The following is a 72,089-nucleotide window of genomic DNA, read 5'->3' on the forward strand; positions in this document are numbered from 1 at the left end:
CATGCCGATAATGCTGCTCTGTCAGCTTTGCAAGGCGACAAGGAAATGGCTATGCCCCTCTCAAGGTCTGATGCTGCTGCCATGCTTCAAAGGATCGCAAAGAATATTTCGCACTCAACACTGAATACCTCAAGCCAAAACTATCGGCAACACCACCTAAACGAGCTATGCCGCTTATGGCTAAGAGTGGCTTTCACGAAGTCATATTCGTTTCGAATAGGGATGGCCGACAACGCTCTTTGCGACGCCTGCGGCACCGAGGAGACCTTGCTGTATATGTTCTGCGGCTGTCCTCGCTACGCTGCGCAGAGTCGATCGCTATTCGCTCTCGCTCGTCTTCACAACAGAATGATGACACTAGAAACAATTCTCCAATGTCATCCTGAAAAGTCATCGAGAATTCAAGCAACCAAGGCATTGCTCAAATTCCTAAGGACAACAGACTTACGCGAGCGGCGGTAGACTCTTAATGATGCCGCATACCGCACAAGACTGCCGCTCTGCGCTGTGAAGTTATGTGTGTGTGTGTGTGTTTACCTCTCTTTCTCTCTTTCTTTACTCTTTTTTCAATCTCCCCCATCCCTTCCCCCTGTGCAGGGTAGCATACCGGTTATGCCAAACTGGTTAACATTCCTGTCTTTCCTCCTGTTTTCCTTCCTTCCTTCGACTTGCGCAAATAAATGGATCGTCGTGGCTACCAACTACCTCACCCGCTACGCCGAAACAAAAGCCCTGCCCAAAGGCAGTGCCGCCGAGGTAGCCAAGTTCTTCGTTGAGAACATCGTCCTTCGACACGATGCCCCAGATGTTCTCATCACCGGCAGAGGTACGGCGTTTATGGCTGACCTAACTCAGGCGATCTTGGAATACAGTCACACAAGCCACCGCCAGACCACCGCGTACCACCGACAGACCAACGGCCTGACCGAGCGTTTAAATAAGACCATCGCCGACACGCTCGGCCATGTACGTCGACGTCGAACACAAGACGTGGGACGCCATCCTTCCGTACGTGACCTTCGCGTGCAGCACGACCGTAGAAGAAACGACGCAGATGACGCCAAACAAGTTGGTCTACGGACGGAGACCGGCAACGACGCTCGACGCCATGTTACCAAACGTGACCGACGAGGAAAACTTCGACGTGACCACCTACCTACAGCGCGCCGAAGAAGCACGACAGCTCACCCGCCTACGAATCAAGAACCTGCAGACGACTGACAGCCGCCGATACAACCTTCGACGATGCCACATGGAATAGGAACCCGGTCACCGTGTATGGGTATGGACGCCAATACACCGACGGGGACCTAGTGAGAAGCTTCTTCCACGATACTTTAGGGTACTTCGACGCCTCGGCGCAGTCGACTACGAGGTTGCCCCTGACGGCATTACGAACTCTCAGCAACGCCGTGCGCGACCTGAAGTCTTCCATGACGTGCGTCTCAGCCATATTACGCACGTTAGTGAATCTGAGGACTGTACTTTTGCTTTATGATTGTAGTTTCTTGCTTGTGCTTATTGTTTTTTGTACTATCTTGCTTGTGCTTATTGTTTATTGTACTTTATTGCTTTATTGTTGTTATTTATTGTTACATGCATTGACCCCTCCCCCCGTTTTCTGTTTTAAGCATCGGGACGATGCTTTTCCAGAGGGGGGCATTGCCACGTGAGTTTCTTATTATCACTTTTGCTGTATTCGGTTTTCGCCCACAAAGACTGTCAGCAACGCTCAGCGCAAACCGCGCTTCATTGTTCGAGAAGCTTCCAGATTATTGTAGATCGTTTTGTTAAGATTGCGCGCAAGACGCGACCACTCGAGCTTATTCTAGAGATTGCGCGACAACCAGCGATAACGCTGGAATATTCTACGGTACATGCATAAATGCCGACGCTCTTCACGGCTTGTCAGTTGATCGACGGCCGACGCTCTGTGCGCCGCTATCAGTGCATACCGTGTGTATTGCAGTAAATTAACTTTCCGTTTCTCGGCCACAAGTTCGGCCAAATAAAGAGTTCCATCTTAGACACGTCGGCTGCGGTCTTCGTCGACGACACGACCACGTGGCAATATCGTCAATAGAACCAGGAGTATGCCCCTTAAAAGGAGGAACAACGGAGTTGTCAAGTGTAAAAACTGGTTGAAAGTAATCATTAAATGCATTTGCAATCATAGCAGTATGACCTGTATATGTAGCATTTATTTCAAATGTATCAGTTGTAGATTCCATTGGTAGGACAGAACTCGAAAATTTACATGGATTATTTCTGAGCAAACCCGGAAGTGTAACTTGAAAGTAAAAATTACGAGCAACATTAGTTTTGCTCCGAAGTTTCTCTTTAGAGCAATGAATTGAGCAGCAACAAGAGCGTCACCAGTGCGGTTAGGACGCCGAAAACGCCCAAGTCATTGCGACAGGTACAAAATTTATCGTTTGATCCAAGAAGAATGTTGCCAATCGGTTTGGTGCTGAGGTCATTTTAGAGCGCAGCTCCTTGGAGCCCGTTCCTGCGTTGAGCGGCATCGCCGTCAGCGTCGGCGTGACCGGTAGACATGAACAAATAAAATGAGAAAAAAAAATATCTAGGATGCAATGAGATTTGAACCCTGGCCCTCCGCGTGGCAGTGGAGTATTCTACCACGGAGGCACGCTGGTACTTGAAACTTATTTCCAAAGCTCTATACAGGCGCCATGTCGGGAGAGGAATCGCGTTAACCTATGTAATAAAGCGTGGCACAAGAGTAAAGTAAGAAACAGGTATCACACAATGCTAATTGCGCAACGAGTGTGTGGTTTAAAGCTTCCTACCCACTGCTTTTCAGGGCCCTAGATTGAGAAGAATTAGGGATAAGAGTTAATGGAGAGTATCTCAGTAACCTGCGATTCGCTGATGACATTGCATTGATAAGTAACACGGGAGACGAATTACAGCTCATGATTACTGAACTGGATACGGAAAGTAGAAGAGTAGGTCTGAAAATTAATATGCATAAAACTAAAGTAATGTGGAACAATCTTGGCAGAGAACAGCGCTTCGCGATAGGTGGCGAGACGCTGGAAGTTGTAAAGGAGTACGTCTACTTAGGACAGGTAGTAACCGCGGAGCCGAACCATGAGAGTGAAATAACTAGAAGAATAAGGATGGGATGGGTCTCATTTGGCACGCATTATCAAATCATGAATGGTAGTCTACCACTATCTCTCAAGAGGAAGGTATATAACAGCTGCATCTTACCGGTACTTACCTACGGAGCAGAAACCTGGAGACTTACAAAGAGGGTTCAACTTAAATTGAGGACGACGCAGCGAGCGATGGAAAGGAAAATGATAGGTGTAACCTTAAGAGACAGGAAGAGAGCAGAGTGGGTCAGGGAACAAACGGGGGTTAAGGACATCATCGTTGAAATCAAGAAGAAGAAATGGATGTGGGCCGGGCACGTAGCACGTCGGCAGGATAACCGGTGGTCATTAAGGGTAACTGACTGGATTCCAAGAGAGGGCAAACGCGTGAGGGGAAGACAGAAAATTAGGTGGGTAGATGAGATTAAGAAGTTTGTAGGTATAACGTGGCAACAGAAAGCACAGGACCGGGTTGATTGGCGGAACATGGGAGAGGCCTTTGCCCTGCAGTGGGCGTAGACAGGCTGATGATGATGATGATGATGACCCACTGCAAAGTGCTCAGCCATAATTCCTCATTATCATCAGCCACATGCAACATCGAAAAATCACAGCATGTCCACGGGGTGAATGATGATGAGTGGGGCGAAGCTCCGGAGGGAATCATCGGTAAACCGTGAAACTCTTCCGTGAAATTCGCCCAGTACATCATATAAAGTGTGTGAAACACCGTGTACATATATTAAACATCAAAGTTTTATTGTACTGTTGGTTTACGTGGTCGTTTCATTACCACCGCTTTGTGATCGGTGAAATGCAGGGAACGTGTCCGCTCCGGAGCGAAAGAGAAAGCGCGCCAAGAGGGAGCGCCTTGTCTGCCTTCATCCGGCGACTCCGAGCAAAAGAGAAAGCGCGCCAAGAGCGAGCGCCCTTTACGATCGCAGGCATCCAATGACATGCGCCATTCGCATATACAAGCGCCATCTGTCATCTTTAAACAGCAACTCTAAGAAATACATGAAACGCCATCTAGTGAGCAATTCATTAAACTAGAGCTCTAAGGAATACATGAAACGCCATCTAGTGAGCAATTCATTAAACTATTGCTGGCTACATACATACTACTACTACTACAGAGGAGGGAACGACCCACACCCTAAGGAGCTTCGCCCCTAAAAGTACACAATACCTTACAGATGTGTAGCGGCGACCTCTCTTATTCGCAGAAAGACGAATAGCAGCGTAGTGGGTGCTGCACTACGACACAAAAATTATGATTTATGGGGTAGTGCATGCCTTGCATAGGTACTTGTATAAGCTGCCTTAAGAGCGTATAGAACGGCCTCTAGAAGGGCCGCTCTTCGAGGACTAAAAATAGCGCTAAGAAACGGGGACACAAGAAGAGGACACACGACACAGGCGACACAGGCGCACGACACCGCTCTTCGAGCCTTCGGTGGGAATCTGCTGCGCGTTCCGCGCATACCTGGCGATTCACCACTTAGTTCGTGACGCCTGTAATGCAGAGGGCAACCGTGTTAAGTAATGTTATTTTTTTCTACCGTTATAATAAGGTCCCCCTACAATGTTTACACTAAGGGACCTTTTTCTGTACTAAAATGTTTATATTCTGTATATGTACTAAATATTCAATGACCTTCAAACTTCAAACTTCAAAACCGGTGTACGTAGCATTCGAGCGCTGTAGTTGTTTCACTTGGTTCCTGACGCCTGCAATGCACTAAGTGGCGTACGTAGCACTCGATCGCTGGCAGTTTCTGTTCTATTTGTATGTATTCGAGTTTCACCCACCAAAGCTGTTAGCAACGCTCGACACAGACGGCGCTGCGATGTTCGTGAAGCTTCACGATTCTCTGAGACCATTCTGCCAAGATTACGCGCAGCACGTGAATAGACAATTATAGGGGCGAAGGTCCTTAAAGCAGCACCCGTTCGTCCCCGTCGTAGTGCGTAACCAGTCTTAACGCTAGTACCAGATCTTGACCTCCAAGATGGTGCCGGTGGGAGATTTCTCTTGTGCGTTGTTGAACAATAAAAAATTCGCAGCGTGCGCGTTAACTAAAAGCCGACTTCTTCTGTCTCTCGTTCCCCATTAGCAGCCATTGGCATGTTCCAGTAGGAAACGTTAGTAGAAGTAGAAGTTAGCTAAAAGCCGACTTCTTCTGTCTCTCATTCCCCATTAGCAGCCATTGTTTACCTCCAAGGTAGTGCCTGGTGAGATTTCTCCTGTGCGTGATTAAACAACAAAACTTCACAGCGTACATTTAAAATTAAAGTGAGCTGCAAGTCGCCATGACTCTCATCGACCCTTTAGTATAAACCGGCCCGATCTCACGTCGTTGATGATGTACTGGGCGTGAAGCTGCGCGACGCCGCCGCCAAGATCCTGCCGTACGAGAGCTTCGCCCCACTCATCATCATTCACCCCGTGGATATGCTATGGAATTTTTTTTCGAGAGCTTTAGCAAGCGCCAGTTATAACGTTACAACCTTCGTTGCCGCATGTATAAATACCGACGCGCCTTACCGCAGATCAGATTATCGACGACCGACGCTCTGTTCGCCACTATCACTGCACAGTGTACATTGCTGTAGTTTGACTTTCCATTTCCCGGGCACCAGTTCGGCCAAATAAAGAGTTTCATCTTGGGCACGCCAACTGCTGCCTTTGTGGACGTCACGACCCCGTGACATCTGGTGGAGATGCTGCGTGGTCCATGATCTGGACGCCCCGCGAGGCGCTGACCCAAGCCCAAGCCACGAATAAGACGACGCCGAGGACAATCCTGATCGTCGAACTAGCCGCAGGCAGAAGGAACTACAGCCAGAGGACGGACTCCTGCCGGAAAACACTAGGCGAACCAGGACTTTGACTTCAACCACAGCGACGATGACAGCCCCTGTGGCGCCTACATGGATCCTGCTCCGGTAACCCAGGGAGCTGCCAACTTTCCGTGGTTCATCGCTGGAAGACCCGGAAACCTGGCTTGAAACATATTGTGACGATGGAACGCGTTTATTTACAAGATGGGCGATGCAGAGGTGCAGCTCGGCCAAGAGTCAACGGCGTCGCTCGCGAGCCAGTCCAGCCTCGTTCTCCTCTTCGTCGAATCTTCGCTACCGCGTTTCACTTCCCGGTTCGCAGACGATGCCTTCTGGGCAAGTCACTCAGATGGTTGATGGTAGCACGGTTTAGGGCGCGCAACGTGTGCCAGCTGTGTTTTGCTACAGCGGCGACCATTGCTTGTGACCCTTGAGATTACGTACGTGACGTCGCTGAGGCTGTCAAGAATGACGAACGGACCTGAATAGTGGGCCAAGAACTTCTGGCACAAACCACGTTTGCGGACTGGTGTCCATAACCACACAAGATAACCCTTAATATAAGATACGGAGCGATGGCAGGCGTCGTAACGTTTCTTTGAACGCTGTTGGGATGCCAAAGTTGGGAGGCGTGCGATGCGACGGGCTTCTTCTGCGCGGCAGAGCGTCTCGGCTACCGAGGTTTCACGTCTAGCTAAAGGTAGTATAGTGTCGAGACAACATCGTGGGGAGCGAGCGTACAGCAGGTAAAATGGAGAGTAACATGTAGTTTCATGCTTCGCGTATTGTACGCGCACGTGATGTAAGGTAGTCGAGGCGGTGATGCGGGCTAGTTGGTTTGAATCACTAGTAATCATATTTGTAGCGCAAAAACCCAGACGTAGACATAAGTAAGGAACACATACACAGGACGGGCGCTGGCTCCCGTCCTGTGTATGTGTTCCTTACTTATGTTTACGTCTGGGTTTTTGCGCTACAAATATGATTACTAATGTAAGGTAGCATTTCGTCCCACTTTTTTTGCTTAGAATCGACATAAATAGACAGCATGTTCGTGAGAGTCCGGTTCCTGCGCTTTACGAGGCCATTGGTCTGCGGATGATATGGTGTGGCATGGCGGAAATGGCAGGCAGACAGACGCAGGATCTCTTCAACGACGTCGGCAACGAACTGTCGTCCGCGGTAGCGAATGACAACGCGTGGAGGACGATGGCGGAGAAGTATAAAGCGAAGCATAAACTGCGACACGTGCATGGCCGTTGCAGCAGGTATTGCAGCAGTTTCTGCGTAGCGCGTCAGATGGTCAACGCAGACGACGACCCATCGATTGTTACTGCTCCATCGTGGAAACGGACCGAGAAAATCGACGGCAACAGTCTGGAAGGGAGAGTTAGGAGGTGGCACAGGATGGAGAAGTCCTGGCGGCGTAGCTGTGGGATGCTTGTGTCGTTGGCATTGTTAGCCTCCAGCAACGTATTTGTCCGTGTCGTGTCGCATCTTGGGCCAATAGAACCTTTGCTGGATTCGTTGAAGCGTTCTGGCGAAGCCCATGTGGCCGCAGGTTGCGTCGTCGTGTGAGGACCGAAAGGCGTGAGCCCGTATAGTGCGTGGAACAACTAGAAGCACACGGGCGCCTGGTCCGGAATAATTCCTCTTGTAAAGGATGCCTTCATGAGCCACAAAACAGCTTGTGTTTGCGTGTTCATTCGCGGAGGCGAACAGAGAATCTAGGAAGCGGTCCTCGTGTTGGGCTGTCCGGAAAGTTGCGAGGTCAGGGAACTCAGAGGTAATAGCGTCGATATACTGGTCGAAGTTGTCAGCGTCGCACTCAGTCGTCGGTAGAGGAAGGCGCGATAGGCCGTCGCCGTCTGCTTCCGTCATGTGGGCATCCACCGATTTGCACAACTTCAGGATATCTTCAATGTAGATTCTGCATGTCTCACCGGTGACTTGAGCCCTCTGCGACAACGTCTGCTTGGCGCGTTTCTTCTTCGTTGCTGGGTCTCCAAAGCATTTCTTTATTTCCTCCACAAATTGGTCCCAGGTTGTCAAAGTGTCTTCGTGGTTCTCAAACCATACCAGCGCCGTGAAATCTAGTAAGAGCCCCACGTGAGATAGCTGGCTAGCCGCATTCCAACTGTTTGATCGGCTCACCCGCTAATAGTGGTTTAGCCATTCGTCCACGTTATCGCCGGGTTTCCCTGTGAAGGTCCGCGGCTCCCTGTAGTGGTAGGGCGACGTCCTTGCGGATGGTTGATGGTTGTCTCCGTCAGAGCTCATTTCTTGGGGTAGTAGTACCAAGCCCGCTAGTCAACGGCTGCGGCAAAGCACATGTTGCGGTTCCGTCGTTGGGGCACGGTGTCTGTCCTTTATCACTTGGTAGTAGATAGCTAAACCCGCACCTTTCACCACAATTGTGACGATGGAACGCGTTTATTTACAAGATGGGCAATGCAGAGGTGCCGCTCGGCCAAGAGTCAACGGCGTCGCTCGCGAGCCAGTCCAGCCTCGTTCTCCTCTTCGTCGAATCTTCGGTAGAGCGCTTCAACATGACCATGTAGCCGCCTTAAACAACTGCAATTCCGAAGGCAAACTGCTCCATGCCTACTTCTATCTGGAAGACATGGCAAGGACCCTGTTCGAGAATCAGGAGTCCTCACTTCAAACGTCGGATCCCTTCCCCAGCGCATTCCTCGACACGTTCACGAGCGCCGTCCGCAAGGAAAGGGCCGCTTCATTGCTCAAGACCCGGGTGCCAGCTACCGATCTAAAACGTCGACATCTTCACCGAAGAGATGACGCGACTTTCGCGCCAGGCTGACGCTGCTATGCCCGAAGACAAAAAGTTCGCCTCCTTATGCGGGGTGTGAAACAAGAACTGTTCGCACAACTTGTCCGCAGCCCGCTCAAGGCGGTAGTCGAGTTCCTCACTTGGCAGACTATTGAGAGGACATTTGAGATGCAGACAAGGCAGCACAACCACTTGCCACCTGCGACCAACTACGCCGACACTCAAGCCCTCAGCACCGATGACCTGCGCAAGACCATCCGAGCGGTCGTCCGTGAAGAGCTGCGTAAGATGTTTTCAGAATCGCAGCCTCAAGTGGACTCGATTGCAGACATCGTCCGAGAAGAAATTCAGCAGTCGATGGGCACCACTGAAACACCCCAGCCTCAGCCACAAGCCATGAGCTACGCTGCTGTAGCCCCGGGCGACGCTTCCCCTCTCCGTCCACGTCAAGAGGCCGGACAGACACACTACACTCACCAGACAACGCCGCCATACCGTCCACCTGTTGGCCAGTGCTACGCGCCAAAGAAAATTGACATTTGGCGTGCCCCTGAGAAACGCCCGCTCTGCTACCATGGGCGTCCGCAAGGGGGGGCATCTGCCCCCCCCCCCCCTAGAATTCGGGATATATATATTGCCACGAGCATGGGATGGCATTTGCGCTAATCTACTGTGTGTATGTGCCACTGTAAAACTGACGAGAGGAGAAGGAAGTGGAAAAGACGAAGAAGTCGTGTTTTCCTGTGTCGGTTCAGCTCGACGTCCTGGTGCCCCGACAGAAAGAGGTTCAGTACCGTTCGTAATACGTGACATTTCTGGTGGAGGTGCTGGGTAGTGTTGTATGCACTGCGACCAGCAGGAAGATCCCGGCAATAGTCACGCCTTGGAAGAACCAGCTGACTTACGGCGTAGTCGGCGGCAACTAGGCCTACCACCTGAATTCGGCCCCTTCCACAACTCTACAGAAGTATGGCAAGTGTGGGGACACAGACTCAACAGACATCGACTCCGCCTTCGCCATTGTTTTTCAACGCCCCGCGAACTCCGAAGCCGTTTCACGGTGACACTTACGAGGACGTCGACGACTGGCTTGACGACTACAAGCGTTGCGCCAGCGTCAACAAATGGGACGAACACCGGAAGCTTCGGTATGTCTACTTTTACCTAGAGGACTCGGTGCGCACTTGGTTTGAAAACCATGAAGCTACCATGGCAACCTGGCCAGAGTTTTGCACTCAGCTACAGAATACCTTCCCAAGTTCTGACCGAAAGGAGCAAGCAGAACGTCTCCTCAATTCCCGGAACCAGCGCCCGAACGAGAGCGTTGCCATGTTCGTTGAGGACATGTCCCGGCTGTGCCGGCGAGCTGATCCGTCAATGACAGAAGAGAAGAAGGTGCGTCTACTGATGCGGGGCGTAAAAGAGCAGCTGTTCGCGGGACTCGTGCGCAACCCTCCAAGAACCGTAGCGGAATTCCTCCACGAAGCCACGAAGCCATGGAGCGAATGGCTTCGTGGCTGGAGCGAATGGCCTCCACGAAGCCATGGAGCGAATGCTACGGCAGCGATCGTCGCAGTACGAGCGCCCAAGCAGTCTATCATCTGTGTCATCGTCCCTGGCAACACCTGACGTCACGACCGCGAGGGAAGTTACGGAGCTCGTGCGCAGTATTGTACGCGAGGAGCTGCAAAAACTGCACGCAGCGTCTCCTCCGCCTCATGTGGCTGCTCTAACGGATGTTGTCCGCGAAGAGGTCCGGCACCTGGTCCAACCGTTGGTGGCTCCGCCGCCAGCACAGGCTCCTCTTTTAACGTACGCGGAGGCGTTACGTACTCCTGCACCGGCAGTCGGCTATCCGTCTCGTCTGCCCACCCAACAGGCGACGCCGTTCTACTCAAGCCCACCGCATTACGAGAACCCACGACTCAATGTTCGGAAATCCAGTGTGTGGCGCGCTCCCGACAATCGGCCCTTTGTTACCATTGTGGTGAACCAGGTCACGTCTACCGCGAGTGTACGTACCGGCACATGGGCCTTCCTGGCTTTCGTCCAGATGCTCGTCGACTGCGGGATGGTGAGCGGCCCCGTGCTATCGCCGAGTACTTGGCAAGCCAGCAGTCCTCCACCTTTCAGAGACGCCAATCCCGCTCACCGTCTCCCCGGCGCTCCATGTCACCTGGCCAACACTCGCCCTTTGCCGACGTCGTTGCGGGACGATCGCCTATGTCCCCAAGCCCACGCCGGGGAAACTAGTAACAGCGACCTCCGGGGGTGAGGTCGCTGTCGATCGACCGTTAAAAGACCCTCCTCCGAACTGCCTGCCGACATCCGACGACTCCCTTTCGCAGACGTATACCCTCGACGACAGACGTGTATCTGCTGACATCTCCATTCTTGTCGACAACCACCCAGTAACTGCTCTGGTAGACACGGGCGCCGATTACTCCGTTATCAGCGCTGACCTCGTAGCTCAGCTAAGAAAGGTAACGACACCCAACCTCCGGACAGCAGGCGGTCACCTATTGACACCAATTGGGAGATGCACCGCCCGGCTCCAAATCCGTGAGTCTACGTACATTGCTTCTTTCGTCGTGTTGCGTGAATGCTCCCGAAGAGTTATTCTTGGAATGGATTTCCTCCGCGAGCACGGAGCCGTTATTAACCTTCGAGATCTGCTTATAACGTTTTCGGACGACCATGCTCCCAGACAAAAAGATACCAATACGCAGAAAACTGCGCTTCGAATTGTTGACGATACCATCACACTTCCGCCGCGAACCAGTATGTTGGTAACTGTGGAAAGTGTCTGCGATAATAGCAGTAATGGTATCGCCGAAGCGAACCTGTCGGTGCTCTTGGCTCGGCAAATCTGCGTCGCCCGCGGTATCGTCCAACTGAAACGTAGGATCACTCATCTCTTGATCACAAATTTCAGCGGCGAATACCAACACTTGACAAAGCGAACAGCAATCGCTCACTTCGAAGCCATTGGCGACGAAGCATTTTCTACGATTGCTCCGATTGCCGCAGCCGCCGAATGTGACACTGCAGTGGCCAGCACAGTTGATGTGAACCCGAAGCTTACATGCGTGCAGAAGGAGCAGCTACGCACTATGTTACGCACGTTTAGTGACTGTTTTGCGTCCACTTCAAAAATCAAGCAGACCCCAACCGTAAAGCACCGCATTATAACGGACCCTACCGAACGACCGGTACGACAGCACGCCTACCGGGTGTCGCAAAAAGAACAAGAGGTGATACGTTCTCAGGTGAAGCAGATGCTCGAGGATGACATAATCCAACCCTCGACCAGTCCATGGGCGTCCCCCGTTGTACTTGTAAAAAAGAAGGACGGCACTCTTCGATTTTGCGTGGATTACCGAAAACTCAACACAGTGACGAAGAAAGACGTCTACCCTCTTCCACGCATAGACGACTCACTGGATCGACTTCGACATGCCCGATATTTCTCATCCATGGATTTGCGAAGCGGCTACTGGCAGATTGAGGTCGATGAACGCGACTGTGAAAAAACAGCGTTCATAACTCCCGATGGCCTCTACGAATTTAAAGTGCTACCGTTCGGCCTGTGCTCTGCTCCAGCGACGTTCCAAAGGATGATGGATACCGTGCTGTCAGGCCTGAAGTGGGAATCGTGCCTCGTCTATTTAGACGACGACGTTGTTTTTTCGCAAACATTCGATCAACATTTACAGCGACTTCAGTCCGTCTTCGTCGCAATTCGCAAAGCAGGCCTATCACTAAAACCGGAGAAATGTCATTTCGGCTACGACGAACTAAAGTTCCTCGGCCACCTTGTCAGTCACGATGGCATTCGGCCAGACCCAGACAAGACAATGGCTGTTGCTGCATTTCCCCCACCTTCCAACAAACCTGTGTGCGCCGATTTTTAGGCCTCTGCGCATACTACAGGCGCTTTGTGCAGAATTTTGCGAACATCGCCGAACCCCTCACCCGCTTAACGAAAGAGGATATTCCTTTTGTCTGGGGTCCCGAGCAAAGAGACGCTTTTTCCGAGCTTCAGCGGCGCCTCCAGACCGAGCCCGTACTAGGACACTTTGACGAAGATGCCGCCACTGAACTGCACACTGACGCAAGCAACATCGGTCTTGGTGCAGTGCTCGTCCAGTGGCAAGATGGCGTCGAGCGTCCCATCGCCTATGCTAGTCGCATTCTGTCATCTGCGGAAGCTAACTACTCGACCACGGAGAAGGAATGCCTTGCTGTTATCTGGGCGATATCAAAGTTCCGACCGTATCTATATGGCCGTCCGTTCAGAGTCGTTACAGACCATCATGCCCTCTGTTGGCTGGCCAATCTCAAGGACCCTTCAGGGCGTCTCGCGAGATGGAGCTTGCGCCTTCAAGAATTTGACGTTACAATCGGCTACAAGTCTGGCCGGAGACACGCTGGTGCCGATTGCCTTTCGCGCGCTCCACTTGCAACGACATCAAGCGATGATGATACCGAAGGCCGTTTTCTTTGTGCTGTCAGTGAATCTGACTTGGCCCAACAACAACGGAACGATTCAGAGCTTGAACAACTTATTAAATACCTTGAAGGCCGTAGCTCGAGACCTCCGCGGGCATTCGCGCGTTCAGAATCATTCTGTCTCCGTAATAACATCCTCTACAAAACGAACTTCAAACCTTATGCGACTGAACACCTGCTCGTTGTTCCATCGGCGCTGCGTGCCGACATTTTATCTGCCTGCCACGATGAGCCTTCGTCCGGCCACATGGGATTCGCGCGTACCCTTGCTCGGATTCGTCAGCGCTACTACTGGCCAAAGCTCACTCTGGATGTCAAGCATTACGTAAAAACGTGTAATGATTGCCAGCGTCGTAAAGCCCCACCTATGCGCCCAGCTGGTTTCCTGAAGCCTGTTGCACCGCCAGCAGAGCTGTTTCAACAAATCGGCATGGACTTGCTCGGGCCCTTCCCGAAGTCTCATGACGGCAACCGATGGATCGTAGTCGCTACTGACTATTTAACAAAGTATTGCGAAACAAAAGCCCTACAACGAGGCACTGCCAATGAGATTGCGTACTTCTTCGTGAACAACATCGTCCTCCGCCATGGAGCGCTAGCAGTTGTCATCACTGACCGTGGAACAGCTTTTACAGTGAAAATGATGCAAGACGTCATGAGGCTTAGTGGAACCGCTCATCGCAAAACTACCGCATACCATCCACAAACCAATGGTCTTACGGAGAGATTAAACAGGACCCTCGCTGACATGCTCTCTATGTACGTTCACCAAGACCACAAAAACTGGGACGACGTTCTACCATACATTACATTCGCTTATAACACTGCGGTTCAAGAGACTACGGGGTTCACCCCTTTCCGGTTGCTTCACGGCCGAGAAGCAATTACGATGCTGGATGCCATGCTGTTACCCGACAGCTGTTACATCACCACCGATGCGAACGACTTTTTCCGGCTCGCAGGCGCAGCTCGCAAGCTTGCACTCGAGCGAATCCAAAACCAGCAACACATCGACTCCCACAGGTACAATTCTCGTCATCGCGAGGTTATTTACCAGCCCGGTGATCAAGTGTGGCTATGGATTCCTATTCGCCAAAGGGGCCGCTCGGAAAAATTACTCCACCATTACTTCGGTCCTTATCGAGTTCTACGTCGCCTCAGCGACGTCAACTACGAAGTCCTGCTTGAAAGCACGGCTTGCCGATCTCGTCGTTTAAAGCAAGCAGACATTGTGCATGTATCGAGGATGAAGCCGTACTACCCCCGTTGACTATTCAAGTCTACTTGGATGAAGGTTCGAACACCTCGACACTGCTGCATCATCTGTGCGTGTGTGCGTGTGCGATTATTTTCTGCTTTATTCACCATTAAGCATCGGGACGATGTTTTCTTTTGGAAGGGGAGTAATGCCACGAGCATGGGATGGCATTTGCGCTATTCTACTGTGTGTATGTGCCACTGTAAAACTGACGAGAGCAGAAGGAAGTGGAAAAGATGATGAAGTCGTGTTTTCCTGTGTCGGTTCAGCTCGACGTCCTGGTGCCCCGACAGATAGAGGTTCTGTACCGTTCGTAATAACGTGACAATATGAAAGAGAGGGGGGGGGTACTTTTAGCATTGTATCGTGGCCAAAGTTTTCCCTAAGCTATAGCGGGTCGTATGTGTTTCTTCTCGTGTGTGTACGGCCCGACGCCGCGGGCTAACTGCTGTGCCATCTGAACTTGGACCATGTGTGTGATGTGTAGAAGCGACAATTCTCTTTTCCCCTTTTCCTTGGTCGCTTGCTCAGGCCGCCTTTTTATCTACCCTACGAAGATAAGACAGGGATAAACCGCCCGCCTCGCCCGCCTCCAGCGGCTCTCTGTCTTTCCTACCGCTGTTCTTTCCCTCCCTCGTTCTGCAGCTGTTGACGAATGCCCCAACAAAGCAATTGTCGCTGTTGCTGCCTTCGTTATTTCTCTCTTTCTACTTTTCTTTTCTCCTTTTCTTCTTTTTTTATCTTTTTTTTGAAATTCTCGTTTGGCACCCAAACTGGGCTTTTTACAATTTTTATGACGGTAGCCAGAAGAAGTTCTCTTTATGCCTATATATAGTAGGGTTTTGCGGCTGCATCTAGCCCTGAACCCTTTACAGATGAGGCCAAGACCCAAAGAGATACATCTTTACTGGTCCAAGCCTTGGCCGCAACTGCACGCTGCCAGCGGCTGCCACGTGACACGAGCGCACATGCGATCGTCGTTTTCTTCTACGCGCTCACAGCCGCCGAGCGCCCCCATACTTCCCGCTCCCCTCGGAAAAAAGTGAGCGAGAAGTGAGCGGGCAACTTCACAAGGCTAGCGCGCGCAAGTGTCCTGTCCTGGCTATCCTTGGCCACGGCGGACTGCACGTGACACGCACGACCACATGCCGGCGCTGTCCGCCCACAACTCTCTGTGAAACCTCATGGGCTGCCGGTCACGGGAACTGCTTACGCGCGCAGCAGAGGCAACTCTGCTGCCACCCAAAGACGGAGGCGCACCGGACTCGCTCAGGTTGACGACCACGGTCGTCAGCATGAGCACGGTCTAGAGCATGATGGACGCCGATGCTCCTGGTTCAGCACCGGTCCCAGTGAGTCATAAGCCGTTGTCGTTGTCGCATGTCGTTGCCGTTGTAGCCCTCCAGACCATTCACTTGCGGGTGTCGGCCACTCCTCCAGGTAGTAGTCGTTGAACGCCAGTGACCTTGGCAGCCACGGCAGCGCGACTTCCCCAAGCCCCGACTGCATATGCCTCTGGCGCGCACGCCTCCCTCGCTGATGTTGCGCTGCGGGTCAGACACGCTGGTGCGATTGCGCACGTGCGCGGCAGGTTCCACCTCGAGCGGATCCACCTGTTCTGCGGTCGTCTCCCGGGATCCCAGCAGCTGGGTTAGCGCTTTCAGCCTGGATTGTTGTTTATCCGCTTGCTGCTGTCTTGCCTCAAGCTCATCCATCAGCCGCTTGTTCTCGATCTCAGCCAAGGCCAGGACCTGGTTCAGCTTTGCAAGCTCTTCTTGCATGGTCTCTAGCTCAGCCTCACTCCTCTTCAGACCGTGCTTGAGGATTGTCTCAGAGTCCGACGCGAGATCGAGCTGCTTCTCTAGCTCGGAGACCTTTGCCAACAAAGTCCTCTGGCCCTCCTCGAGCCCCTGCATCTGCGATCCAGGGGCACATGCGGGACGATCGCATGTGCGACATGCGATCGTCGTTTTCTTCTACGCGCTCACAGCCACCAAGCGCCCCCATACTACATATATATATATTGAAATAGGGGTGTTGTACGTCAAGAAAAGGTCAGACGTTGCTTTGCGAAAGGCTCTTTATCAGGCAGGTCTGGCTACTGGCGAGCGCGTGCGCGAGCGACAACCACGGCCACCGATCGTCGTCGTCGTCTTCCGTAACAGCGGAGCCTCTGTCATTCATATTCAGTACAATTATTCCCCGCGAAATAAGGAGCCATCCTGGCGACCTAGGGACCAGTAAACACGGGAGGGTCGTAGCACTGCTTGATTCTAGACACGTGGACAATTTCCTGGCCACGGCGACGATGGTCAGGAGATGGTTCCATGGGCTCGATGAGGTAGTTCACCGGTGATGTTTTTTGGAGTATACGATATGGGCCGTGGTACTTGGGGACCAACTTGGTGGAAAGGCCAGGAGTAGCAGAAGGGACACGCAGCCAGACGAGCGAGCCTGGATCGTAGGATGGAGCGTCAGTGGATGCGTCGTGGTGGTACTTCTGGCGCCCTTGGTCTTGTGTTGTGAATGACCGTGCCAGTTGGCGGCATTCTTCAGCGTATGTAGCGGCTTGGGATAGAGTCGTGGACTCGGAGGCGTCAGGTCTGTACAAAAGAATGGTGTCCATAGTGCAGGAAGGTTCGCGTCCGTAAAGGAGAAAAAAAGGGGAGAACCCAGTAGTGCTTCGAATGGCGGTGTTATAGGCGAACGTAATAAACGGTAGTACTCGGTCCCAATTTGAGTGGTCTGACGAGATGTACATAGACAGCATGTCACCAAGGGTGCGGTTGAAGCGTTCTGTCATTCCATTGGTTTGGGGGTGATAGGCGCTTGTGGTACGGTGGACGACGCGGCACTCACGCAGCAATGCTGTGATGACCTCGGAGAGGAACACGCGGCCACGATCACTTAGCAACTCTCGAGGTGCTCCATGACGAAGGACGAGATTGTGCAGAATGAAACCAGCAACGTCTTTTGCTGTAGATGAAGGAAGAGGTGAAGTTTCGGCGTACCGCGTGAGGTGGTCGACGGCAACGATGATCCAACGGTTACCGTCTGCAGTGCTCGGAAGGGGACCGTAGATGTCGATGCCGACGCGGTCGAACGGCCGGGAGGGGCATGGCAAAGGTAATAAGGGCCCGCCGGCGTGTTGAGGAGGAGTCTTACGTCTCTGGCATGTGGAACAAGCCCGAACGTACCGTTGAATAAAACGGTACATACCACGCCAGTAATATCGGAGCCTGATCCGAGAATACGTCTTGAGAAAACCTGCGTGGCCACATTGGGGGTCATCATGGAATGTGGAACAAATTTCGGACCGCAGGTGACGTGGAATGACGAGTAGCCACTGACGGCCACCGGGTGTGTAGTTTCGTCGGTAAAGCACGTCATCGCGAGTGGTGAAGTGCTCGACTTGACGACGCAACATGCGAGTAGAGGGAGGAGCGGTCCGACCAGCAAGTATGTCCAGAATGGATGCAAGCCACGGGTCCTTGCGCTGCTCAGATGGCATGTCGGCGATGGTGAGGGCAGTGGTATCACAGAGAGGACTTGTGCAGCAGGCAGGGTCAGAAGAAAGGGGCGAACGGGAGAGGGCGTCGGCGTCCGAATGTTTGCGGCCGGAGCGATACACCACGCGGATATCGTACTCTTGTAGGCGTAACGCCCATCGGGCGAGGCGACCACTTGGATCCTTTAGTGACGACAACCAGCAAAGGGCGTGGTGGTCAGTCACGATGTCAAAAGGGCGTCCATACACGTAAGGCCGAAATTTCTCTATCGCCCAAATAATAGCCAGGCACTCCTTTTCGGTGACAGAATAGTTGCTTTCGGCTTTACTAAGAGTTCGGCTTGCGTAGGCAACGACGTACTCTTGAAAGCCGTCTTTCCGCTGCGCAAGAACAGCGCCCAGCCCGACACCGCTAGCGTCTGTGTGGATTTCTGTGGGTGCAGATGGGTCATAGTGTCGCAAAATAGGCGGCGACGTAAGGAGGCGGCGCAGTTCGTTGAAAGAATCGTCACAAGGGGGAGACCACGCCGAAAGATCACTAGAGCCGGCGAGGAGCTTGGTCAAAGGAGCGATGATGGTCGCGAAATTGCGAACGAAGCGCCGGAAATAAGAACAAAGACCAATGAAGCTTCGGAGCTGTTTGATGGTAGTCGGTTTGGGAAACGCTGAAACGGCTGTAAGTTTGGCTGGGTCAGGGAGAATGCCGTCCTTCGAAACCACGTGGCCTAGAATCGTAAGCTTTCGAGCGGCGAAGTGGCACTTCTTCAAGTTCAGTTGCAATCCCGCGGCGGAGAGGCAAGCGAGAACTTGCTCAAGGCGGGCTAAATGGGTCGAAAAATCGGTGGAAAAGACGACAATGTCGTCTAAGTAACAGAGGCAAATATTCCACTTGAGGCCTCGAAGGATCGTGTCCATCATTCGCTCGAATGTAGCTGGCGCGTTGCACAGGCCGAAGGGCATGACTGTGAATTCGTAGAGCCCGTCAGGCGTGACGAAAGCTGTTTTTTCGCGATCGGCCTCCGCCATGGGTACCTGCCACTATCCAGAGCGCAGATCTAACGAAGAGAAGAATTCTGCTCCCTGTAGGCAGTCTAAGGCGTCGTCGATGCGCGGCAGAGGATAGACATCCTTGCGGGTGATTCGGTTGAGACGCCGGTAATCCACGCAGAATCTGATGGATCCGTCCTTCTTCTTCACCAGCACAACTGGAGAGGCCCAGGGACTGCTGGATGGTTGGACTATGCCACGTTTGAGCATGTCATCGACCTGGTCACTGATGACACGGCGTTCGGCAGTTGACACGCGGTATGGACGCTGCCGCAATGGTGCCTGTTGACCGGTATCAATACGGTGAACAACAGCTGACGCTCGACCTAAGGAAGGCTGGTCGTGGTCGAAGGAGGCTCGAAAACGCTGGAGGAGCTTGACCAGCTGTTCCTGCTGCCCAGGCGTGAGGTGGGAGTCGATAGATTTGCGAAACACGTCCATAGGAACTTCGGTGTCAGTTGCAGGTGTAATGGCACAAGTCGGTAGCGATGGCTTGTCTGGAAGCATTGGGTCTTCGAAAATGCAATCCAAGGTCTCGAGGGTCCCCAGACACTCGCCTCGTAGTAGGATATACGGGCAAGCAGAGACGTTGCACGCGTAAAGGGCCGCGGAACCATTGGAAAAGTCGATGACGGCAAATGGGAGGAGGAAGGTTCGACGGCGCGCACTAGCTATAGATGGTTGAAACAGTAGGGTCGAATTAGTGGCAGCAGGCGAAAACACAGGCACTAGAACGGCGGACAAAGGCGCGATGTGGACGTCGGCTGCGGCAAATACTTTAGGCGCACTGCGGTCGTCGAGGTCGGGGCACGGAGTCGTCAATGTCAGTTCAGCACGAGCGCAGTCGACGAGGGCCTGATGGGCAGAAAGGAAATCCCATCCTAGTATGACGTCGTAGGATGAGCGAGGAAGAACGACAAACTTGACGGCATACCAAACATCTTGAATAACAACGCGAGCTGTGCACTGAGCCGTCGGTGATATGTAATGCGAGGTCGCCGTACGCAGGGCAAGATTGGTAAGAGGCGTTGTGACTTTTCTCAAATTGCGGCACAGTTTTTCACTAATTACAGAAACGACAGCGCCTGTGTCGACAAGTGCACGTACGGCGACACCTTCTACTTCTATATCGATTTCGTTGGGCGGATAAAGAGGAGGTCTTGAAAAGTTCGACGACAACGCAGTTCTTGCCTCCGGAACTGCGGCTGTCAGTTTTCCTCTCGTGCGGGGCTAGGGCGGCGATGCATCGGGGAAACGGATCGGCGACGGGGCGATGATGTCCGGCGGGGGTCGAAAGGGCGTCGTGGGGAAAACGAGTCGGCGAGAGGAGAAGAAGGTCGTGGAGGAAACTGAGCAGCTTGATTTGTGGAATTCCCACCGTCCTGAGGCTGCAGGTTGCGACGGCGACAGTAGCGTGCTATATGCCCCACAAAACCGCACGCAAAACATATCGGCCGATTGTCGAAGGTACGCCATGGGCTAACGGCAGATGGTCCGGTGGTCGAGGTAGGATGGGGTGCCATGCGTGTGGGCGGCGTCGTAGTGCAGAAGTACCCGGTGTCCCGGTAGGTGCCAGAAACAGGTGGGGCTGGTGGTCTGGAAACGACGGCAGCGTACGTCAGCGGTGTAGTGGTAGGCGGCGATGGCGGTAGTGCCTGCGCTACTTGTGTCTCAATGACCTGGCGTAGACGTGGGTCTAATGATGTTACTGGCTCAGGTGTTCGGGTGACAAGGGAAAGTTGACGCGCAACTTCCTCGCGGATGAACTGCTTTATATGCGGCAGTAAAACGGCATGGTCAGCGGCGACGTCGTTGACAAGGGCGGAAACCTCAGCTGTATCTTCGGCTGCACGGCGCGTCGAGACGCGCTGCTTTCGCAACTCGTCATATGACTGACAGAGCTGGACCACGTCGGCGACAGTCTGAGGATTCCGAGCGACGAGCATCTGGAACGTATCGTCGTCCACTCCTTTCATGATGTGTTTGATTTTGTCGATTTCGGCGAGAGATGGGTCGACGCGCTTGCAAAGAGACAAGACATCCTCGATGTAGCTTGTAAAGGTCTCGTCCCTGCGCTGGACTCGACTACGCAGACGCTGTTCCGCGCGAAGCCGGCGCACGGCGGGACGACCGAAGACCGCCGCGATGGTTGTCTTAAACGTCGACCAGTTGGTGATTTCACCCTCATGGTTTTTAAACCAGAGGCTGGCCACATCAGCGAGGTAAAAGCGCACGTTCGTGAGCTTGTCGCAGTCGTCCCATTTGTTGGAAGCGCTTACTATTTCATACTCGACGATCCAATCCTCCACGTCGTGCTCGTCGTTTCCGCGAAAGACGGGTGGGTCGCGTTGCCGAGGCACACCCGTACAGAAGACTGTCGTGGTTGCGGCAGCTTGCGAAGGGCCAGGAGCAGTCATGGTGAAAGGCGACGGTAGCGTCCGATTGCGAAGTTCCAGGTTGACGGGTACCCCGCACCTCCACCACTTGAAATAGGGGTGTTGTACGTCAAGAAAAGGTCAGACGTTGCTTTGCGAAAGGCTCTTTATCAGGCAGGTCTGGCTACTGGCGAGCGCGTGCGCGAGCGACAACCACGGCCACCGATCGTCGTCGTCGTCTTCCGTAACAGCGGAGCCTCTGTCATTCATATTCAGTACAATATATATATATATATATATATATTGTAGAGAAGCCTTGGGGCATGGTAATGGGTTACCCTCTCCAGCACCTTCTAGTGGGTCGTCCTCTTTGGTTGCTTGAAAAAGAACGCCGCTCGCGCACAGAGTTCGTGCCTTGCCGTGACTGTCGCCATTACTCATTGTCGTTGAGTGCTGTCTATTAAACACCTTAACAATTTGGTGGAGGTGCTGGGTATCGATCCCAGTACCTCTCGCACCGCTGGCGTCCGTGTGTACCTCCGTTGGGGCCGTAGGGTCGTAGTGGCGTAGTATGGGAGGAGACGTCAACAAACGACGGAGCTTTGCGAACGCGTCGTCACACTCGGACGACCACGAATTTAGGGGTCCGTTACTTCCAAGGAGCTTCGTCAGCGGCGATATGATGGTGGCAAAGTTTCGTATGAAGCGTCGAAAGTATGAACACAGTCCGACGAAACTGCGCAGTTCTTTGACGGACGTAGGTTTGGGAAATTCGGCCACGGCCCGAAGCTTGGCCGGATCGGGAAGGATTCCGTCTTTGGACACGACGTAGCCGAGCATTGTCAGCTGCCGTGCCGCAAATCGGCACTTCTTCAGATTCAGTTGGAGGCCGGCGTTGCTCAAACGTGTCAAAACATGCCGCAGACGTTGGAGATGCGTGGAGAAGTCCGGAGCGAAGACGACGACGTCGTCCAGGTAACACAGGCACGTGTGCCATTTCAAGTTACGCAGAACGGTGTCCATCATGCGCTCGAAGGTCGCGGGCGCATTACGCAGACTGAACGGCATGACGTTGAACTCGTACAAGCCGTCGGGCGTGACAAAGGCTGTCTTTGGTCGAGCGTCATCAGCCATGGGTACTTGCCAGTACCCCGAGCGCAAATCGAGAGACGAAAAGAATTCTGCTCCTTGGAGGCTGTCAATCGCGTCGTCGTTTCGCGGCAGTGGATAAACATCCTTGCGGGTGATCTTGTTGAGCCGTCGGTAGTCGACACAGAACCGCACAGAACCATCCTTCTTCGCAACGAGAACAACAGGAGACGCCCATGGGCTGTCGGAGGGCCGAATTACATCGAGTCGAAGCATATCGTCCACTTGCTCGTTAATTACCCGGCGTTCTGTGGGAGACACGCGATATGGACGTTGCCGCAGTGGTGGTTGGGCGCCAGTGTCGATGCGATGCGTAACAGCGGACGTGCGGCCGAGGGATGTTTGCCCGACATCGAAAGAATGACGAAATTCATCCAACAAGCACAGAAGCTGTGAACGCTGGACCGACGTAAGGTTGTCAGCAATGGAGGGACCAAATACATCAGTAGGTGACGAATCAGACGTGGAAACAGCACTGATGGTGCGGGAACTGGTACAGTGCGAGTCATCGGGTGCGTCCAGAACTTGTGCGTCTTCAATGGGTTCCACTTTGCCGAGACATTCCCCTCGAACCAACGTAACAATGCACGGGGATGGGTTGGTAACAAAAATAGTGGTGCTGCCCTGAGTGACTCGCACGGTCGCAAAAGGTACCAACAACCCTTTCCTAGTGCAGACGCGGGCAGATGGCGAAAGGAGTGCAATGGTGTCGGAGAGACCGGCGCAGTAGACCGACACAGCCGTTGACGAGTTTGGAGGCACTTTCGTATCGTCTGTGACGAGGATCTTGCTAACTGCCGATGGGCTGTCTGTCGGCGTCAAATGTGAGAACGGATAGAGTTCGATTTCGGCTGGTGCGCAACGAATTACGGCGTCGTGGCGGGAGAGGAAATCCCATCCCAAGATGACGTCGTGAGAGCATGCCGGAATTATGATGAACCCGACGTCGTACAGAACGTCCTGAATGACGACGCGAGCAGTGCATACTGCTGTGGGATGAATACTCTGGGAGCTCGCGGTACGGAGGGACATCCCAGAAAGTGGCGTCATCACTTTTCGAAGTAAGCGGCAAAGTTTGGCGTCCATAACGGATACAGCGGCTCCAGTATCGATAAGGGCCGATGCGCGAACACCGTCCACAAGCACGTCGATTACATTCGATGGGCTTCGCTGAGGGCTTTCACAGTTCGATAGCGTCGCAGCCCTTGCCTCCTGGACTGCGACGACTAGTTTGCCTGCTCTCGTGCGACCGAACGTGGCCGCATGGGTGACAGTGATCGAGGTCGTGGAGACGGAGAGCGGCGAGTAGCTGGAGATGGCCGTGACGTCGGCGACATAGGTGGAGGTGGGTCGTAGAATGCACGGCTTGACTGGCTGGTGACAGGTGACGCGACTCGACGCGGCTGCACGCGTTGACAATAACGTGCCACGTGACCGGCGTAACCGCAAGCAAAGCAGATGGGCCGGTTGTCGGGGGTGCGCCATCGGTGTAGGCCTCGGCGCTGTCCTTGCGCAACGCAAACCAGGGTTCCCCGAATATGTCGTGGCATACGCAAGCCGTACGCTTACCAGAGCCGAGACCAATTACTCAGTCACGGAAAAAGAGTGCCTGGCGATCATATGGGCCCTTACAAAGTTTCGACCTTATTTGTATGGTCGCCCATTTGATGTCATCACCGACCATCATGCACTATGCTGGCTGTCGTCATTGAAGGATCCCTCAGGCTGTCTCGCCCGCTGCGGACTTCGCCTGCAGGACTACGACATCCGCGTGCTGTACCGCAACTGACGCCAGCATGCTGACGCCGACGCCCTCTCGCGCTCTCCCTTGCCTGACGACAATGCCCCCTGCTCAGTATCTCACATAACTGTTGCGTCAATCAGCGTTCACACCATCGCTACCGAACAGCGCAAGGATAAATGGATCGCCTCGCTGACCGACTTGCTCACTGATCCGACGGCAACACCATCCACTCGCGCGTTGCGTCGTCAAGCCCACCATTTCGCCGTTCGTGACGACCTCCTGCACCGACGCAATTACAACGCCGACGGCCGCCAGTGGCTACTAGTGATACCCCGCAGTCTGCGTTCTGATATATGCGAGGCCTTCCACTCTGAGCCGCAATGCGCGCACTCTCGGGTATCCAAAACTTACCACCGCATTCGACAACGATACTTCTGGCGTGGGATGTACCGCTACGTGCAGAAGTTCGTTCGCTCCTGCCTCGATTGCCAACGCCGAAAACCTGCAACGCACGTGTCGCCAGCAGGTCTACAACCATTACCTTGCCCTAACCGTCCGTTCGGGCGCGTGGGCATCGATTTGTATGCACCACTTCCTCTGACTTCGGCTGGTAACCGCTGGGCCATCGTCACTGTTGACCATCTAACGCGCTACGCCGAAACCGCCGCCCTCCCAGCGGCTACAGCGCGCGATGTTGCCTCCTTCCTACTACACCGATTCATACTGCGTCACGGTCCACCCCAAGAGCTTCTCAGCGATCGAGGCCGTGTCTTCTTATCGGAAGTCGTGGAAGCCATTCTGAAAGAGTGCCATGCTGTTCACCGCAAAACTGCTGCTTACCACCCGCAGACGAATGGCCTAACCGAACGCTTTAACCGCACGCTCGGCGACATGCTGTCAATGTACGTCGCCGCCGATCACACCAATTGGGATGCCATTCTGCCCTTCGTCACCTACGCCTATAACACCGCCCCTCAGAGCACTACTGGTTTTTCACCGTTCTTCTTACTGTACGGAAGGTACCCGTCGCACACCATCGACACGATACTTCCATACAAGCCGGATTCATCTGAGTATGCGCCTATTTCTGACACAGCCAGGCTCGCTGAAGAGTGTCGCGAGCTTGCCAAGACATTTACGACGCAGGAACAAGAGCTGCAGAAGAGCATTCGCGATGGCACCACCACTTCTGAACCCACGTTCCTCCCTGGAGCGCTCGTATGGCTCTCGGTCCCTACCACTGCAAGTGGCCTTTCTTCAAAACTGCTGCCGAAATACGAAGGCCCATACCGGATCGTCGAGCGCACATCCCCGGTCAACTACTTGATCGAACCCACCGAACCAGCTTCGGACATGCGCCGTCGAGGGCGCGACATTGTCAACGTGGAGCGCCTCAAGGCCTACTATGACCCACTCATAGTGACGAGCTGTTAGGTCGCCGGACGGCTCCCTTTTCGTACCCGGGGTAATTGTAGAGAAGCCTTGGGACATGGTAATGGGTTACCCTCTCCAGCACCTTCTAGTGGGTCGTCCTCTTTGGTTGCTTGATAAAGAACGCCGCTCGCGCAGAGAGTTCGTGCCTTGCCGTGACTGTCGCCATTACTCGTTGTCGTTGAGTGCTGTCTATTAAACACCTTAACAATATATATATATATATATATATATATATATATATATATATATATATATATATATATATATATATATATATATATATATAGGGATAATTTCTTGCACTAGCGAAAAGCTGCAAAGCTTGATTAACACACTTCGGTCTCGCATATCCGTATGGAACAACTTTCAGGATTGCGAACCAATTTTGCACATTACAGGCTATGACGAATCTAGACGTCAAGTCATGGCAGTGAGACTGCCTGCGATGGCTATTGAAGATAGCGAATAATTCTGAGATACAAGTTTCATGTTTTCTTTTCCTGAACTAAGAGATTTACGCAGTCTGACACAAGAACTTTAGTTCTCACAAAATTGACGGCTACATTTAGCAAGATATCATTACCGCTACACTTTGTTAAAAGACTGTAACAATATCCCATGGCGTCGCGCCTCTCACCACCCAAGCTCCCAAACAATGCTTTTATATCGGTTACTCAGAAAGCTTGTGGGCTTGTACAAGTTGCATGCTGTGCTTTGTTGTGGAGCTCAAGTTGCCCTTGTTGTTGGTCCTTATAAGGCGTCGATTATACCTTCACAACAGCGGGCCTTCATGCTCATGCAAATTAAATCGCCTTACCATTTTCAAGAGTCATGTATTTATGTTGCTTACATGTTTAGGTAATGTTGCGGCAATGTCATACGCATCTCAAAATATAATAATACTGCATGTGGATGTTAGTTTTTAGGAATGTGTCCAAACCCTCACAAAAGAATCGTGAAGTACAGCGTGTACGACGGCGACATGATGAGTACTCGAAGGAAGTGAGGACACTGACGAGTCACGACGGAGGATGTATGTATATAATCAGAAGCAGAAATTAATTTACAAAAAAGGACAAACTTTGCAGTACCTCCTGTACTCATTGTTCATTTGGTTAGAGCCTAGTATAGCCGTGGTACATGGTTTGCCTGGAGCTTCTGCTCAGACTGTACTGGCTATCGAGATTTTGCTCGCGTTAAAAAAAAACGGGTTAACAAGCATCAATGAAGTTGTTTCACTCACTCACTTGGTTAACAAGCCAGTTGCGACGGTTATTCAAAAATGCCATCAGAAGATCAGCCAATCAAATATCATTAAAGGTGACCACCACCTTAAAGTTTAGGCCCAGGTTAAAGGAGCACTTACACAAAATTTCGAAGGCGAGATAATGAGTGAAATAGATGTATCTGGAGCCGTGCACAACGTCTACGAAATATCAAGGGCCAATATAGCCTAGAACATATTTAAAATCAATTTTAAAGTGCATGCCGCGCGACTGAGCAAGATGCGAGCGCTGCGCGACGCCGACATCAACGCGGCGGATGTGTAAACAAACCTACGTAACCAGTTTTTGTTGGCTGGTGGCTGGTTGTGCCCTTGCACTTGTGCCGTGCTACCTGCCCTTTCTTCCTCCGTGCCTGAGGCTTTGCGTGTGCTAGTTGTGTTCTCTTCCGCTGTTCGCTCGTCGTGCCCGTTGGCAGATGTTATGGCCCGCTCACGCTAGCGGCAAGCCTGCCGCAACGGCGCGGTGCCGCAGAACGTCGCCCGTCGCCGCACGCGTGAGAGCTGTCCAACTTGCACGGCAAGCTTCGCCGGCGAGGCATTCGCGCCTCCGAAAGACATGGCAGCACTGCCAAAAGTGGTTGTCGTCCACTTCGAATCTATCAAGTGGCTGCCGTGCGCTCTGTAACGTGTAAGTTCCGAACTGATGCTTCCATTTGTTTTAGATTCATGTCGTTAAGCTTCGACAGCAATGTATTCGTCCCGATTCGGCGCCGTTTTTGAGAGCCATAGTCAAATAATCGATGCTGTAAGCTTAGCGAGTCGAGATATGGGCGCTTCCGAATGCTCGGAGGACATAGATTACGCGTTTGTTAGTTGTTTCTAATCCTCCATAGCTGGCGCCACTTGACCTGGTTTGGCGCCCACCGCACCCACGCTCGCGCGCCGCCTATGTCACAATTTTGCGTGTTCACGTGGCCAGCTGTGTTTTCCCGGGTCCCGGAGGATGCTGCCTAGCTAGGTGCTCTGTGAAACCGAAACTGCGACTGGGCACTCTAAAAACATCTCTAAATAAATAACCGTCGCGCACTCGCGCAAACGAGGTTTGCAGCCGTGATAAGTGGATCATAAGCTATCTATTGCAACAAAAAAAAACAAGGTGCAAAATTTTTGTGTCAGTGCTCCTTTAAGGCCCGACCAATAACACAGAGCAAAGCAAGATCAATAGCTTTAATCGTCCCCCTTGAAAGCACAATCAAGCCTTCTTCCTATGGAAGTCTTTTTTGGCCCCCGACACACATCCGTCCAGCCGTGCCCATCCGCGCGATGATTACAGCCTAATGGCAGCGCGCCTAAACACTTAAACCGTGGCTGATGGTTGCCAACGACGAAAGGAAAAGAGCCGCCACGAATGGGCCGGTGACGCACCCTGCGAAACGGGTGAAAGCAGCCCCCGCTTTCACGCTTTGGGTGGCACCTCTGGACTGTCGCGTGTCGATAGGTTTTACGGGCACGTGTAGTTTTGCCGTCTTCGAAAGGTGTCATCGTTAAAAAGGGCTGAAGGGCGATCTGTTCTAATCATTTCGACATGTTCAGGCGCCGGGCGCCTCCAAGTCCGTTGGTAGCAGTGCCGGCACGCATGTGTTCCGGCCCTTCTTCAGGGGAGTTTCTGTTGTTCAGCTCTGTAGAGAGATAGCGGCACAAAAGAGACACCGTACAGGGCATTGTGTTTTCGCCTTCGTTGCTCACTCTGTTCGGTATACGCTGGTACGCCCGAGCCGGCAACACTTGTGAGCACGCATCTTGTTGAGTGCACCTCCAGTGTCGGGGACCTCAACAAGGTAGCAAATTCGGCGAGTCGGAATATATTTATGATGGCCAGCCCTGTGTCTTGTTTGCGCTATCCATCACGGGGAACCTCGCCAGAGCGGCGACAGCGCGCAAACGATTCCAGCCATCTTCCCACTTTGTGGTGCGCGCAATGTCCTGTCTACAAGGGGAGCCGGCACGGCCACATGGTTCCGTTTTTTCGACAGTAAGCCCCTGCACCCGTGCGGCTCTCTTTGTGTGTTTCAGTGTGTTTAAATGCATGGCTGTGCGCAGATGAAACAACCAGGACACTGGACGAGAGAGCAACGAGCGGCAAGCAGTGCATGGCCCGGTCCCTCGACTGTGTGGGTGCGCGAGCGAGATTGAGCTAGACGAATGAATTTGTGAGCGTGTGTATTAGCCTGTAAAGAAGATTTCCTTGTAAATATAATGCTTTCGTGTTTTTAACGTGAGCATTTGAATAATTATCCTTCCAGTCAATGTGCGTATATTTTCTAGTGGTCAACCACCAGGAACTCTGACAGCTTTGCCTCGTCCGGTCCCCAATTATGGATATCCGACGCTTCTTCAAACGTCCACGGATATCTGACGGAGTGTCACTGAGCTGTCCGGCGGACGATTCTAGTGTGGCGTGTGACGATTTTGCAAAAGTTGACCAGCCTAGTGATGCAGACTTTCACCAGCGGACAGTGCCTGAGGTCGTCGCCACCATGGAAGAGGTTCCACCATCAGTGAGCTACCACGACACAGTAAGCCACGATGATACTTCTCCTTGCTTGGGATTAAATAACAGTGACAACAGCAAGCAAGCAACTAACATTTCTCAAGAATGTGATTTGGGAGAGTTTCTAGACAAAGCTAAACTCGTGGGCATTCCAGACAATTTGAAGCTACGCCTTCTGTCTAATCCATGGTCGCCAAATGCTACATATTACTTTAAGAAAGATGTAACACCTGGCAAGAGGACTTTTCGCTGACAATGGCTGGCAGATTACGCCCCTTGGCTTGCGTACTCAGCGACACTGAAAGGCGTCCTTTGTCGTTTCTGCGTCACCTTTCCTCCAAATGTTCATCGGGGTACTCCAGGTAGCTTTATCGTGCGCACTTTCAGTAACTACAAAAAATGCACGAGGCGTGCAGGGATCATGGGAAATCCAAATGGCACCAGGAAGCAATGGCCGCCTCACAGAACTTTATGGGTGTGATGTCAGGCAAGAAATTACCCGTTGTACAGCAGCTAAACAAAGCCCTGCACGAGCAAGTTGAAAGGAACGGCCAGAAATTATTTCCGATCATTTCCACCATTATATTTTGTGCAACGCATGACTTGCCAGTACGCGAGAAGCAGTCTGACAGTGGAGTTTTCAATGATCTCTTTGACTTTCGGGTATATAGAAGCAGGAGATGCCCGGCTTCAAGAACACTATGCATCTTCTCCTGGTAATGCAAAGTACACTTCCGGCCGAGTCCAGAACGAGATCATCACAATCTGTGGCGACATCCTGAGGGAGGAAATAGTGGCTGAAGTTAACACAGCATTTGCTTTTTCCGTCCTTGCGGACGAAACTGCAGATATTGCAGGAACAGAGCAGATGTCTATAGGCATTCGCTTCGTTGACAAGAGAGGAACGGATGCCTGCGTTCGAGAGCATTTTATGGGATTTGTAGAGTTGAATCAGCTGAACTCAGCCTGCATCACCGCCGCAATCTTGAAGTTTTTAAAGGATGCTGGGCCGATTCTTTCGAACCTCGTTGGACAGGGGTTTGATGGATGCTCCACAATGGCTGGAAGAGAAGCTGGAGTTAACAGAATAATACAGAAAGAGTTCCAAAGGCACTATTTTTCCGCTGCGCAAGCCACAAACGGAATCTCGTGATCAACGATTTGAACCAAGTCTCAGAAATTCGCAGCAGAATAGGGATCATCAAGCAAACAATAAAGAGGTTCGGTCCCTGCCGGCGGCAACTTATCTTTTCGTCCACTTTACTTTCTTCACATTTATATTCTAATTACTACAAATAACACCCCCTATACTTTCCTTGGCATTGCTGTCTGTTAGTTCTCATTAATATGTTCCCTGAGAGCGTACTTCGAACGAAATTGGTGCCCAACATTCCGATGCTGTGTGAAACAAGATGGTCTGCAAAATACAAGTGAATTAGGATCTTCTCTCAACATTACGGTGGCCATAGTTGAAGCCCTCGAGGAGCTCGCATCAATGGAATCAACCTCGAATGCTGCAACTGGGCAACGAGCTCACATCCTCTACTGTGCAACGAAAGCTCATCTTTCATTGTCTGCTTGCACATCGTAGCGAAGTACAGCGCACGACTGGAACCTGTTACTATCGTTCTGCAGAGTGTAACCAGGAACTTTCATTCTGTACACGACGACATCACTGAGCTGCAGAATATATTTCGCGACCACCGGACTAACGCTGAAGAGCAGTTTGCTGACATCATGAGAACAGCAAGTGAGGCAGCCAATCGCTTAAACATAGTGATATCTGTGCCAAGGCAAGCCTCTTGTCAGATCCACCGAGACAACTACGGGATACAGTAGCCGGAGAAATATTACCGCGTGGTAATATATGTGCCTTAATTGGACTCTCTCACTGCTTCTTTGGCTCGCCGCTTTTCTGACACTAATGAGAAGAGCTTCAAGCTTCTGCAGCTTCGTCCAAAAAAATGAAGTCTTTGAGCCTTGTTGAGTTTGCTGTCCTCGCTGATGAACGCCAAGGATTTTATAGCATCGAGAACTTCAAGGAAGAGAGCATATCTTGGTACGAGATGTGGCACAACAAAACTAGGGACACCTCAGAATTAACGTATTCTGAACTCTTGATTCAGGCCAAGACATTCTTTCCCGCTGTCGCAAAAGCCATTAAGGTAGCTCTGGCATTGCCAGTTAGCACCTGCACCGTCGAACGCTCCTTCAGTACAATGAGGCGAGTCAAAACATGGCTACGCTCAACAATGACAAATTACAGGTTGGACGGCCTTCGTATGATGAGTGTGCACCGATAGCGTGTTATGAAACACAAGGATGATTTTATCACGCGTGTCATCACGCAATTTGCCCAGAAAAACCCCAGACGGTTGCAGCTACTATTCAAAGAAAACTGACGGACTACAGCTATATGTTGGTGGCCATGTTGTACTGTGCGCTGGTGGTGATCAATTCGTGCGTGTTGAAATCCCGCATGCAGCGAGACTGAACATGCACTCTTCTTCACCGAGTGGTGTTAAAGAAGAACTTGTTCTTGGGCTAGTTGGTGCCTGAGTTTGCTAAACGTGTTAACTTTGGCGCAAAGCTAAAACATCAAAAAAAAGCGTCTTCGAAGCAGCGTGAGCGGTGCTTACTGGACGGTGTTGACAATCTCCAGAGATGTGCGCCCAAAACAGGAACTGGACGCCAGGTGCATGCGTTGAATCGTGTAATCTCTTTTTTCAGAGACAATGACTTATGCATAATGCAATCGGACAGAGAAGATGGTTTTGCGATATTGTACATCTCGGTGTGCCTTTATTGAAAAAGCCTTGCAGGTTGTTAATAAGAATTTCAAGTGTGTGAAAGTGAGCTTGACAAAAGTCGAGGAGAACGTAGGCAAACTGTGTGAAGAAGTTGGGGGTAAGCGTTTGTCTAAGCAGATTTCTATGTCCAAAGCAGATAGCTTGCTAGCATTTTTAGCGCTAAAACCCACAAGGTTGATATACCGTTCCGAATGATTATCAGTGAGTGGGGAACATATGATGTTGAATTTTTTCGTTGCAAAGACAATACAGGATATCTCTTTTCAGTAGATGTGAATGATCTTTTTTATGCTGTTCCACCCTGAGCTCTTTTCTGCAGTTAAGCAGTGCATTGAAGAATGTGGCGAGGCTGATTTTGTAGCTAGGGCAGAAATGTCGGTCTCTATTTTGATGACTGTGTTTAAAATTTATCTCAACAGCACCTCATTTTCTTTTAACGGTGGCATTTACCTAAAAAAGAAAGGCATCTGTATCGAGTCCAGTGTAGCACCAATTTCAGTACATTTGTTTAACACGAAAGTGTTTTATGCCGGGGTCCACCAAGTACATCCGTCACGGATATGACGTTAATAGAATGGACGCGAACGGGTGAGAAAGAACCAAGCAATAGATATCCCGCTGGGAATCGAACCCACGACGTTGCGGCCGCGACGGCAAGCGCCCGACGCGCTACCCACTGTTATGATCGGACTTCACGGCTTGGCGCCGCTGGTTCGTCAGAATGGTATGGCGACATCAGCCCTGCTTTCTTCGACCTCAACGTTCCCCGAAACGCACCAGATGAGGCGACGACCCTGCCGTAGTGTCCTGAGCCCTTCAAGGCCGTCAGTTCGCTCTTCAATCGCCTTGGACACGCTTGGCTGACTTTGACGCCTTTATGAACTATTTGCAGTCCAGGCTGCTCGGAGGAGGCAGTCGTTTGTGCATTGCTGCGAGATGCGCCGAACAATGCGAGATGCGACTTCTGGGAGATGCGACTTTGGGACCCTGCCGGCGGCTGGCCGACACCTGCACCGGCAACGCATCGAGGCAAGGAGAGGTTTGCAGCTGTCAACACACCTGACATCACGGCCCGTCGCCAGGAATGTACGCTGCAGTGACCCGTTCATTGTGTATGCTTCCTTTGTGGCTTTGTGACCTGACTGGGAGCTGGCCGTCAGCTGCACCGACGGCGCTATCAAGTCAAGGAACGACTGCACCTGACAGCACACCTGACAACGTAGCCCGTTTCCGGGAATGTGTACCACCGAGATCCCTTCTTGGTGTGTATAGTGTCTTTTGTGTCTTGTTCGCTTCCCGGGACTGTCCGTCGTCCAGGTGCGCCGCTTCTCTCTTTCCCGGAGTGCGAAGGAGGCGGTGCTTACTTAGTGGGCGGAGATGAAGACAACATCTTTGATTGGACTGTCTTGGACTTGATTGTTTCCTCCAGCAGGGAATCCTGGGAAGGCCCAGGCGTTATAAACGCTCCATGCAGGCTATGCTACGACAAGGCTTCGACAGGCCACGTCGAGGCTACGTCGGCGCGACGCAGCGTCGCTAGACGACGCTACGGCACGCTACCAAAACGACATGTAAAATAAACGTTACTGTTATCAACTCCGGCTCCTGAACTCGACTTCCCCCTGAGGCCAGGCTGCTCCCCGGTCCTATGGGCAGACCCCGATCACATCAACTGGTTGGCAGCGACGGGATGTCCCATCTTGACTCGGGCTTCAGCGATGGTGAGTGCTTGACTTTCATTGAGATTTGCCAGGTGTTAGCTTTTGTGTTTTTCTAAACCGGCAGTCAGGTTCCCGTGCGTATAGGCTTCGCTTGTTCGCTTCCTAACGTCACGGCTTGTAAGAAAGTCCTCACTCGTGAAAACCATGGATTTGGTGGCCAAACTAAAGAAACCAGACCTCTTGTTACTTTGTGAAGAGCTGGGAATTGAGGTGGGGGAAAGTCAGAGAGAGCCGCAGCTGATTAGGGCAATTCAGGAATGCGGTGCGGAGGATGACGAAATTGAGGAGTGCTGGGAAGAAGTAGAAAAAAGGCAAAAAGAGGCCGAGAGAACCAAAAAGTGGGCCGAGGAAAACGAAAAAAGGGCCGCGGAAGTACGTAGGAGGGTGTCGGTAAAGGCGGTAGACCTTTTGCAGCCGTTCGAAGTCGGCTTGGACATCGCACTTTTTCTTGTGAATTTTGAGCGGGCATGCGAGTATGCCGGAATTCCCCTCGAAAGTTGGCCACGAGAATTGCTAACACTTCTCCCGCGCGAGGCCGCCGCTGTAATAGCTAGACTCAGCAGAAAGGACGCTGAAGCGTATGACAAGATCAAAGAGGCGCTGTGTAGCAATCGTCGCTTGTCTCCAAAAGCATACCGACAGCGTTTTACGCATACGCGCAGAGCTAAGGAATCGGACGAGACCACAACCGTAGCGAGTAGCTCAAAAGAAAAAGAGAAGCAGAAGGCGTTTGAGGCTAGAAAGCCGGTCGTCTGCCGCCGTTGCCAAGAGCCTGGTCATCTTTCGTTCGCCTGCCGAAAGCCTAGGAACGTTCTCTCTTTGGTGGACAGCAGCGACATTAAAGGAGCAGAGAGCGCTAAAGATCCACAGGTCGATAGCCAGGTAGAGATTGTGGGATCGTTCGGACTACCCGTTACTGAGGCTGCCGGGTCACAAAACCTGCCCAAGCATAATCCCTCTTCGAATGACTCGGATATGCTTCTGAGAAAGGGCCTTTGTTTTGGTGACCATACGGCTGAATCTCCGACGAGTTCCACAGCTTGTAAGTCTGCTCCGGAGATTAAGAGCAGCGAGATTCAGGAAATCTTAAATGCTGCTGATCCACGGGTAGAAAGCCACGACCAGCGCGCGGGTGGCGGGAAAGAAGCGATAGTTGAAGAGGACAATGCAGTTACGAACAGCTCATTGTTATGCGAGTTGCCTTGTAAAGGAAGTAGCGGCATTGTTCTAGAGAGCGTTGAGCTGTCCGCCAGTCTAGCGACTGTAGGAGAGGATGAATTGCAAGACAATCATCAACATGGTGCGCACGAGGCAGCTGGCGAGGGTTGTGACGATGGCGATGTGTGTCAGAGGCGGACAAAAAGCTCCAGAATCGGCACCAAGAAGCGTGCAAAACGGAGAAAGCGTCCGAAGGACAGAAAAGCGCCAGAGGTCGCGACGCGTTTGAAGAAAGTTTTCAAACGTCGGAGCGAAATCGCGAGAAAGGTGCCGTTGTCATCTCTGACAGGTGTGTATCGCATGCGCCCGACGGCTCGTAGGTCCACTCCTGAAAGGAAAAGCGCAGCGCATTGTACGCGGAATCGGTCGGAGGATGAATTGATGGGCAAGCATCTAGACAGTACGCGCGTGACAGCTGACGAGCATGGTGATGCTGATGAGCATCGGAGGCGGACGAAATGCTCCAAAGTCTGCACCAAGAAGCGTGCAAAGCGGAGAAAGCGTCCGAAGAACAAAAATGCGGCACAGATCGCGACGCGTTTTAGGAAGAAGTTCAGACATCGGCACGAAGTTGCGAGAAGGGTCCGATTGTCATCATTGACAGGTTTCTACCGCATGCGTCCGAGCCGTCGAAAGAAAAAGAAAAGAGAAGCGCTTGGTTCGCAAAAAAAAAGGTCGGAGGGCATGGGAGCTTCCCATTCTTCCTTTCGCAGACCGTTGAAACAGGTGCGACACCCCGAGGTCGGTGACCTTCGCGAGGTTACAGGAGGCGACAAAGACATGTCCGCTTCGAGGAATGTAGTGAGGTTCGACGAGGGGGTGATTAACTTTCGTGCGTATCGTACACCCCGCTTGACGAGAAAGGCCTTCTGGACGCGACCACCGCGAGCGCGCCTGAAAAGTTGTTGAGGACAACTGTTAGTTTTCATGGAATGTCGGCTAAGGATTTGTTGAGAAAGTTTTTTTGTTTGCTGATTTTAGTTAGGAATTAGATTTCCTTGTAGTGTTCGCGACTCTTGACGCTTTAGTTCAGCTAGTATTGAACTTTGTTTTCTTTAGCGCTCTATAGTTTTTTTTTGTTCGCCGATATGGCATTGTGCATTTAGCTATCCGAAGGTTAGTGACACGCATCAGAGCGAGTTAAGGGCTTAAGAGATGGGTGCCCTGAATAGAATTATGCCAGCTGACTTCAAAAAGAGTTTGCGGCATTTCCGTTGCGTGTCATGCGTGGACGCATGGGTGTCCCACGTGTTTGATAGCAAAACCGTAGGCGTTAAGCTGGAGCTTGCGGGAAGCATAGGCCAGCCTAGGCTTTGTGCGAGTTTTGGCAGAGCCACGCGGAAATTGGTTTTGTTTGTTTATTGTTCTTTCCGCGTGTGTTCCGTGTAGGAGCGAATAGGGAAAGGTTATCGCGTGAGTCGCTTGGTTATTTGTATGAATTGTGGTCGGAAAAGCTGAGGTTTGTTGTTTGGACCACGATGTTGGGCAAGTGTCAGTAACGCTGTTGACCCAGCCGTGCCTTTCCAGTTTAACACCAAAGCTTTAGACACCTTTTATTTGTGTTTGAGTTCATGACATGTAATTAGTGTATAGTGTAAATCACTCCCTTTCGTTATTGTATCGCCCGTAGCACCTGCGTGCCTTAGAGGATGTGGCTTTCTCTGGAAAAGATACAAAACGTTAGGCTATTGATTTTGTTCATGTTTAGCATGTCTGTGTTTCTTATTGTTTTGTTAACTGATCCGTGACTTTCACGAGCGAGAGCGTAAATGTAATTTCAAGCGAGTTTTGATCAGAGAATGTAGCCTGGCATTTCTCAAGGTCAGTTGAGTGCTCTCTGTTTGTTGTGGCTTGGGTTTGGCTGGTTCATTTCCGGCACTTGCAAGCAGTTTCTCAGGTCCAAAGCTGGGGCTCAGCCGACGTGAGAAGGAAGACAAAGGAGAAAGTCTACGGCCTCTCCGGGGTGCTTTGGTGTTGCATCCCCTTCGAGACCTCCTGGGGCGGTGGACGGGCTGTTATGATCGGACTTCACGGCTTGGCGCCGCTGGTTCGTCAGAATGGTATGGCGACATCAGCCCTGCTTTCTTCGACCTCAACGTTCCCCGAAACGCACCAGATGAGGCGACGACCCTGCCGTAGTGTCCTGAGCCCTTCAAGGCCGTCAGTTCGCTCTTCAATCGCCTTGGACACGCTTGGCTGACTTTGACGCCTTTATGAACTATTTGCAGTCCAGGCTGCTCGGAGGAGGCAGTCGTTTGTGCATTGCTGCGAGATGCGCCGAACAATGCGAGATGCGACTTCTGGGAGATGCGACTTTGGGACCCTGCCGGCGGCTGGCCGACACCTGCACCGGCAACGCATCGAGGCAAGGAGAGGTTTGCAGCTGTCAACACACCTGACATCACGGCCCGTCGCCAGGAATGTACGCTGCAGTGACCCGTTCATTGTGTATGCTTCCTTTGTGGCTTTGTGACCTGACTGGGAGCTGGCCGTCAGCTGCACCGACGGCGCTATCAAGTCAAGGAACGACTGCACCTGACAGCACACCTGACAACGTAGCCCGTTTCCGGGAATGTGTACCACCGAGATCCCTTCTTGGTGTGTATAGTGTCTTTTGTGTCTTGTTCGCTTCCCGGGACTGTCCGTCGTCCAGGTGCGCCGCTTCTCTCTTTCCCGGAGTGCGAAGGAGGCGGTGCTTACTTAGTGGGCGGAGATGAAGACAACATCTTTGATTGGACTGTCTTGGACTTGATTGTTTCCTCCAGCAGGGAATCCTGGGAAGGCCCAGGCGTTATAAACGCTCCATGCAGGCTATGCTACGACAAGGCTTCGACAGGCCACGTCGAGGCTACGTCGGCGCGACGCAGCGTCGCTAGACGACGCTACGGCACGCTACCAAAACGACATGTAAAATAAACGTTACTGTTATCAACTCCGGCTCCTGAACTCGACTTCCCCCTGAGGCCAGGCTGCTCCCCGGTCCTATGGGCAGACCCCCGATCACATCAACTGGTTGGCAGCGACGGGATGTCCCATCTTGACTCGGGCTTCAGCGATGGTGAGTGCTTGACTTTCATTGAGATTTGCCAGGTGTTAGCTTTTGTGTTTTTCTAAACCGGCAGTCAGGTTCCCGTGCGTATAGGCTTCGCTTGTTCGCTTCCTAACGTCACGGCTTGTAAGAAAGTCCTCACTCGTGAAAACCATGGATTTGGTGGCCAAACTAAAGAAACCAGACCTCTTGTTACTTTGTGAAGAGCTGGGAATTGAGGTGGGGGAAAGTCAGAGAGAGCCGCAGCTGATTAGGGCAATTCAGGAATGCGGTGCGGAGGATGACGAAATTGAGGAGTGCTGGGAAGAAGTAGAAAAAAGGCAAAAAGAGGCCGAGAGAACCAAAAAGTGGGCCGAGGAAAACGAAAAAAGGGCCGCGGAAGTACGTAGGAGGGTGTCGGTAAAGGCGGTAGACCTTTTGCAGCCGTTCGAAGTCGGCTTGGACATCGCACTTTTTCTTGTGAATTTTGAGCGGGCATGCGAGTATGCCGGAATTCCCCTCGAAAGTTGGCCACGAGAATTGCTAACACTTCTCCCGCGCGAGGCCGCCGCTGTAATAGCTAGACTCAGCAGAAAGGACGCTGAAGCGTATGACAAGATCAAAGAGGCGCTGTGTAGCAATCGTCGCTTGTCTCCAAAAGCATACCGACAGCGTTTTACGCATACGCGCAGAGCTAAGGAATCGGACGAGACCACAACCGTAGCGAGTAGCTCAAAAGAAAAAGAGAAGCAGAAGGCGTTTGAGGCTAGAAAGCCGGTCGTCTGCCGCCGTTGCCAAGAGCCTGGTCATCTTTCGTTCGCCTGCCGAAAGCCTAGGAACGTTCTCTCTTTGGTGGACAGCAGCGACATTAAAGGAGCAGAGAGCGCTAAAGATCCACAGGTCGATAGCCAGGTAGAGATTGTGGGATCGTTCGGACTACCCGTTACTGAGGCTGCCGGGTCACAAAACCTGCCCAAGCATAATCCCTCTTCGAATGACTCGGATATGCTTCTGAGAAAGGGCCTTTGTTTTGGTGACCATACGGCTGAATCTCCGACGAGTTCCACAGCTTGTAAGTCTGCTCCGGAGATTAAGAGCAGCGAGATTCAGGAAATCTTAAATGCTGCTGATCCACGGGTAGAAAGCCACGACCAGCGCGCGGGTGGCGGGAAAGAAGCGATAGTTGAAGAGGACAATGCAGTTACGAACAGCTCATTGTTATGCGAGTTGCCTTGTAAAGGAAGTAGCGGCATTGTTCTAGAGAGCGTTGAGCTGTCCGCCAGTCTAGCGACTGTAGGAGAGGATGAATTGCAAGACAATCATCAACATGGTGCGCACGAGGCAGCTGGCGAGGGTTGTGACGATGGCGATGTGTGTCAGAGGCGGACAAAAAGCTCCAGAATCGGCACCAAGAAGCGTGCAAAACGGAGAAAGCGTCCGAAGGACAGAAAAGCGCCAGAGGTCGCGACGCGTTTGAAGAAAGTTTTCAAACGTCGGAGCGAAATCGCGAGAAAGGTGCCGTTGTCATCTCTGACAGGTGTGTATCGCATGCGCCCGACGGCTCGTAGGTCCACTCCTGAAAGGAAAAGCGCAGCGCATTGTACGCGGAATCGGTCGGAGGATGAATTGATGGGCAAGCATCTAGACAGTACGCGCGTGACAGCTGACGAGCATGGTGATGCTGATGAGCATCGGAGGCGGACGAAATGCTCCAAAGTCTGCACCAAGAAGCGTGCAAAGCGGAGAAAGCGTCCGAAGAACAAAAATGCGGCACAGATCGCGACGCGTTTTAGGAAGAAGTTCAGACATCGGCACGAAGTTGCGAGAAGGGTCCGATTGTCATCATTGACAGGTTTCTACCGCATGCGTCCGAGCCGTCGAAAGAAAAAGAAAAGAGAAGCGCTTGGTTCGCAAAAAAAAGGTCGGAGGGCATGGGAGCTTCCCATTCTTCCTTTCGCAGACCGTTGAAACAGGTGCGACACCCCGAGGTCGGTGACCTTCGCGAGGTTACAGGAGGCGACAAAGACATGTCCGCTTCGAGGAATGTAGTGAGGTTCGACGAGGGGGTGATTAACTTTCGTGCGTATCGTACACCCCGCTTGACGAGAAAGGCCTTCTGGACGCGACCACCGCGAGCGCGCCTGAAAAGTTGTTGAGGACAACTGTTAGTTTTCATGGAATGTCGGCTAAGGATTTGTTGAGAAAGTTTTTTTGTTTGCTGATTTTAGTTAGGAATTAGATTTCCTTGTAGTGTTCGCGACTCTTGACGCTTTAGTTCAGCTAGTATTGAACTTTGTTTTCTTTAGCGCTCTATAGTTTTTTTTTGTTCGCCGATATGGCATTGTGCATTTAGCTATCCGAAGGTTAGTGACACGCATCAGAGCGAGTTAAGGGCTTAAGAGATGGGTGCCCTGAATAGAATTATGCCAGCTGACTTCAAAAAGAGTTTGCGGCATTTCCGTTGCGTGTCATGCGTGGACGCATGGGTGTCCCACGTGTTTGATAGCAAAACCGTAGGCGTTAAGCTGGGAGCTTGCGGGAAGCATAGGCCAGCCTAGGCTTTGTGCGAGTTTTGGCAGAGCCACGCGGAAATTGGTTTTGTTTGTTTATTGTTCTTTCCGCGTGTGTTCCGTGTAGGAGCGAATAGGGAAAGGTTATCGCGTGAGTCGCTTGGTTATTTGTATGAATTGTGGTCGGAAAAGCTGAGGTTTGTTGTTTGGACCACGATGTTGGGCAAGTGTCAGTAACGCTGTTGACCCAGCCGTGCCTTTCCAGTTTAACACCAAAGCTTTAGACACCTTTTATTTGTGTTTTGAGTTCATGACATGTAATTAGTGTATAGTGTAAATCACTCCCTTTCGTTATTGTATCGCCCGTAGCACCTGCGTGCCTTAGAGGATGTGGCTTTCTCTGGAAAAGATACAAAACGTTAGGCTATTGATTTTGTTCATGTTTAGCATGTCTGTGTTTCTTATTGTTTTGTTAACTGATCCGTGACTTTCACGAGCGAGAGCGTAAATGTAATTTTCAAGCGAGTTTTGATCAGAGAATGTAGCCTGGCATTTCTCAAGGTCAGTTGAGTGCTCTCTGTTTGTTGTGGCTTGGGTTTGGCTGGTTCATTTCCGGCACTTGCAAGCAGTTTCTCAGGTCCAAAGCTGGGGCTTAGCCGACGTGAGAAGGAAGACAAAGGAGAAAGTCTACGGCCTCTCCGGGGTGCTTTGGTGTTGCATCCCCTTCGAGACCTCCTGGGGCGGTGGACGGGCTGTTATGATCGGACTTCACGGCTTGGCGCCGCTGGTTCGTCAGAATGGTATGGCGACATCAGCCCTGCTTTCTTCGACCTCAACGTTCCCCGAAACGCACCAGATGAGGCGACGACCCTGCCGTAGTGTCCTGAGCCCTTCAAGGCCGTCAGTTCGCTCTTCAATCGCCTTGGACACGCTTGGCTGACTTTGACGCCTTTATGAACTATTTGCAGTCCAGGCTGCTCGGAGGAGGCAGTCGTTTGTGCATTGCTGCGAGATGCGCCGAACAATGCGAGATGCGACTTCTGGGAGATGCGACTTTGGGACCCTGCCGGCGGCTGGCCGACACCTGCACCGGCAACGCATCGAGGCAAGGAGAGGTTTGCAGCTGTCAACACACCTGACATCACGGCCCGTCGCCAGGAATGTACGCTGCAGTGACCCGTTCATTGTGTATGCTTCCTTTGTGGCTTTGTGACCTGACTGGGAGCTGGCCGTCAGCTGCACCGACGGCGCTATCAAGTCAAGGAACGACTGCACCTGACAGCACACCTGACAACGTAGCCCGTTTCCGGGAATGTGTACCACCGAGATCCCTTCTTGGTGTGTATAGTGTCTTTTGTGTCTTGTTCGCTTCCCGGGACTGTCCGTCGTCCAGGTGCGCCGCTTCTCTCTTTCCCGGAGTGCGAAGGAGGCGGTGCTTACTTAGTGGGCGGAGATGAAGACAACATCTTTGATTGGACTGTCTTGGACTTGATTGTTTCCTCCAGCAGGGAATCCTGGGAAGGCCCAGGCGTTATAAACGCTCCATGCAGGCTATGCTACGACAAGGCTTCGACAGGCCACGTCGAGGCTACGTCGGCGCGACGCAGCGTCGCTAGACGACGCTACGGCACGCTACCAAAACGACATGTAAAATAAACGTTACTGTTATCAACTCCGGCTCCTGAACTCGACTTCCCCCTGAGGCCAGGCTGCTCCCCGGTCCTATGGGCAGACCCCCGATCACATCACCACTAAGCCATTTCGGGAGATGCTGGGCACGGCGCGAACGCGCCTTATATCTTTCACACATTCTCTTTCGCGGCGGGCGGAGCGGGGCGGTGCCGCCGTCTGTGAGAGGTGAAAAGAAGTAATACTTCACGATCGACACTTACTAGCGCTTACTCCGAGATTGCACGCGATATCTGAGGTCATGGTTAAAGCGTCTCGATACCAGAGAGGTAGAGTGGCCGCGCTGGCGTCGCCGAGGCACCCTTGACGCAGTTACGTTCTTTGCCTTTGGCTTCGTGTTAGCGTGTGTCGGCTCATCGGAGTAGTGCATCTTCCACGTGCACCAACGGGATTTCTCCGCCGCCGACTGCTTCAATTGCGAGAGCACCGACTGAGAAAACTGCTGCAATATGCGTTGCAGAAAGGACGCGATTTCGACGGGCGAATGTCGTGCCTTGGTGGAGCGAGAGCAGCGCCTGCGAGACAGAGGCCAGCGGGACGCACGCGTTTGCGGCTCAGGCTACGAACCTCTACCTCCCGTGTTGCTGAAGCGCAGTGCGTGTTATGTATGCATGAGCACAGGCGTCGGCTACCCATTACTAGAAAGCGCACACCGTGCCGTTTCTCTCCTTAATTGACGACGCTTTGAAGAAGTGCATACCGGGTACCAGTGTTGATTATGAGCTTGCTGATATCATCCTTACGCGGGATTCACGATTCGCTCTGTCCAAATATATGTTAACACCGTCAGCTACCACAACAGTTTAATCATGATCATGGGCGTTAGTCGTCGCGATAGAGACATGCCGTCAACATGGGTGCATCCACGTCAGACGGTGCTATAGCTGCCAAACACGAATAGACTTTGTACAAGCTCTGATATATCATTACACAATAAGCACTGCTTCTGTGAAGACACGTTTCACTTTCGTGTTATACCGATTCCTATGACGGAGGGATCAGCCATGTTTTTTTATCTCGTATTGACCAGGCACTACAATGTGTTTCTACTTCATTTCATCCATTTTCTATTTTTAGGTATGTTGACGATTTTTTTATTGTTTAATATAAGATATATCATGTGCCTTACCATGAAATGGTATAATTTATTTTACGTGCCTTGAAGACGAATTCTAAGGGAGGGACTAACTTTCACTCAAGAGCTTCAGACCGACAACTGTTTGCAGTTTTTAGATATTTGCCCGGCTTTGAAAAACGATCATGTTTCGTGCGCTTACTTGCCTCGCAGCACAAAAGTGCTACTGTCTTATGATTGTTCAATGTGCATTGCTCTGTATTGCCTTCAATCTGCGTTGCGCGGGTCGTGTTCACAGATAATATACTAGCCTTTGCACTCAGATTGGCAAGTTCCAAAAAGGCTGGCTTCCCTCGGATAGTCATGGTTGACGTCGCCGAGTCTTTGCTACGGGAAGTGAAGATCAGCACTCTGGAAGAGCACTTTAGAGAACGGGAGCATGCAAAACGACAAGTGCTACCGTGCGTGCACAAAGTGAGCCATAAACTGAAGGAGGTGGCCACTAGCCGTGGAATTCCTGTTGTGTTTTCCGCTCCAAATTAACTGGCACAACTGTGCCAGCGAACCTCCAGTGCTAAGCAGCAAGGGTGCCAAAAGAGGCACGTGAAACCCTTCAGGCGGCGTGCCGAAAGTGTTGTCTACCAAATTCCTGTGAGCTGTGGCAATGGCAAGACCTATACATAGGACAAACGGGACGTAATGACCACCTGAGGGAGCACGCCAATAGTATTGGTAAAAGTGATGGTGCGCATCTTCCGGTGCATATTAAGGCACGCTCATATACGCCACGTTTCGAGCAAGCTAAGATTGTTGGCAAGAGTGAGCAGAGTCCAAACGGCGAGATAACTTTTAGAAGCGTTTTATATTTCAAGGAGTGGGTCCGCCTGTGTCAGTGGCACATCATTTGTAGCGTATCAATCTGAGAGATCCTTTTTTAATGGACAGCTTACGTATTCACATGCTGACATCACAGTTTCACGCCCCTGCGCATGCGTATACGTTTTCTTGATTTCCAATCTTTGCCGGCAATAAACAGTTCGTAGTTTGGTGCCCCTCTGACTCTTTCCTCTGTCTTTTTTCATGTTTCTAGTTTTGCGCCAAAATTAACACGTTGAGAGCGGTGCTACGTTTTCGCATTTTGTTTATTACGTTTAGTTATTTGTTCATTAACAAAATCCAATGTATTTTCCAATCCAATCATTCCTTGGTTCGATTTTTTTGTCGCACGTGTGTAACTCAGACCATAAATAGTGCCTTTTTAGTGCTAACCTACCGTAACCCCCCCCCCTGAAAAAAGTTCTGCGGACGCCCTTGTCTACTACCACTGCGGAGAAGCCGGCCACATATGCCGCAGGTGCCAGTACCACCGGATGGGCCTACGCGGCTTCGCCTTCAACACACCGCGTCCACAGCGCGGTGAGCGGCCACGCGACATCACCGTCTATTTGGCCACCACTGAATGAACACCTCGAAGTCCGTCGCGCTTGCCGTCGCCTGGACACTACCGGTCCCCTCCACGAGGACGGCAGTACAGCGGCCCTAACCGGGGCTGTTCCGCGAGCCTATTCGCCTCGAGGCCCACCACTGGAAACGCCGGCGCCACCGTCGGCGTGACGTGCTTGGCAAGATCACGTGGTCTCAGCGGCCGTGTCGGCTGCTTGTGGAGTGCTGCCGCGTGCTTTGAAAACGAGTTTCAAGCCCCACATCTTTTCAAATACGGAAGTTTTCTCGCATTTTCTGCTCAATTGAAACCATTGTTATAGAGTGACTGCCTCCGAATGCGACGAACGTGGGGCTCTACCGCTCGGTTCCGCAGTGCCGGGCTTACGGACCCAGTGTCAGCCTGCACCGGTAATCGCGGGCAAGAAACTGCGTGAAGCATGGGTTGTAAAGCTAAGACCCGGCAAGTAACTTCTGACTATGAGGTGTTAACAATGCAGAGCCAAAACAATATGTTCTCCGTCATGTGCAGGCCACCATCTGGTGACGCAAGCCGTTTTCTTGTATTTCTTGAAAAGCTTTTCCGTTATTCATTAGAAGAGAAAATCAATTTAGTCTTAGGTGGTGACGTCAATATAAACATGCTTTCATCGTCCCCGCTATAAAAAGACTTGCAGTCACTCATCACAACTTATGGTTTTTCAAACATAATATCGTCCCAAACTCAAACATTAATATTGATTTATTAGATGCCGACGTTGTGTACACTGACATTAGTGATCATCTAGGAATTATAGTACTAGTAAATGAAATCCGTTGTATGGCTAGTCAAACTAAAAAACCAGTCTTTATTCAGTCTATCACTTCTTCAAATCTTGACGCGTTTCGCCAGGCCATTGCCCAAGAGGCTTCGCATGGCGTTTACCAGGCGGAAGATAGTGACTCTGCGTACACTGCTTTTATGAGCACTTTCAAAATTTTTTACCATCAACACTTCCCAAAGAAAAAAATGGCACGGGCATCCAAAGCACGAAAACCTTGGCTAACACCTGAACTTCTTGGCATGGTTAAACGCAAACACGCCCTGTATGCTCAATTTGTGAAATCTAGAGATCCAGCCCATCTAAGTGAATTCAAGAAATATCGAAATAGTCTAACGAATCAGCTTAGGGCTGCAAAAGATGCTTATTTTGTGGAAATGTTTAGTGACCCAGGCAACCAGAGAAGTGGTGTAGTCTGGCGCAAATTGAATGCTTTGTTGAAGCCTACTTCACGTTCTGTTATTCCAGATGTTTTGAGTTATAACGAACAAAAGCTTTCCGGAAATGCTATACCGAGTGCGTTTAATGATATATTTCCACTGAAACCTAAATTACAAGGTGATGCTGGCCTTAACAGCTATGCTCAGTTCCTGCGTGTAAACGCGTTCAGTAACACTCTATTTCTTGCCCCAACTACCCCGCTAGAAGTCTTTTCATGCTTCAGCGATATTGGTAACAGCCGGGCTTTCGACGCCCATGGTATCCAGATTCGCCCCATAAAGTATGTGCTCGATATTATATGCCCTGTTCTCACCCACATTTATAATCTAATATTATCTACACGTGTATTTCCAAAACAAATGCAGACTTCACGCGTTGTTCCAGTTTACAAGCACGGTGATAAAGGGACCATAAACAACTATCGACCTATTTCAATAATTCCAGTGTTTTCGAAAGGTATTGAAAAATTAATGCATATCAGATTGCTATCATTTTTTGATCACCACAACTTGTTTCAAGATTTTCAACATAGGTTCAGGAAGCATCGCTCTACCGAAACAGCCCTCTTGACTCAAAAAGAAATAATTTTAGACGCATTTAGTCGTAAACAAATGGCATTAGGCATATACGTCGATTTTTCCAAGGCATTTGACTTAATTGATCATTCCATCCTACTCAGCAAACTAGAAAACTATGGTGTGCGTGGAACAGCGCATGCGCTTCTAAAACCTTATCTTTCAAACAGGACACAATTCGTAGATGCCAACAATGAAATATCTCCAAGGAAGCCGGTCGTTGTTGGTGTGCCACAAGGAAGTATTTTAGGGCCACTTTTATTTTTGATTTACATAAATGACATTGTACACTGCACAGACAACGCAACATTTGTATCGTACGCCGATGATACGACAGTTTTTATTACAGGGAGCTTGGAAACAGAGATAGAGGTAAAGGCTAATAAAATGCTGTCTGAAATGGACTCCTGGGCCTCGGCGAATTTATTAAAAATAAACCCTTCAAAAACGCAAGTAATTTTATATATGCCTAAAGGAAAGACCTCGACAAATAAGATGAATTTATTTCTGGGCTCTCAGCAGTTAGATATGGTAGATTCCGTTAGTACCCTTGGAGTATATTTTTCAAAGCACTTAACATGGAATGTACATATTGATAGCCTGCACTCAAAGATGTCATCTGCCATTGGTGTCCTTGCACGTATGCGATGTATTCTTCCTACTAAGGTCAAAGTTATGATATACAATGCGCTGGTATCATCCTTGTTACAGTACTGTAGCATAGTGTGGTGTACTACCGGAGTGGCAAATTTGCGCAACGCCCCGCCACGGTGGTCTAGTGGTTATGGCGCTCGACTGCTGACCCGCAGGTCGCGGGATCGAATCCCGGCCGCGGCGGCTGCATTTTCGGTGGAGGCGAAAATGTTTGAGGCCCATGTACTTAGCTTTAGGTGCACGTTAAAGAACCCCAGGTGGTCGAAATTTCCGGAGCCCTCCACTACGGCGTCTCTCATAATCATATCGTGGTTTTGGGACGTTAAACCCCAGATATTATTATTATATCAAATTTCCGCAAGTTGTATTTACTACAGAAAAGAGCCATACGACATATTGCTGCTGTACACTATCTGTCACCTAAAAAACTTCTTTTTCCGAAATATGAAATTCTTCCAGTGTTCTCTTTGTATAATTACAGGCTGATGTTGTGTTATAAGGAGTTTATAAAGCATGGTACCAATACCATAATTAATCTTGCTAAGCTAAACGTAAACCCGAGTGTTCGACTGACCAGGCACAAAGAAATGTGGACTGTACCCACCCCTAGAACTGTTTATGATGAACAATCGTTGTCCTACAGGCTGCTTTCCCTACTAAACTTCTTAAAGCACGAATATTGTGATGCTTCGTCTAATCAAAACTGTCACATTAAACGCTTCGCCCATCGTATTCATTTTTCGGAATAATATATCTCTCGGAATTTTGGCCATTCTTAATATTGATTCTTGCTTTTCATGTTCGTGCCACTTCATGACAATACATATGAGCTATTCTCTCTATTTTCAGTGATTTGTATAATAATTTTTGTATTAGTTGACGCCATGTTAAACTTGTAAAGTGTATTCTCTATTTTGCATTCATGATTGTCCGCCATCCTGCTGCATTGCCAACTTGTAACGGGGTCGGGACCTCGTCAAGCTCTGGAGCTTTTAGTCCTGTACTCCTCCTATTGAAAGGAAATAAATTGATTGATTGATTGATTGATTGATTGATTGATTGATTGATTGATTGATTGATTGATAGCCATAGGCTACGAGTCTTGTGCGAAACAAGCACTTCCGCGACGAATACTTTCTTACTGCGTCGGGTCTGCGATGTTCGGTGAGTAGCAGACAGCGCGCACTGAGACGATAGCTCACGCGCGCTTCCCGCCGGCAATTGATGCTTATCTGCCACAGGATGGAAAAGGCGCTACCTATTACCACGTGCGATGCCATCTCAGAATCCTCCTGTGCGACCTCTTAATCATCGGCCCCATGCTCAGCGTCCCCAAAATCGGCTGCAGGTGCGCATGTCATTATTTAGATACGTTGAATTAAAAAAATCACAGGGTCCCTTATGCACTCACCAAAGATGACTAGAAGTCGAAAGCCATCTTCTTCTTGTCAGTCGATGTATTGATTCTTCCATGCCCCCCTCCAAAAGTGTTCTGCACCTAACGTGGTGTTGCACGTGTGAAACGCAGGCTGCGTTTCACACGTGCACACGTGCTTTGCATCGCCTCCGTGATCGGCCCACCAATCACGGAGGCAATTCAAAGGGACCATGTCGTGTGAATACATCGTCATGTGACATCACGTTATGTCACGTCATGGTGATGTCATAATGAAGTTACAAATTCAGGAGATCTGTGACCTCATATGTGACGTCATCACGTGACGATAATATTTTGCGTCACTCGTCTTGACGCCGCCGACGGTCAGTCTACCCGTTTGAAGAGGCATTTAAGGCTCTCGGCTTCATAAGCTACGCGACATTTGCTGGTGGACGCACATAACGAAAGAGTCAAATGCTGCGGCTGTGTGCTGCATTTGTGTTGGCAATAACACTTTTTTCAGTCAAGCTTGCGTTCCCCTGACGCAAACGCTATGTGCTAAAATGCCCAAAGTTATTTGTGCCACTCTCAAACCCACGTTGGGCCTGTCCAACCCAATGTATTTTCTTGGAGCCTCATTTATGTTCGTGGGAAAGATATGCCACCCTGTTTGCGTTAGACACGACACTGCTGCCAAAATTGCTGGGGTACTGCCAAAAAATTACTATCGTGTTTTGCGGCTGCTGGTTGCTGCAATAACTTCCGTTTTATTCAGCGCTATTTCAAGCTCATGTGGGTCGTAGTTCACAGCCTACGTTTGCAGAACAAGTCCGGCGAACGTTACTGTATTTTCTTTCTGTTCCTTGGCGTTGTATGCTACTATGCATGCTCGGTCTCGTAGAGTGCTTCTCCTTCCACCAGCAATTTCGAAGTGGTGAAGCTTTGATCTATGAATATGTTGATGACAGAGAGCGGCAAGTTTACTGGAATGCAAAGAGAACGATGATTAAAGAGCTATAAAAAAAAGGAGTCGCATTTGCTCACGTTTTGTGTGAGCACGATACGAAACGAATACACTGAATAAAGAATCAGAAGCAGCGGCATTTGCCCGCTGGCAATTGACCGATCAATACGCAGTGCGAGACAACTTGTCAAATGACATCGAAACGCACACGAATTTAGACAAAAAAAAACACTGAATCGTCGGGACGGCGCATCACAAATTTGCCATGCGCACCGAAGCCGTACTTGTAACCAAATTGTTTTTGAACTACTATGATAGCGTCCACGCAACAGTAGTTGTTTGTGTACTCACAAATACTAATATTTTGCAGCCTAAAGTTCACAGCGCGGTGCCAAAACGCGCTCGTAGCAAAAGCGAAACCATCAGTACGAACATACATGCAGACGCTCATACATGCAGTGGCACCGTCAGTCGTCGCGAACCCGTGCGATCGCTGGCTTGAGGCTTCTTTCTGTTCAATAACATTTGCTGGCAGGCTAGTTGGTGATGCATAGGGACCGTGCAAAGGGACAGTGGGAATCTCGTTAATCCATTCATGCGCGTCACTAATTAGATGACGAGGCATTTGGCTAAATACATAAATTACCACAGACTTCTGTGGTGAATGGCGGCCACAGCAAGACTTAATGTTAGGACGCTTGCGCAGGACCAGTTGGGAAGGGGATAAAATCCCTGCCGACGTTGGCCTTTGCAGTCTCAACTGGCACTGGCCTCCCCAAGGACGTCAAGTGTGAACTATCCAGAGGAAGGTAAGTGTTATATGTGTGATACTCGTATTTATTGCTGTGGCCACGGGGAAATCAATGGAGCAACGCGCCTAGTACGCGGGAAAAAAAAGAAAAAACAGGTATTAACGAGATCGACATCTTTTGAAGGAAAGAAAAACACACCATAACGATAAGGAACGCGATATAAAAGAGTATGTCCGAAACCTGAGCTACGCACAAGAGCTACACACGTGTTCTAAATCTATTTAGGCAAATTAAGCCCCCCCTTAAAACAGATGCACTAAGAAAAGCTAAGTCGTGTCGTGATAGCCCCAAGGCCCTCCCCAACTCAACCGTCTCACGACATACCATACTCCTTGCACCAAAGACCATGCCATGCGAAGAGAAACCCTTGCGTGTGTCAAACTTGTCCCTAAGGACAGCATACTTAGTAGCTTTTTCTTTAGCCTTATTTTTGAGTACACCCTCATTGGCGTCCCAGACAACCGCCAGATCGATCACAATGCCCTCGTCACTCGATTCAACGACGAGATCAGGCTTCAACCGGACCCCATCACTTGAGGTGGGCCTAGGTTCCTCACTGACCTTAACACTGGGATTCTTTTCAGTGATAAATCTAGCGACCTGTTTGGCCACGTAATTGTGGCGCTCCGTACGTGCCAGATGAATAGATTGACATTCTTGAAGTATGTGAAACACAGTCTCAGGTTTCTCACCGCATCGACGGCAAAGTCGTGATGTAGGGTCTGTACTTTGTTTATTCGTCAGTGCCCTGGTTGGGTACAAGTTAGTACGCATCCTCAAAGCCTTGATCCTATCCCCCTCCTTAAGCAGTTTCGAGTCATAATACAGCCATGTATTGGCAATAGCCTGATCCTGATGTGTTAAGAGATCCTTCTTAGTGTATCTAGCCTTAAGGCTAGTCCACCAAAGGTTGAAACCTCGCTGAAGAGCAGCAATAACGTCTGCAGGAGCTGTTACTCCGAAAGGAATTCCGAAAACCTGGGATAACCTAGAATAATTCTTGTGTAGGACTGTATCGAATAGACTTGCGAAGGAACTGCCCAATCGAAGTAGTCTAACCAAGCTTTTAAAATGGACCGCTTGCGCAACTCGAAGAAGTTGAATAATTCCTAACCCACCACATTTAGAAGGTAGATAGATATGCAAGTTGGGGAAACCCCCTGGTAACCTGAGAATCTGTTTAATCCATTTACGAACTAATCCATCGAGCCTAGCAGACTCAGATGAAACATCGAGAGTATTTGAGGCACCATAAAGAAAAATGGGCACCACCAATTGGCGGAGGCAGTGAAGCTTTTGGAAAGGCTTAAGAGATGCATGAGCAATTAAATCAAGAAGTTTAAATGCCTTAACTGAATCTACAATGGGATTTTTGTTTATGCAGAGATTGATACCTAATTATCGAATAGGCTCATCTTTTCCTTTTGGGAAGAGGAGATGCCCAGCAACTGTCAGAGGAGGGATGTTGTAATCGAAACGCCCGCCCCGATGGTCAAGACGCCATCCAAAGTATTGAGATTTGAAAGGGTTGATACGTAGATCAACGTTATCAAGAAAAGAGACTCTTTCATCAACTAGGAGTCGGAGCCCCTCGAGAGTGTCAGACATCAACATTAAGTCATCCGCGAAGGCCATAGCTGCCATTGATGAGCCATCAAGAGGAACACCCACTCCCAAATCATTAAGTTTGTAAATGAGAGGATCTATGATACAATTAAAGAGAAAAGGGGACAAGGAATCTCCTTGTTTTATGCCACGCCTCAAGGGGACTCGAACGTTGTCAGACGTCCCGTTGATTGAGTACATGGTTGTACAGTTTACATACAGATGTTTAACAAGGTTTAGAATGCGAGTTGGAACTTTACGTGCTTCAAGAGCACTAAAGATCGCGGAATGTGAAACGGAATTGAATGCTTTACGAAGGTCTAAACTAACGCTAAAGAACGGACGATGTTTACGCTTAAGTGTCCGCATAATAGCCTGTAAAATGAGTAAGTTGGAAGAAGTGCTGCAGTCCTCAGCAAACCCGGATTGAAATTTGTGGAAATGGTTAGTGGCGCTTAACCTACAAAGCAGGAGTTTCGTAAACAACCTAAAGAGAACCGGAGAGACAGAGATAGGACGAAAGTCACCTGCACCTTCAGGATTAGATTTCTTAGGTATAAAAACCGTTCTACTTTGTTTCATTTCAAGAGGCACTAGGCCAAATGCTAGCCAGTTGTTAAAGATGTGAGTTAACACACCAGGAGGAATCTTAAGTAGTTCAGTTACGGATATGTTGTCCGGACCTGGAGCTGATTTAGATAGAAGGCGTATAGCCACCGTTACTTCACCCTCGGTACACAAGGCCTCATCCACATCCAGAGAGACGGAAGAGAGTAGAGGTTCCGACAGAGGTGTCGAGTAAGTGTTGAAGATTGGATCAAACTCTTTATGAAGATCTGCAAGGGAGCATGGGGAAGCGTCACCTATATATAAGCAGATGGTCGGCTAGGACTTTGAGCCTAGGTGATATAGACGTTGATGTTCAGCATAACGTGTACGTTTTCGCTGATTACTGTTCTGTGTGGAAGTTTGGTGATGAGATTTCGACTGTTGTTTAGACTTAGGTTTTTGTTTAACACCGAAAACCTTGTAAATTGCTCGCAAGTCATCTATAGAAACAGGACCTGCCACGAGTGAAGAGACAAGAGCCTCATTCGAAATGCCGAGTTCAGATAAGGAGAGGCGCACATCTGAGGGAGAAAGTTCTAATGGAGGAGGAGGAATGGAGCCTGAGAACGAGGGGAGCATTGGTGGAGGATTAACATTGTCAGAATTAAGTAGTTGCAATATGTCCTGATACCGACTTGTGCGGCGAATTTGTGAAATACTAGAGACAGTTCGACTACCAAACACCACGTGGAGTGCCTCATTAATCCTCATATGATTGCCCAAGTTTATTTCCCTTTTGGCTAGAGCTATGACTTCAGACTCTGCCCACCTACAGTGGGAGTAGGCAGGACCTTCAATGAAGTGTTCAGTACCTATGGAAGTATGTGTAAGCCTTAGTTTATTACGGATTTCAAGATACCTCGGAAGTTTACGTATTTTCTCAATCGCATCGCGGGAGCGATGAGGGAATTTTATTGCTAATACATCAATGAGTGAGCAAACCTCACCAAGAGATAACTCAGCATAGGCAAGAGTTTCAAGTTCTGAGTCTGACCAATGCCCTAAGGTCAAGTTCACGTACCTCCTCGTGGTCGGTCTTGGCAATCCTTCTAAGGACTGTTGGGGGTCAACCCCGTCCTGATTATGGGCTGCATCAACCAACTGGTCAGCAGACAACCCCCCCCCCCCCCGCTCTCATTGCCATACGATCCACGAGTAGGCCCGCGAAGAAGAGGAAGTACAGTTGCATTATGTAGTCCAGATGGGACAGAAGACAGTGTTTCAGAATGGACAGGAGACTGTGATTCATTTAAGAGAATATGTGCATGCTATGTATCTATTAGAGATTCTTCGCGAACCTCAGGACCTGGATTATTTTCCGTGGTCGATATCTCGACCCGAGTGTCTACTGAACATGGTTCAGCGGGGTGTAGCTCAAAGAAAGCATCCTCCAAGTGAGACTGTTCTGTGGAATTATTTGAAGTAGACTGTTCTGTGGAATTATTTGAAGTAGAGGCAGTTGCCGACTGCGACTGCGGAAAGGACTGTTCATTGGTATTATTAAGAGATGTGGAACTTGTTGACTGCAACTGCTCAAAGTGCAGACTTTGGAGAAATGTGAGGACATAGATTTAGAGCAAGGAAGCCTCTTAGTGAGGCAGTAGGTACATTCCCATAGTACCGTAACTGAGTGTGATCTATAGTGTATTTCAAGTGTGTTCCTAGATGTAACCTTGCCATTGCAAATATGACACAAGCGAGTCGTAGTTACTCCCGTCGTATACCTGCGCTTTCCTGAATTTCTTCACTTTGACATTCAGAGCACTGGGCAGAAATCACATTGGGTCAGCACCGATCAATGGCCCTCGCAATGCTTTGTTTTGATTAGGCAGTCGGATTCCCCCGGTCCGTGCCAGTTCTGAGTTGGCTGTTTTCTGCCGGCCGAAGCAAGAACCTCAGGCGCGAAGCCCACGGAAAATGCACAGCTGTGGCTTTCCACAGGAAGGTCCCGACGCTGGTCCGGGCTCGGCCGCACCACTTTTTACGGCGGCGAGCCTCGCCCATTCCCGGTGCAGTGCCGTTCCTGCTTCTGGACCCCAGCCCGTCAGGCTCAGCCCTCAGAGCCAATCCTTTTCCCAAGGTTACGGATCCGTTTTGCCGACTTCCCTTCCGTTATGCTCCGTTTGGTTATACAGGCAGTCTACTGTAACGAAATATTTCACATAGTTTGCACTCAGCGAGTGACTTACCTTTCACGCAAGAAGCCGGTTCAGGGGTCTCCAACGCGGTGACCGCGTGAAGCGGGTGCTCGGTTTTCTGCAAAGAGACAGCGACTGTAGACTATCTTGTGCTTTCAGTTCGTCAAAAATGATTATTTTGACAGTAAAAAAACACAGTTCTTTTCGAAAGTACTTAAGGAAATGCCCTGGAGGGCTTCCGCGAGGTGTTTATTTAGAGCGCCGAAAGTAGAACCTATGGGGAGCGCGCCGGCGGTATCCTACCTAGCACGCAATCGAGGCACGTCCGCTAGAGGGCGACTCCGTAACTCCTCGCCCCCAATATCCGGAAAACTAAGGGCAGCAACTAATGGAAGTGCGGTTGTCGTACGACGAACTACCGAAGATCCTCCGCCACTGGCGACGACTCCGCGAAACGCCTTTGTGAAGCTTTAACGCGACAGCGTTAGAGAGCTCGTTTCGCAGAAATTCTGCCGTCGGCGTCAGCGACGGCGTCGTTCGTGAGCGAAAAATCGAGAAAGATGGAAATAAAATAAAAACATCCGGGCCGTTTGCATGGCAAGCAGGCGTCCAACCACAAAGCCACGATGATTCATGCAACTGCTTCGGGAAAAAAACGCTACATAAATGCGATGTATTGGGAGGAGTCTCCTTCACGCATTTCGTTCGGCAGGTGTCACGACGAAAATTACCTCATTCGGCGATTTGTAGGCGCATGGCGCGGCCATCAAACTACGTTTTTTGCGCGACGCCAAGCTTAAAAAAAATCACAGCATATCCAGGGAGTGAATGATGATGAGGGGGCGAAACTGCGGAGGTTCATTGGTAAACCGTGAATCTTCCGTGAATTCTGCCCAGTACATCATCACCGACGTGAGATCGGGCGCGTTTATACTAAAAGTTCGATGAGAGTTATGACGACTTGCAGCTCACTTTAATTTTACATGTACGCTCTGCATTTTCATTGTTTAATCACGCACAGGAGAAATCGCACACACGCACTACTTTGGAGGTCAAAATCCAGTGCCTATATATACGGGGTGGTCAGTGAACGGTTGTGCAGCGCGAGCGGTCGGTTTTTTCAATCAAGACGCTGCCGCGACGCTGCGTGCGTCGGCGCCGCTGTGCCGCGAGGCAAGATGGGGGAGGGGGACCGTGGGAGAGGAGAAAGAGGGGGAAGCGTAGGAGAGGAGAGGGCGATACATATCACGTACTGTTGCAGCGCATTGTCTTTAGGGAGCCTTCATGTGTGCATGCTCCCTCCGTTTTTAAGACTGGTTACACACTACTACGGGACGAACGGGTGCCGCTATAAGGAGCTTCGCCCCTAAAAAATTACGCCATCTCCCGCCAAATGGGACCATGAGGCGATGCGAAGCCAGAGCACGATCGCGTTCCGTTGGCGTTCGTTGGGCACGCATCGACCTCGGGCATGCTACTGACCTCGCGTCGTGGAACGCGAAGAGGAACACTACGCGCGTCCTGTCTTCCCTCTAGCCTGGCCGCTAATTCTCGTTTAATCTCACAGCGCGAGCGGGGAACGCGGTCGACAGGCTTGCGAGAGGGGGGGGGGCAGCGTAGGAGAGAAGAGAGAGGGGGAGGGGACGCGCATGCGCTAGCGCTCATCGCGGCGTTGCGCAGGAGAGAATTTCGGCATGTCGATCCCGCATTTCAGAGGAGAGAGTGGCTCGTGAAGAAAGAAATGAAAAGGCGCTATTTTCTGCCTCCCGTCGTGGGGACACGGCTCAGCGCCCTTAGGGATGTGGAAGAGGAAGTAAAGACGGTAGAAGAAAGGAAGATAGAAAGGAGTGAGTTGCATGGCAAGAGTGTCTTGTAAACGAAGGCGGGAGCACGAAGCCAAAGCGCTCGTCTATAAGGCGGCGAGGTCCGAAGAAGCCGCAAACTCGAGGGAGGCTCGCAGGGCTTGTAGCTTTGACCGTGCGGGAAAGAGGAAGTCCTCCACCGTTGTCTCAGGGAGACCGAGCAGGCGATAGCGGCGCGCCATCAAGCGTCGTTCAGCGGCCAGGGCAGGGCAGGTGCAAATTATGTGCTCCAACGTTTTGTCATCGCCGCATCTGCGGCACGCAGGCGATGAGCAGCGACCCTTGGAAATCATGCGTGCCGCAGGCCAAGCGCTGCCGGTCCACAGGCGAAGCAGCAGCCACCACTCGCGTCTCTCCAGGCCGGTCTCTGGTAGAGTCACTGGAAAATTTCAGAGTACCGCAAAGGTAGGCTGCACGCGGGCAACATTGGGCGGCGGCGGCCATTTCCCTTCGGGACTATATGGCGCGTTGGTAGCGTGTGTTGAGAAGTGACCGATCTTTTCGCCTCGATGCCGTGTTACGCTCGGCGTAACTGCAATATTTGTGTGTGTCTTTCGTCAAAAGCATATCAGAAGTGATTTCGAGTCAACGAGAGTCATGAATCGACTGCGCGGTAAGCGGTGTAGCTAATGAAACGTGCGGCGAATGTTGCCATGTGCTCGCGAACTCTCTTCGTGGCTTCATCGGTCTCTTTTCGTTTCACGTCCGGGTGTGTTCGCAAGGTCCGGACCTGTGTAGTTGCATTAGCGTAATGACCGTACGAGATGCTCTTTACTTCGACACTTGGTGAATGTTGACTGTTTGCGCTAGCTTTGCAGTCGGTGTTCAGGTTCACTTCATAGCGCATTCGAGAACATTATCGAACATCGAGAACATTCAGCATTGCCTTCGACTGATCGCTGACGCATATCTTACTTGCGCACCATGCTTGCTGTTCAGCTGGGTGTTATCTGTAATAGAAGTGGTGTGTGTACGGTAAGTGGAAGTTGTGCGGGAAGTATTTGTCTCGGTTCGGAACGCCAGCAGCCGAACGCACGGGCGAATCGGCGTGCGGTAGGTAAGGTGCATCTTATTTTGCGAATACGTTGTCATTTCCTAACAGATACGTAGAAAATAGGCCATCAAAAATGATTGACGTCACTACTCAGTTCTTTCATTTCCTAGTTTTTGTCTCCTTAATATTGCCAACGTTACAGTGCATTTGCAAATATTTTGCTGTGTTCCAACCAAGGAGGTTCTATAGCCTCCTTGGGTCCAACAAAGTTGTTTTTTTTTGGCGTTGCCAGCGCGTAAACAGCTAGGGTTCGGTTTCTGCACTGCTTTTAAATTAAACTTTTATTTTTTCGTAATGCACTCTTGTTAAAGCTTCCTCGGCGCAGTGCTTTATGTTATTTTAATCAGAAATAGCACATCCCGAAAATTTTTAACGCGCATGCTCCTGCAACGCAGTATGTATAGAGATCAAGGGCTCGCATAAAATCGATTCCCTCAATACGTCGGAGGATAAGCCGATCTTCTTTTTCTTTTTTGCTGTGACCATTTCTCCCCCACTAAACAGTATTGTAAGGGTACGCTCGGCGCAATGCAGCATTAGCAACATTTAAAAAAAAATAAAATACGCTTAATAACATTGCTTTATACCAAGTTTATCAACAGAGTTCCACGCTTCAGTTTTGCGCAGTGGCAAATGATCATGCGACAATTGCCTTCAAGGTGTACAGTAAACAGTTATTATTTTAATAAGTCTTCGATTTCGCTCTCGTGCGTGACACGCTTATAACTCGAAATGCATGCACAATCTGTCCAACAGATCGAGGTATAAACAGCCGAGGTATGTACTATGTAGTATGTAGTTTTCAATATCGTTGAACATAGCGAACCGAAAAGGTGAAGGATCCTGTTGCATAAGAGCTTTTCCAGCAAAGTTTGTGTAGTTCACTGCAGAAAGGAGTGGTCTTCGAGGGGGCGAATTCATTCCGCGGCCAACTGTGCAGCCACGTACAACGACGCTCTTTGACGTTAATGTTTCCCACACGGAATGCAAAAATATATGAAATTCCCGGAGTAGCTCACCAGCAACGTTCGATCACTGGTGAGCTACTCTCTGGCATCTGCATGACGCGTTTAAAAAAGCGACGAAGTACTTCTACGTACCGTGGTATTGCTAAATGTCCGGCCGCGCTCTGCATTCAACGCGCCTGCACCCAAAGCGCTTGGAAGGGATATGGCGGCGAGAGGTCACGTGATGCGAGTAAGCCAATCGCGGCGGCGCGCGGAAAACAGACGCGATACTCTGAAATTTTTCTAGTGACTCTAGTCTCTGGTAACGGTGGCGGTGGTTTGCCACTTGCCACCCGCGCGTCAGGGTGGGCCGCTGATAGCAGCTGCCGCAGCCGTTGCCGGGAGTAGTCCGACAGGGCTACCGCCTTTGTGACTGGGGCGTCGCCGTGGTGTGCTGCCTTAGCGGCGGCGTCGGCCTCCTCGTTCCCGGCTATCCCAACGTGTGTGGGAAGCCAGTGGAGGGACAGACGCACACCGCTAGCTTCGATGGCGGTTAGCTTGGCGTGCAGTAACGCCACGGTAATGCCGGCTTGGTCTGGCTGCAGCAGCGCTTGTAGGGCTGGCTGGGAGTCGCACAGGATCGCCACGGGCAGCTGGGGTGGCATAGCAGCGAGGTAGTCGGCTGCCAAGTAAAGGCCAGCCAATTCTGCTGCAGTGGAGCTGGCGTGGAAGGGAAGGCGGCACCGGATGGTCGTCCCAGTCGTTGGTATGACACAGGCAGCCGCGGCCGAGCGGGGGCTGTCCCGAACAGACCCGTCCGTGAACACCAGGAGGTTTCGCCACGGCTGACTGGTGGAGCTCGCACGCCGGTGTTCGCCTTTTTCTGAGGCTGCCCAGCTCCAAATGCACGTCCAGAGGCTGCTGGTGTGGTGGAGGAGGCTGGATAGGACAGGGAGCCGCGGGCACAAAGGAGTCAACCGAAGCAACCGTTGGACAACGCGCGCAGCGCTCTACCAGCTTGAAGGAGAGGGGACTAGAGGAGGAGAGTAACGCATGCGCCGCGAGAGCAGAAGCGAGAACGCAGGAGAAGCGCAAGCAGGTGCTGGGATAGAAGTGGAGAGAGTAACACACAGCTGTTGGAGAGAGGGAAGGAGGAGAGTTGCGCATGCGTAGTGTGAGTACGGACGCTGACGCCCATGCCGCGGGACATACCTCCGAGCAAGAGATGCTTTCGCATCTAAAAAGCCGGGATAGTGCACCCATCGCCGCTAAAAGCACACACACAAACTTGCAAACAGTTCCAAAAATGGACAACCATGTCCATCTAGCGGAGAACATATCAAGCAAACAGCGAACATTAAATAATGTGCTGCCATCTGTGAGGCATTGTGAAAAACATGTCTCGACTACACCGTTCTAGCACAGGGAAGTTATTTAGATCGAAAACCTGTACCATTACTATAGATACATAGCGCGCGCGTGTGCCTGTCTGTGTACGTGTACGTGTGTGTGTGTGTAACAACACACATTAAGAACTTTGTACTTTGTGGTTGACGTGCGCTATAGGGGCCGGATTTCGCTATCGCGTTCAACTCTTAAAGGGTCCCTGAAACGGTTTTTCGACATTTCGTTTTTGCTAAGACCATTACTGGAGCAAATCATTGGCAGCATAATTCAGTCGAAACACCCTTTTTTTAAGGGAGCTACGTATGATGATAAATAGCTTCCCTCCTCCTCCACTCCGCCTTTCACCCTCAACTTTTCCATCGAGCGCTCGGTGATAAGCTCCGCCTTCTAGAGGCTCTGCGTCACGATGTGATGTGCGAGAACGCTTGCGTTCCGTCGCGTCGTCTACTTCCGATAAGTCGAAGCCAGCGCAGTAGCCACACGTGGGTCAGGCGCTGGGCCGCTGGCTCTGCTGACCGCCCGTCTCCTGTTAGCGCCATCCAAGCAGCGTGTGTTTTGTTTGACGGCAGTTCACACAGTTGCTCAGAATGGACTTCGGCCTCGAAGAGCGGTTGCGCCGAATAAGCCGAGAAATGGGTTTCTACCCGTACAGTGACACGCCATTTTGCGATCAGGCGCTTCGTGCTGAGGGTGGCAGCAGCGATCCACCTGATCCGCCACCACCAGACACGCCTGGCCGTATTATATCAACGTCTTCGCACACGAGTTGCACTACTGCGGGGTTTTATGTGAGCTCATTATATAAAACACCGCATACCGCACACTTGAACAAAGGATTTCCAGCTGGCCCTACAACGTGTACACTTGTGCAGAGGTTTCAAATGCATTGTTTTCAATTCACATGCACCCTGTTATTTTTTAATGAGTGCTGGAAATCGCAAAGTGGCGAGGGGCATTCTGTGTATATATAATTATTGCGAAACTGGCCACATTACATTGAAGAGACGGAGTTCTGATAGTTATAAATGACGAGATTACCTGGAATTTTTTGAGTGCCCACGTGCGAACCGCGTACCATGGAAATAAGCAGCGCGAAAAGCAAGACGACGCACACAGGGAGGAATGACAAGAACTATGGGAGAAACACCGGAAGGAACACGAACTATGCGCACACAGCACACGATGTGGATCGATTGTGAACTTATATTTCCACCGGGAAGGAACAAGCACGGCAGTCCGTCGGCTTTCAGGGGATACCTCTTCAGACCGAGGCCGAATCGCTGCACAAACACGGAACTGAGCTCGCAGTCTTGCGGCTTAAACTGGCGAACGCAAACGCGTATATCCTGCAGTCGATCCGATACAGAGAGTCCGATGCGCTGCAGCCACTCGGCGCGCCTGCTGCCTTCCAAAGGAACACGGTGTCGTATCTTCGCTTGTCGCCAACCGCTGGACTTGCAGCCCACAACGCAGCAAGGGCAATTTATGATGTCAGACACAAACCTCGCGATACACACTATAGTTGCGCAGCTCGCGTCAACATGGAGCGCGTGGTATCACATCATGTCACATGCAGTCAATGTGTGCTGGAAGTCCTGAAGCCTAGTTGTAAATTGCGATTGTGTTCGCTTTATTAGTGACTGGTTTCTAACCAAAACAAATTATAGAGTTTCAAAGATCACGGACAACATTTGTTCGCAGTTATGTCGAAAACAATTGCCTGTGACGTGTACTGTGGATCCAATCAGATCATCCTCCTGCGTGTCGTCGCGCTTCCAATACGATGCGCACTGGAAGTGGGCGGTTCGAAACCGCGTTTGGCTGAGCCGCTGTGATCGGTGGCGATTCGCAGCTTTAAAGCCTCGTAATAAATAACACAGTTTACGCACAGAGCTTAAATTGGTCTGTAAATGATCCTTAGGACTTGCTTTACCGGCCCAATATGTTTGTACAAAATTGTCAAAACCGTATCAGGGTCCCTTTAAAGGCGAAGCCTAAGGGTCCCCCAATTTATGTCAGCGTTTAGGCTTGAGCATCATCGAATCATTCGCACCAAAAATTAGGCCACACACCATGTACCAAGGCCGCTACTGACAATTATATCTATACCCTCCTTCTCACCACTGCCTTGCCTCCTCAACTCCTGAGACACGCTGGCATAGATGGCGATCGCAGCGCGCACATGAGCGCACTCGACGGTTCGAGCTTTCTCCATTCATGGTAGAGTGTACTAGGATATTTTGAGTGGCGCAACCGGCTGCCGTCGAGCGGCCCCGCTTTGTGTAGAAAATCTCGGCGGCGCTGGAGTCGATTACTGTTGAAAGCGCCCCCCGGCCTCACAGGCGGCTGCTTGCCGGTGCGTTTCAGAGACGGCGAGTTTGAGCAATCACAACCTAGAAATGGGCGCTCCATCGCAACTGAACTACATTAACGTGCCTACATTAACTCTGTTGTTAACCTCCCGTTTCTTGAAATTTGCTCTAAGCATGGCTTCAACTTGCACGCAACCTGTGATATACACCGTTAAGTTCAGGGAATTCACGCAGTGCCCACAACGTCAATGGAAAGGCGAATTTGCGCACGTCGTCAACGGATGCGGCTTGCTCAGAAGCAAAGCCCATGACTGCACCCCGCGTTTCACCGCCTTCCGTCTCAGTAGCGACTTTTGGACATTCGTCGGACGACGATGCATTGCCCTGCTCGATGCGATGTCTTTCGCTTTCGCTCTGGTCGTCAGACGCAAGCTGCCGCCGTTTTGTCCGAGACCGCAGTGCCGCTGTTTACTTGGAGAGATATGACGGTGCATTCCGCAAAATTGACGGCAACGCGTCTGGTCGAATAGACGGCTTTTCCTTCGGCACTTGAACTTCCGTTTCGTTAATTACATGCAAGTAGTCTCTCTCGATGAAGTGAGGCTCAAAGGGATATCCACGCACAGCGCCATCGGCACCGAGGACTTGTCAAGTCCGCACAAATTTCTTTCCCACACAAGTTCTCGCTCTTTATCACTTGGAGTAGGGTGCCTTGATGCGCGCTTTCTCCGCGCATTGAGGCACACCAATTTGGAGCTTTAAAAAGTGATATCTTGGGGCCTTGGTTCATGCGGGCGTGCGCGGTCTTGCACCCGGGCGAGTAGGAATGATCTAAATGCTGTTTTTTTATTTAGGTCACTGATGCGCGGCGCAACTCGCAGACGCAAACGCAGGCAAGTCGGAGCGTGCCAGCTTTCCTCGACGCGGCTGGACTAGAGGGGAAACGCGCGCGTTCCTTCATTGACGCGTGTCGCGTCCCTCCTCTAGCCCGGCCGTGTTCAAAATTATGCGACGCCAGCGCCGCCGCTACTTTCTTCAAAAGAGGGACACCGGTTTGCAAGGCGCGCCGGCTTTTAACGTGCCACTCAAAATTATCGTACACTATAGGCTTCCCAAGCAACGCTTAGCGGCGCTGCTGCTCTTGACAGGCAGCGCCATCTCTGGCAGAAAAAGAGAAACTGGGGTGTTAGCAGTGCGCGTTTTCCCTTCTCTCCACCGCGTTGCCGCTCGCTTTGCACGTGCAGAGCTCTCGCGGTGCACTTGCGCCGCCTCACAATGTACCGCTTGCAGTGCGGCTTCAAAAGGATTTTCAAGCTTGACTGGCACTTCCGAAAAGCGAACCTGATAAAATGACAAGGGCTCGTCAATCACGTCAACGGTGAAGAGCAGACGATCGACAACAACGACGCCCAACTCAAAGTGAAATGCATTTCCCAAGTCGCGATTACACCGTGTAGGACGTATACCTCGAGGTAAGTCTCATTCTCTCATGTTAAAGATGAATAATGGTCCACATGCACTCCGAAATGAAGCCGTACACGCTATCGATGTTCTGCGGCGTGGACTACGAATCATATGATTGTTGTTTTGATATGGCATGCTTACAGTAGCAGCCGTGTACTTTCGTGAACAAACGTTTGCGGCGTGCACTGCTTCCTGAGGAGGTTAGAGTCAAGTCCTCCGTGCCGCTGGAGAATCACCCGCCGATTAAGACGCGAGGCAGCTAGCTGAGCTTTAACCACTGTGAAGCAAGATGAACTGCTCGCCTCGTTTTTTCGGCTCTCGCGTCATGCTTGCAGTCTCTTTTTTTATGATATCGACTTGACAGGCGTATAAAACCTGCTGCGTGAACGCGGCTAGAAAATCGCACAAAGTCAGAAGGTGGTTACTTCAAGGTTGCAATTGCAAAGCATGTATCAAGTGCCAGTTATATTTAGCGGCTTAAATATATATTGTCACGTGGTCGTGACGTCGACGAACACAGCAGTCGGCGTTTGTAGGATGAAACTGTTTATTTGGCCGAACTTGTGGCCGGAAAATGAGAACTAGAACTACAGCAATGCACGCTGTACAATGATAGCGGCGAACAGGGCGTCGTCCGTCGATCAACTGACAAGCGGTCAAGCGCGTCGGCTTTTATACAGGCGCTATCGAACTTTCCAGCGATATCGCTGGTGGTTGCGCAATCTCTAGAATGAGCTCGAGCGTTCGCGTCTTGCGCGCAATCTTAACAAAATCATCTACAACAATCGTGAAGCTTCTCGAAGAATGAGGCGCGGTTTGCGCTGAGCGTTGCCGACAGCCTTTGTGGGTGAATGCAGCAAAAGTGATAAGAAACGTACGTGGCAGTGCCCCCCTCTGAAAAAGCATCGTCCCGGTGCTTAAAAACAGAACATGAATACATGCAATACTAAAGAAAACTAAGCACACAAACATTAGAGTCCTCAGGTGCGTTAACGAGCATAGTACGGTTTAAGGCGCACCACATGCACGACCTCGGGTCGAGCTCGGCGCCTCTGAGAGTTCGTGATGCCGTCGGGGACAACCTCGTAGTCGAGTGCGCCGAGACGTCGAAGTACCCTGTATGGTCCGAAGTATCGTCGAAGAAGCTTCTCGCTCAGTCCGCGTCGTCGTATTGGCGTCCAGACCCAGACACGGTCGCCGGGCTGGTACTCCACGAAGCGTCGTCGAAGATTGTAGCGACGGCTGTCGGTGTGCTGCTGGGTCTTGATGCGCAGGCGGGCGAGCTCTCGAGCTTCTTCGGCACGTTGTAAGTAAGCGGCGGCGTCGAGGTTTTCTTCATCGGTGACGTTCGGTAGCATGGCGTCGAGTGTCGTCGCCGGGCTCCTTCCGTAGACCAACTTGTACGGCGTCATCTGCGTCGTTTCTTGGACGGCCGTGTTGTAAGCGAAGGTCACGTACGGAAGGACGGCATCCCACGTCTTGTGCTCAACGTCGACGTACATGGCCAGCATGTCGGCGATTGTCTTATTTAGACGCTCGGTGAGGCCATTGGTCTGCGGGTGGTAGGCGGTGGTGCGGCGGTGGCTCGTCTCGCTGTATTTGAAAATCGCCTGAGATAGGCCCGCAGTAAAGGCGGTACCTCTGTCTATGATGAGGACCTCTGGGGCGCCATGTCGCAAGACGATGTTCTCCACGAAGAATTTGGCTACCTCGGCGGCGCTGCCTTTGGGCAAGGCCTTTGTCTCGGCGTAGCGGGTGAGGTAGTCAGTTGCTACGACGATCCACTTATTGCCGGAATTCGACGTCGGGAACGGCTCCAGTAGGTCCATCCCGATTTGCTGGAACGGCCGGTGAGGTGGTTCGATTGGCTGCAGAAGTCCCGCTGGCCTAGTCGGCGGTGTCTTCCGTCGCTGGCAGTCTCGGCAAGTCTTAACGTAGTGGGCGACGTCGGCAGCAAGGCGTGGCCAGTAGTATTTTTCCTGTATTCTGGCGAGCGTGCGGGAAACACCAAGGTGTCCAGCCGTCGGGTCGTCGTGTAGGGCCTGGAGGACTTCTGGTCGCAATGATGAGGGCACGACAAGAAGGTAGTCGGTTCGAAGTGGCGAGAAGTTCTTCTTCAGGAGAACGCCGTTCCGTAAGAAAAACGATGGCAATCCTCGCTTGAATACCGTCGGAACAACGGCGGCCTTGCACTCGAGGTACTCCATAAGGCCTCCCAGTTCCGCGTCGGCTCGTTGCCTTTCGGCGAAGTCATCGGTACTTATAGTTCCGAGGAAGCAGTCATCGTCGTCGTCTTGCGGCGGCGCGCCGACGGGGGCACGAGACAGGCAGTCGGCGTCGGAGTGTTTTCGTCCGGACTTGTACACGACGGTAATGTCGAATTCTTGAAGCCTCAAACTCCATCGTGCGAGACGACCTGAAGGGTCCTTCAAGTTAGCTAGCCAACATAAGGCGTGATGGTCACTGACAACTTTGAAGGGCCTGCCATAGAGGTAGGGGCGAAACCTTGACGTAGCCCAGATGATGGCAAGGCATTCCTTTTCTGTTGTGGAATAGTTGGCTTCTGCCTTGGATAGTGACCGGCTAGCATAACTGATGACCCTTTCCTGCCCGTCAGTCTTCTGCACAAGGACGGCGCCGAGTCCTACGCTGCTTGCGTCGGTGTGGATTTCCGTTTCGGCGCAATCGTCGAAATGCGCAAGTATGGGTGGCGTCTGCAGGCGTCGTTTAAGTTCTTGAAAGGCTTGCACTTGCGCCGTTTCCCACCTGAATTCCACGTTAGTCTTCGTGAGAAGCGTCAGTGGTTCGGCGATTCGTGAAAAGTTTTTGACGAAGCGTCTGTAATAGGCGCATAAGCCGAGAAATCGGCGCACGGCCTTCTTGTCGGTGGGTGGCGCGAAGTCGGCGATGGCAGCTGTTTTCCGCGGGTCTGGGCGCACTCCAGACTTGCCGATCACATGACCCAGAAACAAGAGCTCGTCATACGCGAATCGGCACTTTTCTGGCTTCAAGGTCAGTCCCGAGGTCTTGATTGCTTGAAGTACTGCCTCAAGCCGCCGGAGATGCTCGTCGAAAGTCGAGGAAAACACGACGACGTCGTGCAAATACACAAGGCACGACTGCCACTTCAATCCGGCCAGTACGGTGTCCATGACGCGCTGGAACGTCGCAGGTGCCGAGCAAAGACCGAAAGGCATGACCTTGAACTCAAAGAGGCCGTCGGGTGTTATAAAAGCGGTCTTTTCTCGGTCTCTTTCGTCTACTTCGATCTGCCAATAGCCGGTCTTGAGGTCCATCGACGAAAAGTACGTCGCGTTGTGAAGTCGATCCAGGGTGTCGTCTATCCGTGGGAGGGGGTACACGTCCTTCTTCGTGATCTTGTTCAGGCGCCAGTAATCAACGCAGAAGCGCAGTGTCCCGTCCTTCTTCTTCACTAACACCACGGGTGACGCCCAGGGGCTCTTGGACGGCTGGATGATGTTGTCGCGTAACATCTCGTCGACTTGTCTCTTTATCGCGTCACGCTCTCGAGTCGAAACTCTGTAGGGGCTCTGACGGAGTGGTCGAGAATTTTCTTCTGTTATAATGCGATGCTTAGCAAGGGGCGTTTGTCGGACCCGCGATGACGACGAGAAACAGTCTTTGTATTGCAGGAGCAGCGTTTTGAGCTGGTCTTGCTTGACCTTCGGAAGGCTCGGGTTAACGTCGAAATCTGGTTCGGGACCTCGATTCGTCGAAGCAGGTTCGGCAGCATCGAAGAGGGAGAAAGCATTGCTGGCGGCCACACATTCGTCGATGCAGGCAACCGTCGTACCAATGTTGAGGTGCCTATATTCGTGGCTAAAGTTCGTCAACACTACCTTTGCTTTGCCATCACGCAGCTCGGCTATGCCTCTTGCGACGCAAACCTGACGGTTCAGGAGTAGGTGCTGATCGCCCTCGATGACACCTTCAAGGTCTGCGGGTTCTTCGGTGCCGACGGAAATAATGACGCTGGAGCGCGGCGGAACGGTCACCTGCTCTTCTATCACATTCAGTGCATGGTTCCGTGGCGTCGCGTGGGGCGGTAGCGCTTTGTCTGAGGTTAGTGTTATCGACTCAGACCTCAGGTCGATGACGGCGCCGTGGTCACTTAGGAAGTCTATTCCAAGTATCACATCTCTGGAGCAGTTTTTTAGGATTACAAAGCTCGCAGGATAAGTCTGGTTATTGATGGTGACTCTCGCCGTGCAGACACCAATCGGCGTTATCAGATGACCTCCAGCGGTCCGGATCTCGGGGCCTTCCCAAGCAGTCTTAACTTTCTCCAACTTTGCTGCGAACGGCCCACTGATGACGGAATAGTCGGCTCCAGTATCGACGAGAGCGGTGACGTTGTGGCCGTCTATCAGAATGTCGAGGTCGCTAGTCCGCCGTCTTGCATTGCGGTTATGTCGCGGCGTCGGGTCACGGCTACGTCGGTTTGCACCGCTGCTTCCGCGTTGCGTCGTCAGGTCGGCTTCCGGTCGCAAAGTTTCGTCTTCAGGACGTGGTTCGGCGTGCGGCGGGGGCTCAGAACATCGTCGTGGCGTCGTCGTCGACGGCGGAGGATCTTCAGCATTTCGTCGTTCAGCAACCGCACCTCCATCGGTTGCTGCCCTTAGTTTTCCGGATACGGGCTAGGCGACCGGCTCCGGTTTGGGCCAGTGTACTGCCGGCGGTGCGGTGAGATGTAACGGCCGGGCGACGGGGAGCGGGAAGGTCGTCGTTCTTGCCACTGTGCTCCGTTGAGGTAGTCGTCGATGTCGCGAGGCCGTTCGCCTGGCTGCGGGCACGGCGCGTTGACGGCGAAACCGCGTAGCCCCATCTGTCGGTACTGGCAGCGGCGGTACGTGTGGCCGGCCTCCCCGCAGTGGTAGCAGAGCGGTCGGTTGTCAGGGGCACGCCAAACGTCGGTCTTTCGGGGGGCGCAGCGTTGTCCTGTCGGCGGGCGGTATGGCGTCGGTGGTGGTGGCGGCGGTGCCTGGCGGCGGAACTGCTGCGGCACGGGGCGTTGGTGATTGCGCGGATTGGCGACAGCATGGCGTGCAACGGCAGCATAGCTCATCGCTTCCGGCTCAGGTGGCGACGGTGCAGCAACTCCTAGCGAATGCTGAAGTTCCTCGCGAACGACGTCGGCTATGGAATGGACCTGGGGTTGCGATGCAGGAAACATCTTCGCAGCTCTTCGCGTACGACCGCCCTGATCGTCTCACGTAGGTCGTCGGAGCCCAGTGCATGTGCTTCCCCGTAGTTCGTCGTCGGCATGCGGCGGTTGTACTGCCTAGTGCGGATTGCTAGTGCCTTTTCGATGGTGGTGGCCTCCGAAACGAATTCCGATACCGTCTTCGGTGGGTTGCGCACAAGTCCGGCGAAAAGTTCTTCCTTCACTTCCCGCATCAGGAATCGGACTTTCTTTTCTTCGGACATGGCGGGGTCGGCATGGCGAAAGAGGCGAGTCATTTCTTCGGTGTACAGTCCGATGTTCTCATTGGGGAGCTGTACACGGGTCTCGAGAAGGGTTTCAGCCCTTTCTTCCCGGATGACGCTCGTGAAGGTGTCGAGAAATCCGGTGCGAAAGAGGTCCCATGATGTTAGCGTGGACTCTCGATTCTCGAACCAGGTCCTTGCGCCATCTTCGAGGGCGAAGTAGACATGGCGTAGCTTCTTGTTGCAGTCCCAGTTGTTGAACGTGGAAACCCGGTCGTATGCCTCCAGCCAGCTTTCTGGATCCTCGCATGGTGATCCGCGGAATGTCGGCGGCTCCCTCGGTTGGTGCATGACGACCGTTGTAGGTGCCCCAGCGGTTGCCATTGTGGCTGTTGTCTTCTTCGCTGTGATCCTGGTCTTGTCCGGTAGGGGTTCGTATTCGGGAAGTAGTCCTTTCTGCCGGCGGCTGGTTCGAGGATCCGGGTTGTCCTTAGAGTCGTCTTCTTCGCGGCTTGGGCTTGGGTCAGCGCTCCGCGGTGGCGTCCGGATCATGAAGCAGCACCTCCACCAGATGTCACGTGGTCGTGACGTCGACGAACACAGCAGTCGGCGTTTGTAGGATGAAACTGTTTATTTGGCCGAACTTGTGGCCGGAAAATGAGAACTAGAACTACAGCAATGCACGCTGTACAATGATAGCGGCGAACAGGGCGTCGTCCGTCGATCAACTGACAAGCGGTCAAGCGCGTCGGCTTTTATACAGGCGCTATCGAACTTTCCAGCGATATCGCTGGTGGTTGCGCAATCTCTAGAATGAGCTCGAGCGTTCGCGTCTTGCGCGCAATCTTAACAAAATCATCTACAACAATCGTGAAGCTTCTCGAAGAATGAGGCGCGGTTTGCGCTGAGCGTTGCCGACAGCCTTTGTGGGTGAATGCAGCAAAAGTGATAAGAAACGTACGTGGCAATATCACCCTAATAAAGTGACAAAAACAAACCAAACCTGCAGAACGATGTCAAAGCTTGCTGCAAATGCACAGACGTCCGTTCCGGCGTGATAAAGCAGCCTTCCCGACGCGTGAAATGCAGGCGCCGAACTTCTGACAATGTGCCGAGTTCAGTTGAATTCAACCAACCGCGCAGTGCTAACGGTATAACGCGAATGTGAACGTTCAACAACGACGGGTAGGTCTCACGAACACGTACGGGGAATCAAAACACAAAGTTGCTTCACCTGCAACCGTAACTGGACTTTAACAATACGAGAAGACAGCGAGTAATCATTAATGTAGTCGCTGCGTGCATGCGCCGCGTTACTCACCGATTCAGGTAGTCGGAACGAACGAAAGCGATGAACTCAGACAGCCAAAATAGAAGGCGAGAGAGCGCTTTCGTACGACACGCCTGAGAAACGATACAGTTTAACACGTGTATCGTGCGCCTTGGTGTTGTCTGCACTGTTGTGGCTGGCCGCTAAACCGCAATACTTCGGACCACGCTTGCGCTTCCGCGGGGTCGCTTCTGCCATCGCGGAAATGCGCAGCTTCGCACAGCAAGTCTCTCGGTTGAACGTACCCTGACGGCCCCCCAGTTACCCGCACCGAGAGAAGAACGCGTGCGCACGTGCGCTTACCGCTACCGTGAAAGGGGATGAGTCGGCCGCGCAGAAGGTTCAGAGCTTTCCGACAGAGCCGCAGCGCGGCTGGCGCGGCGCTGTCGTCGCGCCGCAAACATCCGCGAGAGATCGGCTGGTGTCCTTTCACGACATCACCAATCATTATAAACTAGAGCGTAGGCTTTATCCGCCCCCGCACAAGCGGTTGACCAAGGCGCAGGAATGCGTCTGGAGAAAACTGCAGACGCGATCTTTTCCCAACCCATACGTGTTGAGCAAAATATACCCGGAGGAGATTAAGCCACAATGCAAATGGTGCCAGGCAGTGGCAAGTTATGACCATATACTGTGGGAATGTAGCACGGTGCCGCCACCGGCGGATATTATGCGTGATCCCTCTCTCGAGCAGTGGGAGGCCGTGTTGACCAGCTCAGACCCAGTCGTCCAGATAAGGGTCGTGGAGTGGGCCACACAGGTCGCCGTCAACCTTGGGTTGATGGCCATCTAACACGGAATCGTCCCCAACTGTTTTCTGACGAAATAAAGTTTTTCCATCCATCCATTGAGCTTGGGTTCCCTATTCGCGGCGAGATCGACCTATAGGTGGCAGCACCGTCACCCCGCTAGTGTGGATACTGGTTTCGTGTGGTGTGTGTGGAAGTGCACGGGGCTTCTGTTTTCACATCGTGATTTTGTGTTCCGTACCCGCAGAAAACTCTTCGTTATCGATGGTGAGGTTTTGTTCGGTGCCACAATGCCGCACATACTGCACAGAGCCAGGAATAAGCTTCTATTTTTATCCCATCGACGCGGAACGTCGCCGACTGTGGCTCGTTAGGCTTCGTAACGGCAGGACGGCTTCCAAGTACGCGATGGTGTGCAGCAAGCACTTCGACGACGGTGCATTCGCATTCGCAGACGAGAAAAATGGT

The sequence above is a fragment of the Rhipicephalus sanguineus genome, chromosome 8, assembly GCF_013339695.2.
Source record: "Rhipicephalus sanguineus isolate Rsan-2018 chromosome 8, BIME_Rsan_1.4, whole genome shotgun sequence".
Lineage (NCBI taxonomy): Eukaryota > Metazoa > Arthropoda > Arachnida > Ixodida > Ixodidae > Rhipicephalus > Rhipicephalus sanguineus.